This window comes from Oryza sativa, chromosome 1 (genome assembly GCF_034140825.1).
Source record: "Oryza sativa Japonica Group chromosome 1, ASM3414082v1".
Lineage (NCBI taxonomy): Eukaryota > Viridiplantae > Streptophyta > Magnoliopsida > Poales > Poaceae > Oryza > Oryza sativa.
The window spans coordinates 10,113,319-10,182,999 of NC_089035.1; the positions used below are offsets into that span (position 1 = coordinate 10,113,319).

A 69,681-nucleotide genomic window follows, 5' to 3' on the forward strand; every position below is an offset into this window, starting at 1 on the left:
GGGAAGGCGTGGGCGGCGTCGCAGCGACGTGGGCGCGGGGTGTTCCACCATTAAAAGTTTGGCGGTTCGGGTATGCATTTTCTTCCTTCTTCGTTTTCCTCTTCCCTCTTTTTTTTACGTCTCACAATTAACCTTTTGTTCTTTTCGCCCGCTCCTATCTTTCATCTAGATTCTTGCGGCTCACTATTCGACAGAGAGAACCGTGCGGGCCCGTTTTGACGGTTTCAAGAGCCGTCTTCGGGCCAAGGATGATGAAATAAGCCGCAAGAACTTGGAGGTAGAGGCCCTGGCCCACACACTCAAGGAGGCGAAGACTGAAGTCAAACGCCTTCAGTCCGAATTGGATAAGGGGAAAGAGGCCAGGGCCGAGGTTGATCGCCTCAAGGCCGAACTGGAGAAGGAGAAGGCCCATTCGGCAGTGCTCATCGATTACTACAACCTTACTGAGCCGAAGATGGAAGCTCTTCGCCAGAAGGCTAGCAGGGCTGAAGCGAGCGCCGCGGAGGAGTCGCAGCGGTTTTCGCGGGAGATGGCGAAGACCACCGAATCCGCTAGAACGGCTTGCCAAACGCTCTGCCTCGCCCTTACCGACATGGGCGCGAAGGTGCGGGGGGTCCATGCCGAGGATGCCTCAGCCTTCGACTTCTCCGAGTGGACCCAGCAGGCTGGCGGATCGGTTTCGGACTGCGCCACCGCGTACGGCGATTGCTGTGCACGTGTATCGGTGGCCTTCACCTTAGGCCTTTTGCAGCAGTTCGGCTGCGAGCACGTTGCCGAGTTCCCTACCTATGCGAAGGGGGACTGGGAGATTAGTGCGCAGAACATTTCGCCCGCTCTTCGCGCATGGCGAAAACAGTTCTGGCAGAAAGACGGCCGGTCCGCTGCCAAGGCGTGCCTTCTAGAGCAACTGGCGAAGGCGGAGGCGGCAGATCGGTGCGAAGAAGAGGGCGCGGTGGGCAAAGAAGTTGGAGGCGATGCCTAGGATCACCCAGAGGTCTGAGGCCCTCCGCCCTTTCCTTATATTTTTGTAGTTTTCCTCCCTCTTTTGCGTTTGCCTGGAGAGGCGAATGATGTACATTCGGCAGGCTAAAGCCAAACCTTAAAAAAGGCTTTTTTGTACATTTGGAATATATGACAATCTTAATTACTTTTTGATGATCGAAGTCTTTGGCATATTATTATTTCGCTCATCTCGCATTATGCCATAACTCCCCCTTCTTCTGCCTATTCTTACTATGTAAGCTGTGTTTTGCTTTTTCTGCACTGTCCATCAGGGGGTTTGCCGAAAGTCGTGCATCCGGCCCCCTTTCGGGAGCTGGCGAAGTCAAAACGACAAATTTGTGGCAGTGAAGGGTCTGCCGAAGGTGCGATGTCCATTTCGGCCTGTTTATCGCGAAATAGAGACAAACGGTCGCAGCTATAAGGTTTTCAAGGTTGCCGACTGGCTGCGGGCGCACCCCGGTCGAACCTTAGAAGATTACGATCTTGTTCATTCAAGACGTTTGGAGGATATGGCTCCCTTTTGGCGAAACCATCAGAAGACTAAACGTCAGGAAACGATCTTTCAGCGTCGTTACAGTTTAGTCTGTGTTTCGCCCCCTACTCCTCTTAAGGTTGTGTACGATATTAGTAGTGATGACGAACCTAGTTCGCCTGATCATTCCTTAGGGAGGGATAGTGATTATGGGGACGAAGATGTAATTTACTTGTAAGGTGAATTGTATCGTGTTGTGAAACTTCTATTCTTCGATTATTTTCTTCGAAGTTAATAAAGACGTGTTTTATTTCCTTTTCACTATTGTTTGCATCGTCACATTTTGTGCTTTTGTTAGGTCGGAACATGCCGGCCCCTTTGCATATATTAGCGAAATAGGTGTACTGACTTTTCAGCTTTTCGTCGTTCGTTTTTGATCTGTAGCGTTCTGTGTCGAGAGAAACGCTTTTGCTTTTATGCTGATCGGACGTAACGTCGTTCGGCTATTTGTTTTCCGAGACAACTGTTGCGGTTTCAACGTTCTGCGAGCAATGCTTCGGCCGATTCGTTTCGCCCTCCTGGCCTTTTTCGCTGATCAGGCGTTTGCCTTAGGGTTTTTCCACAAATTATCAATCACACAAAAGATAAAAAGAAGGCGGAGGACACAGAGATTTTATACTGGTTCGGGCCTCCATGGTGGATAATAGCCCTATATCCATTTTTTTTTCTTGCCGAAAGGCTTTCATAGTGCCGAAGGGCTTCCATGATAGTATGTATATTTTTACAATTTGGCGATTTGGGTGCCACCCATTCTAGACATAGAAGCGCTTGAGAGAGGCGGCGTTCCAGGAATGGTCGAACTCCTCGCCTTCGAGTGTCGCTAGGTGAAAAGATCCCGTCCTGGACTTGTGTTTGATGAGGTATGGTCCTTCCCACTTTGATTCAAACTTGCCAACCGCTACTGGGTTCGCCTTCTTCCTTAGGACGAGATGACCAGGCATCAGCTCCGTGGGTCGAACTTTTTTGTTGTAAGTTGCCGAAGTGCTTGTGGCGTACTTGTGCAGGTGCTCAAGCGCCTCGACTCTTACTCCTTCCAAGAGTTCGAGCGATACTTCGCGTCCCTCTTCGCCCCCAGAGAACATCACCCTTGGTGAGTTAGCCCCTAGCTCTGCTGGGGTCATTGCCTCATCGCCATAAAGAAGCATAAACGGACTAAACTTGGTTGGTCTTGTGGGGGTCTCCGAAGGACCCAGAGAACCGATAGCAATTCCTCTGGCCATTTGCCTTTCGTTGCCCCCTCGAGTCTTTTCTTTAGTGCTTCTAGGATCTTGCCATTTGTACGTTCGGCCGCCCCATTTGACTGCAGGAGTGCGACCGACGCGAACCTGATTTCCAGGTTAAGCCCTTCGCACATTTCTCTGAACTTATCAGAGTCAAACTGCTTGCCGTTGTCAGTAATGAACTCTTTTGGCACTCCGAAACGACAAACAATGTTTTTCCATACAAACATCTGTACTGCTGCCGAAGTGATTGCCCCAAGGGGTTCGGCTTCAATCCATCGAGAGAAATATTCCACAGCTACAATTGCAAATTTATACCCGTTTCGCGCCACCGGGAACGGCCCAATGATGTCCGGTCCCCATCTGGCGAAGGGCCATATTGGCGCAATGGGCTGCAGATCATACTGGGGTGCGGCTTGGCTTCGGCCATGACGCTGGCAACTTTCGCACTTCTTGATTTGCTCAACACAGACTTTCAACACAATGGGCCAATAAACTCCTTGTCTAAATACTTTGGAGGCCACTGTTCTTACAGCCTGGTGCGCGCCACATAGCCCTTGGTGTATCTCCTTTGCCATTTCTTTGCCTTCGACAAAAGAGATGCAACGAAGTAAAGGTTGAAGTACCCCGGAGCGGTAAAGCTGACCCGAGACCATCTTATACTTCGTGGCTCTGAGTTGCAAACGCTTTGCTTCTGCTTCGTCTACCAGAAGCCAGCCAGTTTCAAGGTGTTTCACAAATGGGGTTCGCCAGTCATATGGGTCTTCGCCCAGTTTCTCCTGGTCGATTGCCATGACTTCCGAGCTGTCCATGGGCATACTTGGAGCATGTAGGACTTTGAAAAAGATGCCAGGCGAATGTGGGGCACCACAAGCAGTGGATTTCGCCAAGGCGTCTGCTTCCTCGTTCTGGTCTCTAGGCAAGTGTTCGACCGTTATACCGGTGAAGCATTTTTCCATGGACCGAACAGCCTCCAGATACCTCTTCATTCCCTCTTCTTTTGCCTCGAAGGATTTTTCAACATGGCCTGCTACCAACTTGGAGTCAATTCGAATTAGCAGGCGCCGGACTCCCAGTGCTTTCGCCTTTCTTAGGCCCAGGAGAAAGGCTTCGTATTCTGCTGCATTGTTGGTTGTGTCGAACTGCAGTCTTGCTGCGTACCGAATCGGCACACCATTCGGCGAAAATAGGACTGCCGCAATGCCTGCCCCCTTGTGCGACCACGAGCCGTCAGAGCACATCAGCCAGGATTGTTCGGCGGGCTCGGGGTCGGGGGCAAGTACCGATGTCCATTCAGCTACGAAGTCGGCTAGCACTTGAGACTTGATAGCAAAGCGTGCAACAAAATGTAAGTCAAACGGGGATAGCTCTGCCGCCCACTTGCTGAGCCGGCCAGTGACTTTCTTGTCTCGGAGTATTTCGCCCAAGGGGTACTGTGATGGCGCTATGACTTTGTGGGCCTGGAAGTAGTGCTTAAGCTTGCGCAAAGCCATCACTAGGGCGTAAGCGAGCTTTTCTATTTCAATGTACCTTGTCTTCGCTCCTTGCAGTGCTTTGGAGACGAAGTAGACCGGTTTTTGTCCGAACTCTGTTTCTTGGACGAGGGCGGCACTAACTGCCACCAGCGAAGCTGCTAAGTATAATAGCAGTTCGCTTCCTGGGGTGGGCTTATCAGAGCTGGTGGGCTTTGCAAGTATTGCTTTTGCTCGTCGAATGCTGCTTGGCACTCTGGTGTCCAATTAAACTTTCCTGCGCCCCGGAGGGTCTTGAAGAAGTGCAAACCTCTTTCGGCTGCCTTTGAGAGGAATCGACTGAGTGACGCAATTTGGCCTGCAAGCTTTTGTACTTCATGTACGCTTGACGGAGGCTTCATTTGCTGGATGGCATCGATTTTCTCGAGATTTGCCTCGATGCCTCTTTCGGAAACAAGGAAACCCAACAACTTGCCTGCGCGGACGCCGAAAACGCACTTCTCCGGATTCAGCCTTATGCCTGCTGTGCGCAAGCTGTCGAATGTCTCCTGCAGGTCGATCGCATGGTCGAAAGCCTTGCGGCTTTTTACAACGATGTCGTCGATGTAAGCTTCCACATTCCGCCCCAACTGCTTACCAAGGACCTTGTACACCAGCCTGGCGAAAGTTGCTCCTGCGTTCCTTAAGCCGAAAGGCATCCTGAGGTGACAAAATGTGCCGAATGGAGTGATGAAGGATGTTTTGGGGATGTCGAGCGGGTTCATGTGGATCTGGTGGTAACCGGAATATGCATCCAGAAAACTCATGAGCTCGCATCCAGCTGTTGAATCCACGAGCTGGTCGATTCGCGGCAAGGGGAAGTCGTCTTTCGGACATGCTTTGTTCAGGTCTGTGAAATCGACACACATGCGCCATTTGCCGTTTGACTTCCGCACCAGCACTGGATTCGCCAACCACTCCGGATGGTCAATCTCTTGGATAACCCCCGCCCTGAGCAATTTTGTACTTTGGCTTTCGCCGCTTCTTGGCGATCGGCAGATATCTTGTGCAACTTTTGTTTTCTTCGCTTAATGTCCGGCTTGACTGCTACATGATGCATGATGAGATCCGCCGGGACACCCCCCACCTCGTCAGGGCTCTAGGCGAAGATATCGATGTTCTTTTTGAGCACCTCTAGGATACTCTCAACTTCTTCTTCTTCGCCCATGTCGCCCCCCAGTGATACGAGCTTTGTGGGGTCGGCGTCATCAATCTGCACCTTTGTTATCTTTCCGTGAGGGGTGGGCTTTGGCGTGTGCTTCGGCCGTTCATGTGGTTCGGTCTCAACACTGTGCACTGCTCTGTTGATTATGGCTAGATCGCCTTTTGCAGCGGCCGAAGGCTGAAGCCCCTTGACTACTATCACCCCTGTCGGGCCGGGCATCTTGAGCTTGAGATAATTGTGGTGGGAAATGGCCTCCAACTTGTTCAGGCTTGCACGGCCGAAGATGGCGTTGTAGTTGTACGGGATGTCGATGACGTCGAACAGTATTTGCTCTTCGCGTCTGTTCTCCCCCGAGCCAAAGGCTATCAGCAAAAGTGCTTGGCCGAGAACTTGAACTGCTTCTCCGCCGAAACCGCGGAGCGATGCTGGTGCTGGGGTAAGGGCTTGGGTAGACAACCCCATCTTGGCATATGCTTCGGCGAAGATAACATCGGCCGAACTCCCTCCGTCGACCAGGATTCGTCGGACTTCGAAACCAGCTATCTCAGCTGAGATTACCAGGAGATCTTGATGCGGAAACATAACTCCTGCGTCTTCCGGCCCAAAAGAAATTAGCTGGTTCAAATACTGCGGCGCCCCTTCACCCACCGAAGTGATGCTGTGGACCATACGGATCTGCATCTTCTTCTGTCGTTTGGACAACTGGCTTGGCGGATCAGCCCTTGTAATCACTTGGATTACCCTTCGTTGTACATCTTGGCATTGTTCGGCTGGGGATGTTTGCTCCTGAATTGCTTCGCGGGATGCTTCGAAAGTTGTTCCCTTCTGCGGCCTTGGGTCTTGCGCGTTGCCACGTTGCCTAATGTTTCGGCATTGCTCTGTGGTGTGCGAAGAGCGTCCGTGAAAGGCGCAGTAGAGGTCTTTTCGGACCTTCTTACGGGCTGGCTGCTGATGGTTGCTCGCTTGTTGGGCATCAAACTCCTTGCGGAGGGCTTGCACTTCTTCGACCGCCATCACAGCTTTGCCCGCACAGTCTGTTCTGAACTTTCTCCAAGTTATGGGAGCCTGGCCTTGCCTTGGCGGTTGTCCTTGGATCGCCGGCTGAGACTGGCGAACAGAGAGGGGAGATGGTTCGGCAACTTGAACTTGTGCGTGAGCTTGAGCAGCGGCGACGGAGGCTTTGTCGTACTCAGCTTGTATAGCTTGTCGTCGCTTGGAATCCTCCTCGCCCCTTGCGAACCCGTCAATGATGCGAAGTAGCTGCTTGAGCGTTTGTGGCTCCTTGTTGGCGATTTTTCTTGTGAGTTCGCCCTCGAGCAGACCGGCCGAAGCGGCGTTTATAACCGACGCCTCGGTTATGTCTTGAACTTGGCACCGGGCTTGCGAGAAGCGACGCATGTACTCCCTTATCGACTCCCCCGGCCTTTGCCGAATACCGAGAAGGTGTTGCTGCGTCTTCGGCTCCTCATAGGTGCCTCGAAAGTTAAGGACAAAAACATCGCGCAATTGCTCCCATGAGTAAATGCTATTGGCTGGTAAATTGAAATACCAAGAACGGGCGATGCCGTCTAGAGTGAGATGTATTACCTTTGCTTTGGTATTTTCGTCACCATGAGCCGCTTCGATCGCTGACTCGTAGATGGAGAGGAACTCCTTCGGGTCAGTTTCGCCTGAATAGCACGGGACGGGTGGGAACTTGAACTGCGGTGGGATTGGACGAGTCTTGATTCCCCCACTCAGCGGTAGCCCCTTTTCGCCTCCCGCCCTGTTTACCGCACTTTGCTGCGAGTACGGTGTGGCGAAGGGCAAATTCGCAGCTTGTGCGTGAGGTTGGGCCATGGCATTCGACTGCCCGGCTCCAACTGGAGGTACTTGCTGAGCCGCCATGGATGGGTCAAAAATTGGCTACGACCACATCGTGGCAGCTTGGATTGGTGCTTGGTTTGTTCTGAAGCCTGGAGTTGGAGCTTGCTGCCGAACGGTTGGTGCCTGAGCAGCGTTGACGAAGTCGAACTGCGGTCCTTGATTCCATGGCGAAACTCCCAGGCCCGGCTGAATCGGTGGCAACCAATTAGGCGCACCTTGACTTGTATTCCCCTCCGGGTGGGCCGATGGGGTTGCACTTGAAATGCAGTGGGGTTGGTTGAGTTGCTGAAGGAAAGCTTGGAGTTGCGCCTGCAGAGCCGAAGCCCCTTCCGCCACTGTTTGTGGCGCTTGGCAAGGTGGTTGATGGTGTACTTGGGCAGCGACTGGTTGAGCTTGCAGTTGCACGTGAGGGGCCGAATGCACTGCTGCGGCCGATTGCTGCCCGGCGAAGTACACCGGCGCCTGTGCGGCCTGTGGCGAAAGGGCTGGGTCGTCACTTGCGGATGGACTTGAGGTGGGACATAACCTGCCGAATACTGAAGGATTGGAGCCGACATGGCCTTGGTCCGCCTTGCCGCCTCGTATGCTTGTTGTTGTTCTTGCATTTGGCGAAACATGTCTTGGAGCCGTGTCATGTTTTGCCGCATAGATTCCATGTCGGCTTCGGCTTGTGCTTTGGGGTCAGGGCTGACTTGGGCCTGCACAACGGCGAGCGCAGTTGGGGCCGCTGCCGGCTGCGATGGAGCGGCTTGGGGCACCACCAGTTGGCTTGTCGAAAGGATCTCCGCCTTAATCTGGAGTGCCCTTGCCGCCGCAGCCGCCTTCGCCACGTCGGCCGCGTTCGGCACTTGCACGGAGGTTGCAGGGGCTGAAGGCGGTTGTGATGGCGCTTGTCCTCCTCCATCTTCGGCCGCGGGCGCTGAAGGCTCTGCTCCTTCCTCGGCGGCCATGTCCGGTCCGGCATCGCTTTCCTTCCGCCTGGCAACCTTCTCCTTCACGACCCTCTTCGGTGGCATTCGCTCTCGGTGGTTTCGCTCGGAGGTCCCCACGGTCGGCGCCAGCTGTTGTCGAAATGACAACTGCATACGTCGAAAGACGTGGTTACTCAACAGTGGTTGGAAGAAAACGAAGTGTATTGAATCTTGAATTTCTTCCTTTTTTTCCCATCCCCCCATTACATGGCCCTAGGGGACTATTTATAGCCCCATTACAGGTTCTTACTACTAGGGTTTAGGTTATACAGGGGAATTTACATTATTACCCTTACGAAAGGGACATTTACAAGGGTACATAATGTTATAGGGGCTCATGGGCGCCTGATGGGCCGTCTGGCGATCGCCGGCCCTATAGCCCCAAGGCTTGACGGGCCAGAAAGGCTTCTTCGGGCCTCGCGGGGGCGAACTTGCCATGGCGAAGTCATCTTCCTTCAGCAGATAGTCTTCGCCTTGCACCCTTCGCCTGAGACGCCTCTAGCCTAGCAAGGCACTCGTACGACTCTTCGCCTCACGCCGTTCTTGCTCCATAGCCTTCGCCACGGATTTCGGCAGATTTGGTTGAAGGGCCTCATGCCATCCGCCAACAGGTTCTATGTCATTGGCACATAAAAGTGAGACAAGTTTGCTCTATGGTTGAAGTGTGACTTCATTTTTTTTGCCACATATTAGCCATGTTAGCCATAGAAGTATGGCACACTTTGGCAACGTGGGATTGTAGGTATGTCAACCAAACAACCCTTAAAGTTTTGATTATTACATACTCGAAAAATAGTAAGTTTTCATAAAAAAATACACATTTTAGTATAAAAAATATGCTAACCTAAAGCGAAATAAAAATATGTATTTAATCGGAAAACAACAGGACATAGGCTCTGTTTAGAGAACTAGCCAAGAGTTATTTTGAGAGTTATTTTTTAGCACAAGAAGATAGCCCTTTAATAAAATAGACCTAAGTTGTTTGGATCCAAGAGCTATTTTGAGAGCTATTTTGGTATTTAATGCACTTTCCCATGGAGAGAGAGGGAGAGAAAAGACACTTTTCCAGTGGACCTCACCCGAAATAGCCCCAATTAGCACTCCTTGAGGAGCATAGTTTTTTGGGTGGGTTATTTCCAAATAGCCCTGTAAGAGCATCTCCAAGAGCTTAGCCAAATGGCTCTCCAAGTTAAATTTTGGCTATTCTATCAAAAAAACATGCTCCAACAGTTTCTCTACCTCACTAGCCAAGCTATTTGGCTGGCCAAATCCTCCTCCTCACTAGCTAAATTTGGCCAGTCTATTTGCCTGGCCATTGGTGGGCCCCACAGCCAATCTCCTCCATCCCCCTCTCTCCTCTCTCTCTCTCTCGCATCCGTCTCTCCCCCATCGACGCCGGCGCACTGCTACGGACGCTGAGAGCTCGAGCACAGCAACCAGGCGAGGCGAGGAGGAGCACTACTACGGGAGGCTTAGACGGCGCCCACCCCGCCGCTCGCTGGCACCCGCCCCGCTGCTCGCCGCCGCCCGCCGTTCGCCACAGCCCGCCTTCCCCGCTCGTCGCAACCGCAGCCTTCGCTCGCCGCAGCCGTCGCAAGCCGTTGCCCCGCCTCCACCAGCCCCGCCGTGGCCTTTGCTCGCCGCAGCCGCTGGCCTTCACTCGCCGCAGTCGTCGCCCCGCCTCAGCCCGCCCCGCCTCTCGCTGAGCCGCCACCCGCCGCCTCGCCTCCGCCTCCGCCCGTCGGCACGCAAGTTGTCGTCGCCGTCGCCGTCCGCCGTCGCCGCACCGAGGTAGGCGCCGTCCGCCGTCACCGCACGAGGTAGGGGTGCCAGTGGGGGAGTAGTAGTACTGGAGGGAGAAAGGAGATGTAGTATGTGTGGGGAAAAAAAGATGGAAGAAGGTTAGTTGAGGCTGACATATGGGTCCTATTTGTCATTGAAGTAAACAAGAATTTGATTTGCTAAATTAGATAGAGAGTTGGCTAAATAGATATTTGGAGAGTCAGAATTGGAGAGACTGTTGGAGATGCTCTAATAGCTCACCTGTTTAAAACTTTTAAGCTATTTAGAGCTATTTGAGGTATGGCTAAAAAATAACCCATGGATCCATGGATCCAAATAGGGCCACGGTACTAGTTTCGACGTAAGAAAATAATGCCACACCAGAACCGACGCTAGTGATCTGACTGAGCGGAGTTGGCCGGCGGCCCGGCGCCAGCTACAACTACAAGCGTTGTGGCAAGTAGCAAGGGCCTGAAGTAAAAAAAAAAACTAGCAAGGGCCTGCGCCGTGAGCCCGTGAACGCCGGCTTGGAGGATGGAAAAACAACCTAGCACGGGCCTCCACCGTGAACGCAGCAGCTTGAGGATGGGAGAACTTGCTGTCCATCAACGAATAAAAAGGACAAGTAGCGTGCGCAAGCGGCAGACCGGGGACCAGCTTTGAGATTGCAAGTCTGTTTTGAGACAATCACCACAGTGTAGCACCACTCAACAGCAGACGGCAGACAGCAACAAAGCAGCAGCAAGATTCTCATCGATGCAGCAAGACAAGAGACAGCAACGGGAGCAATCAAAACCAGTACAAGAATCCAATACACTCCCCAAACATATGCGATAGCATACGAATCCAAACATGGTCTGGTAGGTGAAACGGATTAAAGTGGCAGTAGCATCAGCGGCGCTACGGACCACACAGCATTGTACTACTACTACATTACCCAAAAGCACATAACCAATTAAGCATCATCATACCGAAACAATAATAAAGATTGCCCAAACGGTAGGACACAACAGGCGACACTCAAGATGGGATCCCAGGAGAAACTCCGGCGAGATTACTCGTCTTCGGGGACCTGCTCCTCTTCGTCCTCGTAGTCGCCCTCCTCGTCGGCGGTGGCATCCTGGTACTGCTGGTACTCGGAGACAAGGTCGTTCATGTTGCTCTCGGCCTCGGTGAACTCCATCTCGTCCATGCCCTCGCCGGTGTACCAATGCAAGAAGGCCTTCCTCCTGAACATGGCGGTGAACTGCTCGCTCACGCGGCGGAACATCTCCTGGATGGAGGTGGAGTTGCCGATGAAGGTGGACGCCATGGAGAGGCCGCGCGGCGGGATGTCGCACACGCTGGACTTCACGTTGTTGGGGATCCACTCGACGAAGTAGGACGAGTTCTTGTTCTGGACGTTGATCATCTGCTCGTCCACCTCCTTGGTGCTCATCTTGCCACGGAACATGGCGGAGGCCGTGAGGTAGCGGCCATGGCGCGGGTCAGCGGCACACATCATGTTCTTGGCGTCCCACATTTGCTGGGTGAGCTCAGGGACAGTGAGGGCGCGATACTGCTGCGAGCCACGCGAGGTGAGTGGCGCAAAGCCCACCATGAAGAAGTGCAGGCGAGGGAAAGGGATCAAGTTCACGGCCAGCTTGCGGAGGTCAGAGTTCAATTGACCAGGGAAGCGAAGGCAGCAAGTAACTCCACTCATTGTAGCACTGATCAAGTGGTTCAGGTCGCCAACTGTTCATATGAAAAATTTAGGTTAGCCAAACTAGGATAAAAACACTATAGCAACTTTACAGGCAGAGACTGTAGTACAGACAGAAACTAGATGCAAGTTTTTAACATGAATCAAAAATAATTATGGTTAAATAAAGATAGTAGTACATGATGCACTCAACAACATTCCTAAGAAAAGTTGATGCCCTTATGTAGGAGTAGGTGGCACTATCATGCCAGCTACTGAATTATGATGCAATAATGTGTACAGGAAACATGCTTGATCTGTACGATGGGTGCAAATAAATTAAACCACCGAACCAGCAAGGGGATTCAGATGTAACTGGCCTCATAATTAAACAAGGCAAGGTAGATCATGCTGGGCTTGGGACCATGCAAATTGGACTGCAAATAATGGATAGCAAGATCCACACAAGATACATGGATCTACCAAAGCAAGCATTGACATTGGAATGAAACTAAGCTACCAAATACATCTCTGAAAATCTGAACAGCATATGCCACTAGTTAGAACCAGAGTAAGAATTAACTTACAGCTAGGAGTGGTCAGCTTGAGGGTGCGGAAGCAGATGTCATAAAGTGCCTCATTGTCAAGAACCATGCACTCATCAGCATTCTCCACCAACTGATGGACAGAGAGAGTTGCATTGTAAGGCTCAACAACTGTGTCTGAGACCTTTGGTGAAGGGAAGACAGAAAATGTGAGCATCATCCGGTCAGGGTACTCCTCTCTGATCTTGGAGATCAGGAGTGTGCCCATTCCAGATCCAGTGCCTCCTCCAAGGGAATGGCAAACTTGGAAACCTGATTACAGAAAAGACAAAACATATATAAGGTGATGCAGTGCTAGCTAACATAATAGCCATAGGATTGCTGAAATAGATTTCATGGTAGGGTTTTATGGCAAGGATTAAAAACTACTCCATATTTCAGAATAACAAGCTAGCAATAAGATTTACAGCTTAATAAGAGACTGACAACAATAAAACAATCCCAGGCTAAATCATTTGAACAGAGCTTTAAACATAAAAAACTGTAACCACAACAATCAAGTTTGCCAGCTTAAAACTATCCGCACTTATGTTACATGACAACAAAATTACACTGGAGCAACAAGTAGTCTTATTAGAAACCAAACACTAAACCAAGAGTAAAGACCTCACTCGCTGTAAACAGCACAAGGTGGGTAAATCACAATGGTCAATAATACCGCACAACAAGTTTAGCAAAGACTAAATAATTAGCACTTTGGAATCTACATTATAGATTATTAAAGTTCCATTATATCAGGGTGACACGTACTAGCTAACAAAAAGCTACTACAGGAAATAAAATACTCTACTAAAAAGCTAAAGCATCACATGATAAATTATATGCTTATAAAAGAAAAGAAAAAAAAGCAGCCGACACTACCAAATCTGGAACTATTTTCACCCAGATCTGAACTAACACGCATCACGGGAATCACGCGAACATAATTAACAAGCAACATTTTAACAGTGGAGCAAGGAATCGACCTTGGAGGCAGTCGCAGTTCTCAGCCTCCTTCCTGACGACATCGAGCACAGAGTCGATGAGCTCCGCGCCCTCGGTGTAGTGCCCCTTGGCCCAGTTGTTGCCGGCGCCGGACTGGCCGAAGACGAAGTTGTCGGGGCGGAAGATCTGGCCATAGGGGCCGGTGCGGACGCTGTCCATGGTACCCGGCTCGAGGTCCATGAGCACGGCGCGGGGCACGAAGCGGCCGCAGGAGGCCTCATTGTAGTAGACGTTGACGCGCTCGAGCTGGAGGTCGGAGGTGCCGACGTAGCGGCCGGTGGGGTCGATGCCGTGCTCGTCGCAGACCACCTCCCAGAACTTGGAGCCGATCTGGTTGCCACACTGCCCGCCCTGGATGTGCAGGATCTCCCTCATGGCTGCCGGTTGGTGCCTGCGGGTGGGAGGGAGGCAAATCGAAGGAGATTCCGCGGTTAGGTGCGAGAAAACGATGGGGGATTGGTTTGAAATGGAAGGAGGACCAGATCTGCTTTTGAAAAGCTCAAATCCCCCGGTATTTTGAGAGCAAAAAGTTCAAAACAGGACACAGATCCAAGCTCAAAATTTGAACAAAAAGGCAGCAAAACGGGAACCGAAACGAATCTAGTATATGTTCTCAGTGAAAGCACGTTCGATGAGAGCAAATCCGAGAAGCAAATCCCAAAATGTCACAGATAAAACCTTCCGAAATAAGCCGAGTGGACTGCAAAACAACTAAAAATCTACCAAAAAAACAGATCTAACATAAAGAAAGCCCGAACTCCTGCTGTGAGAACCTAAAAACACCTCACAAATCCGCAACCTCGCCCAAAAAGAATACTCACAGAACGAGCAAACGAAACCTCAAAACAAAAAATCCCTCAAATCCACCACGACCCCAACCAAATCCACCGCAAAACCACGAACCAGATCCAAAACCCCACACAATCCCAGGTCCGGCAACCAAAACGATAGCAAAATCCCGTCGTAATTACCTCGGAGAAGCGAGTAGCGGGGCAGCGGCCGAAGAGGAGAGGAGTGAAGGGGGGGGTGGGTGTGCAAATGGGGGAACACGAGGGTGCGGCTTTAGAAAGGAGGCGACCTTTATAGTGGGCGCGGGGCCTAGGGCACCGGATCGCCAGATCGGACGGCCCAGGCGCGCTCCCTCCCACGCCGCCCGCCCGGCGCCCCGGGCCGTCGGATCGCGCCCATCGGACGGCCGCGCCGCGTCGGCTTTCGAAAACGGCCCGTTGGGAGGAGGGAATTTTGAAATTTTTCGGGTTGGCCGCTTGCGGGGGGGCAGAGGAAATGACCGTGTTGCCCTTGGGGTGAAACGGGTTGGAGCGGACGGTTTGGGTGGAATGACGTAAATGCCCTCCGTTGTGCGCGGTTCTGCCTGCTCTGGGAGATGATTCGGGGGAGAACCGCTGTCAGCCTGTCACTGTGGGATTGACGGTCACCGACCACTCAGTCCACAGCTTATGACCAAGAGCAAAAAAAAAAACAGAAACTGAGAAAGGGTTGAATTTGAGAAAAATGAGGAAACTACAAAAACAAGGGGAAATGGAGCAAATTTCAAAAAAAAAAAACGCATACTCTACATTTTATTGTCTAAGTTCTCATAAAACACATTTATTATAAATGTGGCATATAATCCCGAGTAATATGGTTCTAAAGTGTGTAGAACGCCATACCTACACATATTGAGGATGCATTCCTTTAAAATGTTATAATATAAAGTTTATATGTAACTTCTAATTGTTGATTTTTTTTAATAAGTAAATTGCACATTGTGCTACCAGAGCAGAGGCGACCTTACCTCCGCGTCCGCTAGCCTCCGCCTCCGCTAGCCACCACCTGTAAACTTCGTTCGAGAAGGCAAATTGACTGGGCTTTAGCATATAATTAATTAAGTATCAACTATTATAAATTTAAAAAATATATTTATTTAATTTAAAATAAAATTTTGTATAGAAAGTTTTGCAAAAAGAAAAAGGTATTGTTTAGTAGTTCTGGGATATGAGGTAGTAGCCAAATGGAAATGTTAATTCAAACTCACCCTTAGTTTAGTCTTTTCACTTGTGACTAGCTAATTTTATATTGGAAAAAGTACGAATTACACCCCCCAACTATTGCGGTAGTATGATTACCCCCCTAAACTATAATATCGAATATTTGACACCCCAAAAGTCTTAAATCCGGATAAATTGCCACCCTAACTCGATTCGAAGCGGTTTTCAGCTTACGTGGTACACGCGTGCCGATACAGTCAGAAAAAAACAAATAAAAACAGGTGGGGCCCACTTGTCCTCACATTTTTTTCTCTCCTTCTGCCACCCCCCCCCCCCGGCTCTCTCTCTCTCTCTCTCTCTCTCTCTGAGCAGAGGCGGCGGCTAGCGGACGCGGAGGCAAGGCCGACGGCGGGCGAGGAGCCGAGGCCGGAGGTGGGCGCCGAGGCCGCGGCTGGCGGCTGGTGGTGGGTGGGGGGCAGGGGCGGAGGCGGCTGCGAGCGGTGGGCGAGGAGCCGAGGCCAGAGGCGGGCGGGCACGGAGGCGGCTGCGGGCGACGGGCAAGGAGCCGAGGCCGCAGGCGGGCGGGCACGAAGGCGGTTGTGGGCAGCGAGAGAGGAGCCGAGGCCCCATGCGAGCGGGCACGAAGGCGGCTGCGGGTGGCACGGAGCCATATATTTGTTGCACTTTGGACCATCTCGACTCTTTTCTCTAACCATGTACTCAAGACCGTTGATGTGCTCAATAAGTGGTATGGGGTGACCCAGATAGGAACAAAGGTAGAGTTAGTAGTCTAGAGTAAAAAGATTGGACTACTAGTGGTCCAAAGTAAAACTCTAGCAATGAAAGATACCCTGAAGTGTGATTCACTATTTCTCTTAATTTACATTGTTGGTTTAACTTTTCACTACTTTAAAAATATTTTTTATACACTGAAATTATTTGAGATTTTGTTTGGGTTTTATGGTACATTTATACCATAAAACTTGTGGTTACGTTTCACACATCATAATACTTATTGTTTCTTATAACTTTCGACCATAAAGTGTGGATATTTATGAAATTTACTCAGAAAAAAAGGTCAACAAGAGGCTATTCCTGCTCCGGGAGGCTACCACGATTCCAATGCGGCATGTGGCAATGGTAACAATAGAAATGGTAAATACCCTGTGGCGGGATTAGCGAATGGTGGCCGACATCGTAACCTTAATGGGTAGGGTTGAGAAGCTAGGATGGCACAACACCACATGGCTAGAGAAGGAGATTGGGAGGTATGGCAATTTAACCCGTGGGTCCGAATACACACAGGTAACACCCCCCCCCAACCCCTCCCCAATGGCCATGGGTATATGTTAGATTTTGGCCCCGTTTGGCACAGCTCTAGCTCCCAACTCCATCTTACCTGGAGCTGGAGTTGTGCCAAACGGTATAGATTCTATATTTTTTTGAAGCGGAGTTGGCAGAGTTGCTCCACAAAATTGTACTATAGGGATGGAGCTGGGTTTTTGCTACTCCACAACTCCACTCCACCCCAAAAGACCCACTGCCCTTTAACTTTTTAGTGTATTTACAGAACTACCCCTAACCACCTCATCTCCTCCTGTTCTCACTCCTCCCCCATCTTCCTCCCGAGTCCTAGCTGCGGCTGTGGCGGTGGCGGCGGCGGCGGACGTCAGCAGCGACAGCAGGCGCATGGCAGGCGGCGACGACGCGCGGCCGGCGGTGGCGTCTGTGGTGGCAGGCCGGAGCGTAGGATGACCGATGATGGCATCAGCGGTGGTAGAGCAGCACGCGGGCGGTGGGATGCAGGATGAACGACGACGACGGCAGGGCGCACGGGTTGGCCGATGGCGACTGTTGCACGCAGCGGCGGTGGTGGTAGGCCGAAGCATGGGATGACCGACAACGGCATCAACGGTGGTAGTCTGGTAGAGCAACACGCGGGCGGCGGGGCGTGGCATGAACGACGACGATGGCAGGGCACATGGGCTGGCCGATGGCGATTGCTGCACGGCGGCGTGCGGCGATGGGGCACGAGATGAGCGACGCCAGCGGCAGGGCAACATGCAGGTGGCGGCGTCGACAGAGGCAAGCGGCGCTAGCCGGGCAGCGGCAGGACAACGGGACGCACCCCATGTGTTCGATGAAATGGTAACACAGGACGTGGTGGCATGGAGCTGACTAATCTAGCCAAACATTTTCACACCTACCTCTAGCTCCTATAGGAGCTAGCTCCCATTGGAGTTGGAGTTTAGAGTTAGTAGTTAGAGTTTGGAGCCCTACCAAACGGGGCCTTTGTGTTCATGGGTATGCCTAACTTGGCCGAGCTAGTATTAGGCTCATAGGTAACATATGGGTACCCGAATATAAATGTACATACGTGATTTTCTGGATGATTGTGTGTCAAAGATCAACTAAAACTTGAATGTGCAAATACACAAAGTGATACATATTAATGGCTTGGTCATTTGTTTTCTTATTCCGTGATGAAATAATCTGTACATTGGTTAGTTGTAGAATTATGGATGTTGGTATGCACTCACTACTTATGAATGATTGTAATTTGCACCATTGATTGTTTATGGTTTTATACTTACTAGCCAACATTTTGGGACGGAAGAAGTAATAGATATTAATTGTGATAGCATGTATATATCAATATCAATATCAATATATATATATATATATATATATATATATATATATATATATATATATATATATATATATATATATATATATATATATATATATATATATATATATATATATATATATTGCATCATGTTGTTGAAAAACCAATGATACTAGTACCCAACGAGCATAGGCATGGGGTCTATCTTTACACATGATATGAGTATTTGACATGGGTTGGGCGAGGAGTTTTGGGTCTCGAGTCGAGCATGTTCTTGCTCTACCCGAAACCTATATATTTGACTCATTGCCAACCCTAGATGGAGGGCGACTAGAGATGGAGACGGGGACATGGACAATTGCCAAGACCTAGTGCAAAAGATCATTGGTGTGAGAGCAAGTACTCTATTAGCATCAAATGGATCCATTATTGTAAGTTTTAGGGTTATTCAAATAAAATTTTTAGGGGCTTATAGCATCTCTAACAGCATGGCTATTTGACACTCTAAGCCAAAATTTGATAATTTTTGCTGAAAATGTGGTGCAATAGCCTTGCCATCTAGTTAGTCAAACTTGCCTGCTCGCTGGCCAATTTGGCCAGCCAAATTGGCTTGCCAATCGTGAGCCCCATTCCGGTGTTCCACTCTCTCATTCGCTCCCGCCCCCACGTTCTTTCTCCGTTGGTAGCAAACTGATCAAGTCTAGATTGACTGAACCAGCCGCAGTTGTGCGTGTCGTTGTCATTGTCCCTCCACCGTGGCCACCATCCACCACCCAATCCGCCCGGTCTGCTTCGTCCGGCTTTGGCTGCCACTGGTTTGAGCTTGAGCACCCTCGTCGTCCTATAGCTGCTCCACGTCGTAGTCCAACACGTCGAGGGTGAGAAGCGGGGTCACGTCATCCACATCAAGCTTCCCTTTCCCCGCCCTCGTCATCATTGCAACATGCAATGTCTTGGTTTGTTATTTGCTAGAAAATAGTGGGGATTGGGATGGTGCAATGTCTATGCACAAATGCAGCACAAATGATCATACTCCCTCCAGGCACGGATGCACCAATGTCCATTTACTCCCATGCAACATAGATAACGAATAAACCTAAGGGATGAATACTAGTATAATGATCATATGGAAATAAACTATATGATGATCAATCGAGAATGGATAGAGTATTGGGAATGGATGGAGTATATGATTTTTTAAATCAACTTTCTTATAGGTCGTTTTGTTGCAAAAGATGAAACGTTTAGTAATTTAAAAAAACATGCATATGGAAAACTAGAATATAGAAATTGAAAAGAAAGAGTATAAAACACACCCTTAAAAACTTCATTTTGTCTCTCTTTATGGGTAGTTACATGATGGGTCTTTTGTATAGCACTATCCTTTGATATGGGTCACTAACCTATGAACCCGTTAAATATCGGACCTACGTATCAGCTACTTAAAATTAGAGTCAAATATGAGTACGTAAAGCTTTATATATTTACTTGTGGCTTTTCATTATGTCCTCGGTGAATAAGATATATAATAAGCCTGCCTATCGAGGAGCAAACAATAAAGAGGTTAGATTGGTCTTTTCGTTCAAGGGCATATTCATCCACTCCGAAGTGACAAACATGGCGATGGATACAGGGAATAGAAGAAGCATCCATTTGGCTTAATCATCGCAGTCAAGCAACATAACTGACCATTCAGAAGTAGATCAAGTCCCTCCAACTCCAAAGTTTATATATTTATCGGCCGGCGACAGTGTCATGCGCTGCCAGCCTGCCACAGGAATCGAATGAATCCAAACACTAGCAATTGGGAGTATTAAGCAGTACAAATTGTCAAATGCGTTCTCCATCTTACCGTGACGGCCATGTGCATAGGGCCATGTGGAAGGCCGGCCACAAAAGCAGGATCTCATCGTCTCCATTTTCACGTCCTTCGCTGTACAGTTACTGCTAATAGCTCACGATTCATACGGATTGAGCCACCGCCTGTCAGTGAGTAGCAAGTTTACTTGGTATGGCGAAGACCCAATAAAATTTCTGCAATCCACTGCACCGCGATTTTAGTGGTGTTCTTTTCTCCTAAAGATAAAGATTAAGATAAAAAATAAGTTTTTTTACGTAAAAAGAGATGATATTAACATATGATTGATTAAGTTTTAATTATTACAAAATTGAAAAATAGATTAATATGATATTTTAGAAGCAACTTTCACATAGAAAGTTTTCGCACGAAACACACCATTTCATATTGAAAAACGTGGCACGGAAATCTTTATCTTTATTCAACTTTTTGTTAGAGAAAAGAACAAGACCTTTATCACTAAAGGCATGGTGTAGTCGATTGCAGAGTTTCCTTATCTGATCTGATGTGCGACACTAGCACAATAACATCCTAGCAATGGGCAATGGCACAGCAGTACGTGGAGCTTGGCGCTCTCGGATCACCGATCGAGTCACCGTCGTCTTCCTCCTGCCTTTGCGTGATGTTTAGTGCAGGCATCTCGTCTCTGCGTCGTTGCTTGTGAAAACTGTGTGAAGTGTGATGATCCGGCGACGACGCAGCATGTGGCAAATCTGCAGCCTTCCCCCATGTAGCTCGGGGTCTCCCGTGACAAGCAGGCCACGAGCAGCTCACATGCATGGACGATGCAAAAAAAAGGAAGAAAAAAAGCAGGTCAGCTACTGATTTGCTGGCAGCTCACCACTGCGTACACCTCACTTCAATACTCCTCCATATGGTTCATCATGCCTGCCTGGCTCTATGCAATTGCACGCGGCAAACGGAGCGGTTGAATAAGGGTCTGTTTGGCACAACTTCAGCTCTATCTCTTCTGGAGTTGGAGCTCAGCCAGACAGTTTCAGCTCCACCTAAAATAAGAGTGGAGCTGTGTGAAACTCTCTCATAAAATGAACTAAAGAGATAGAGCTGAGTTTATGTAGCTCCACAACTCCACTTCAGACCCAATTTCTAGAGCTAAATTCTTGATTCCACTCCAGCAGAGGATTTGATGGTTTTTTTGCCGGTGGTCAATATTAAAAACTGCAAGTACTTGCTCAACGCTTGATGATAGGTTTAGTACGTGGTCAAACACTGCTTAATAAGGCCACGGCATTAATGTCGAGCGAGTGAATTAAGCAACAACCTTATACGGAATGCCACTGTTCAGTGCACTGCTACTGTAAACAAAAGCTAGCATTTCTTCAAGGCCTCAAGGCCATGTCCACGTTACGCTTGCATGGAGCACATGGCATTCGGCCTAATCTTGCGATCGATCTTAATAAGTGTTAGAATACAGTACTGTCTGATTGATAATTAGTGCACTGTTTGAGCATACTAAATGAGTCTGGACAGTATACGGAACATGGGACGCCCGGTCATTTTCGTCTCCGTTTCCGGATCCACCGCCGTCATCACTTTTAAGGTTTGTTTGGTATTTTCCAGAGCTGAGCTTAGCCAAACAGTTTCAGCTCCACTAAAATTGAAAAAGGAGTTAGATGGAGCTCTCTCACAAAATGTACTAGAGTTGTGAAGCTGGGTTTAGGCAGCTTCACAACTCCACTCCAAACTCAACTCCTGGAGTTATATTTAGGAGTTGAAACTGTACCAAATATGCCCTTATTATCAAGCAGCGAGATCGGTCTGTGCTCCGGCTCCGGCAAGCTATTAATCATGATAGCCTCTAGACTCCCTAGATGCGAGTTGTGTCCCTTGTTTTTGCCCTGTGCACTGACGCCGCCCGGACGGACCACACAAAGCAGACGAGACGACGCACCGAGATCTGAATGCTCCGGAAACGCAGGATCCGATCAGAGTCCCGACATGTGACCGGTGTAAGAGAGGGCGTCGTGTCGTGTGACCGATGCAATGGCAAATGCAACCGCACAGGGGCCGCCGCCTCACGTTCCGCTGTTGCTGCCGAGCACTGGTGGAGAAAGGGGCTTTGCTCCCGGTTCGTAACCCTTAGTTCCGGTTTAAAAACCGGGACTATCAATCTAGGAGCAAAGATCACTATCTTTAGTACTGGGTGAAAAAACCAGAAATAAAAATCTATTTTTAGTCTCGGTTAATAACACTAACCGGGACTAAAGATAGAACTAGGCTAGCTAGATCCGATTGCTCCATTATTTTTTTATTTTCTTCATTGTTTTTAATATATTGATTTCACCCCATCCCCATTCCAAAATCCCAAATAAATTATCCCTAAATACTCAAATCCTCAACTCCCCAAATCGATACATCAGATACATCACAACTTTTACAAAATTCATCAGAGATACATCACATTCACATCACACACAATTCAAATACATAGATCCGAATCACAAATTCTAAAAAGAAGAAAAAAAAAGGCGTTGCCGCTGCCGCGCCGGCCGCCGCGCGGCCCTCCGCCACGCCGCCCGGGCCTCCGCGCCGCCGCAAGGCCGCCGGCCACCAGGCCCTCCGCCAGCCGGCGCTTGGAAGTTAGAGGAGAAAGAGGAAAAGGAGGATAGGAGTTAGAGGAGAGAAGTTAAAAGGAGAGGAGGAGAAAGAGGAAGAAATATGGGAGGAGGAAGAGATAAGGACAATGAGGAGATATAATATATTAACCGCTCCTCCTCTTCCTCGATCTGGCCTAGTACTCTCCACCACCTATGTTGCGCATGCCGATCTTTTTATTCCGGTTGGTGTTACCAACCGAGACTAAAAATAGATCTTTTACCGGGACTAAAGATAAAAAAAAAACTCTAACCTTTTGGTTCAAAAGTAAAGATATCTTTAGTCCCTGTTCAAAAGTAAAGATATCTTTAGTCCCGGTTTTTATTGTAATTGGGACTATTGTGAATTTTGGCTGACCGGCTAAAGATGTTTCTCCACCAATAGAGGGACCAATTGAACATCGTTTTTGTAGAAGTAGTAGTATCCTTTTCTATTTTAGCCAATATAATTTCTTTTAACTTCTTTGGTGTATCGCAATCGCTACTTAAATAATTAAACTGTGATCTCATTTAGTCCAACTCTATATCTAAGACTTTTTAAAACGATATCGAGATTTAGAATTACATTAATAACATTTGAATGAACCATTTCGATTCTTTTTTTTCTATTAAGACATATTAGTCTAAATCCCTTCAATTGAAATCTAACATGGATAAGAACTCTGAACTCAACATCTAGCCAAACAAAACCTAAATATGCATTTTTTTTTCAACTGAGAATCCTTTTCGTAGGACTGCTATGACCGTTTTCCTGCTGTGGGCGCAGCGCGACCACCGCAACAAACAGACATGTCACCACTCACCACCCTTGAATTTATGGCAAAAAAGAAGCAATCCATTCACGGCGAGTAGACGCCGCGCCGCCGTAGCGGCTGAGGGAAAAAAAGAAAAACGGATCGCAACGCAAACCGATCGATCTGGTGCTTCCGCATCGGATTGAAAGGCGCAACCCACCCACCACCCAATCAACCGGTGCGCGCTGCCGCTGGCTAAGCACGCAATCTGGACTGGAGCCAGAGAAAAAATGGCCCAGGAGGGGTTGCGTTGCGTTCGCCTGCCGACATCGCTGATATTTTTCACGGCTCTCGTGAATGCCCCACCCAGTGATCAGTTGTCAATATATGCATAACTCAACGCTGCATCCCAAGAGGACAAAAATGGTGTAGAGAAGAGAACTGGACGCTGTCGTGGCAATATGGCTGTGAACTGCGGTGGAGTATAGATGCTCCTTTAGCGCCTTGCTTTGAGATGCAGAAATGACTCAAGCTGGCAACACTGGAAGGTTCACTTCTTTTTTCTACCTCAACATGCAGAGATCGCCAAATGGTTTCTTTGTGCAATAGCTGCTGTGGCTGTCCAATCCGTATCATGAGCGTTAAGAACTTAAGGTGTGTTTAGTTCACGTCAAAATTGAAAGTTTGGTTGAAATTGAAATGATGTGACGGAAAAGTTGAAAGTTTATGTATGTAGGAAAATTTTGATGTGATGGAAAAATTGAAAGTTGGAAGAAAAAATTTGCAACTAAACACGGCCTTTAGATCGGATGCTAACTGTAGGTCTGTAGCAATTCTAGTTTTTACAGCAAATTTTGTGTTCAGCAAGTGCCAAGAATGATTGAATGAACATGCCAGGCACGGGCACATGGGTTTGGTTTTACACCTCCTCCAGCAGCTTATTCTACCGATCACCGTTTGCTCGCTCCTGTTATCGGTGCCAGTCTGCTCAGAAGTGTCATCAGTGAGTGACAGTATGCCCAGAAGAGGACAAAGCACATGCTTATTAATTAATTCTAAGGGTGGTAAGATTAGTAATAACAACTTGCAAATAGAGATTTCTCGCTTGTTCACGTTGTCTGGTAGACCTAATTAGTTGCCATGTCCTTTTTAGAGGATGATGAAGAAAACAGCTGTTCCCCTTAATAGGAAAAATAAAAATAAAAAGGACACCAGCTGTCACGAAAAGGACACTGCTTACAACAACAAATGTCGAGATCATCAGCGAGTACACTTTACGACACTAATTATTTGATGATCCGTATTGCAGTGTACTAATGGTGCTACAGCCTACAGTGTGAGAGTACGTTAGAGGTTAATCATGAACAGGATGCCAGAATCTAGTAGCTATAGTGAACCTGCTAATCAGTTATATATACCTTAATTAAGAGAAAATTAAAGGGATAAAGGCAATGAATGAATATCTTTGAGAAACAGAGTAGCTAATAGCAGAAATGCTCCGTTGGAGATCCTAATGCATGAAGAAATATACGCCTAATACTACCTATTAGGTGCTTCCAAATTTTGTGTTGAGATGCTACCTAACATGTCTCTATGCAATAGGCATAGCAAGCTGCTAGATTGGTCACTAAACATGATTGAGCCGTTGACTGCAACTGGCCCCTATTCATGGGAGTAAGGTGGTTTGCAGAGCAGACATCAGGCTCATATGCTCATCTCATTATGCAATGACACCATACGTTTTCATTTTATTATATGCAAGGATGCATCTTGGGGCAATTTGGATGTCATTTTCCAGGCTCCACTTTGTCACAACTGCAAGCTTACCTTACATTCTAAGTTTGATCCAGTGATAGATAATCTCACCTTGTTTAAGTGGAATAACATTGTGTTACTAGGAATTGTCAACTTTGGTTGGGAAATCTCCTCTCAGTGATGCCACTCTTTTATTGATCGTTCCACAAATTTCCAACGATCTGTCAAATTTGTCTAACCACTTTACAGTTGAGAATCCTTTCGTTACCTTGCTGATATTGCTTCTGCCAGTGACTTAATATCGCTTCTGCCAGTGAAAGATGTGCACCAACAACCATATCTGCCACCTTTTTCTTCAGATACACACTTTCTACATCTGTTTCTGTATAAGGTTTGTTGAACCCTGTTGCAGTAGAACTGCTCTGAATATCTGATACATACTGCTACCTCGGAACAAAAACCTCATAGTTAACCTTGCATTGGAAATTGTAACAGTGTAGACAAACTTACTTCTATTGACCAAATGAAAAAAAGAGAGAAAATTATCTATCTGTGCAAATCTCAGTAAAATTTACCCCACAGTTGTCCACAATTTGAATGACTTAAATACAGACAACATTGATAGTACATGTTTAGAACAGAGAATTCACTGTTACTTTGGACAGAAAAAGCATACCAAGTTAGCATCCAATGATCTGAGGACTGTCAGGTTGTGGTTGGAATGCTGCTATCCACGTGGAGCATACCAGAGAAAATTATCTCCAAAACCATATTAATGAGTTGAATTCGCAGCCAAACATAGCTAACTGAATAGTTCCCCCTCATCAGCAAGACTGCAAGACAGCACACACACCGAGTGCTCATACCCGTGGAAGACTTAATGGAGTTCATACCCGTGGATACCATATAATCTGTACCAGAGCAGAGCTACAAAACAAATGTGGTCTCACAAAAACTCCACTGTAATCAATATTTTCTGGCAAAAATCTGCATTGAATACCATGAGGATGATCCAAAATGACATCAAAGAAGAATGCTATCACTGTTTCCTTGGGTAAGTTCCCAGGGCAGGTTCACCTCTCTCATAATACCTTTGAGTTACCTTGGCTTAGATCCCGTTAATGTTGCCATTGTTTAACAAAAGAACATTTGCAACAACAAACAATATTACTTCTGTTTTTGGCCACAAACAACAGCACTACAAGATGAATCTGAGTCAATTAACCATAAACCTCTATTTTCAAGTTGACTTTGAACTGAATCTGAAGTCATACTATGAGACCAGAATAAGACTTTACAGTGACCTTCTGACAATGATCTGTTTGAGGTGTTAGGCCCTAATTCAACAGCCATAATTTCTTCATCCAGTTTTCCCAGCCTCACAGCACCATTGTTTCCCAACACTCCAGTGAGCACGCGGACAAAATTCTTATGCTCAAGAGAAGAAGAAAAGCCGCTTTTTGAAGACATCATCCCATCAGCCATTCTCAATATATCAAGTTCATTCCAAGTTTTTTTAGAGCTCTGTGAGCCCCTCAGAAACATCAAATCTACAGATTCTGCAGCAAAGAAATCAACTGATTGATCTGATGGCTCATTTAACTTACTGCCAAGAGAAATTGTATTCCCATTTAATACCCAAAGATTGTAGCCCAGGTCCAAGCAATTTTTTATCACATAAGCTTTGACCACTATTTCCTTAACAAAGTCATCTGAGTATATAGAACTACTCATTTTGATGCTCTGGAGCAAACTGATAGCATCAATGACAGGATGTCCTCTATGAGCAAGGTCATCCAGAAATTCTGTATTGTCAACAAGGAAAATGTAGTTCCGCATCCCTGACTTCTCAAGATAGCAAATCAAGTTTCTTGCAATTCTCTGTTCTAGTGAGTATAGACTTATCAGCACAACATTGTTTTCTAATTGCACCGACTTGAGCACAGAACCAAGTTCACTGAATTTCCTAATGACTCTTCCGGGAAGAACTTCAGCAAAGCAGAAATCGTACCATTTTAGCTTGTTTAGAGGCTGCAATTCCCATAGATTGAAATCCAGATTCTTCCCATCTAACAACGTAGAATCTGGTCCAACACTCCTTCCATAGTTCACACCTGCATCCCTATGAGAGACGCTGAGGGCCCTTTCCTTCAGGAAGTTCGTGTAGAAGTTGAAGTATCCACAGGAGTGGACAAACTTAATGAACCAAGGGGTCCATATTCTCTCCCCCATCTTTTTATACCACCCTGTAGTTTTCTGCAAACGATAAGTGTGGAATAAAACATTATGGAAATTGACAACATGTCGATTTCAGATGTTATTCTAGATAAAAACATATTCAACAGATAATATTTTTTCCACTATAACAAACTAAAAATATGACACTGCTTATGTAATCCGGTAGTTTTCTTACCATGCCTTCAAGAATAGGTTTGATTCCTTTAGATTTGTGTTCATCATACCATAATCGAAATTCTTTCCATGGTTTTGGGAAGAGAAGTTGGCCCCAGGTACCAACCATCTGGTACAAGAAAAGGTGAGTTTCACTATCCAGCTGTATCTTGTTTCCATGTTTACCTATTTATTTCAAGCTCAACTGGTTAACATTGAATATTGCAAGCAGCAGTAGTAATATTTAATTAACATGAATGCTGTAGATACCAAAAATAAAATTTAGCCATTGCTTGGATGAAGGCAATTCAGCAAGGATCTTGTTCAAAGAATCAAAGTTAATGTAAATACCAACCCAATAATCCTCACCAAGCTTCCATAAATTATGCTCACTAGCAAATTCCACTCGAGTTCCTAGTAACTTGATTGTAAAAATAGGAGGATAAAAATCACAGGAAAAAAATATAATTACTACAAATTTAACTTAAAGTGTGACAACACTATATTTCACACAAGAAAGTTAATTAAAAATGCTAATCTACAATCTACAGGTACCAATTGCTATGACAAGCAATTAACCCTTGAACTACCACAGGATTTCACATCATGCAAGACATGGAACAGCCAGCCATACACATATTCTTTTTCCCCTTCTTTTGTGCAAGCTTTTGCATCATGTACTCTCTCTTCTCTCCTCATTGTTGCTGCAGCCAAGTGTCTCCATAGGCCATAGCCTACCCAAGCACCGGAGCTGCCAATGCGAACCCATCATTGGCGGGACTTGCCAGACATCATATTTCTTCCTCAGGTGGTCTCTTTGTTCTATCTTACTAAAACCCTGATTTTGGCTGCCACAACATGCCATTGTCACCTACAAACTGCACTGTTACAGCAAATGACTAATGGCTTCACCGTTCACCCCAAGCAGTACCATTCAAGACGACACCATCGACCACTGTGTGACTTTGCCAAATGACAGATTTAAATGCATGAGATTGTCCAGGTGAATCAGAGTTGCATTTTTCCCCATACTTTTTTGAAAGTTTGGACTGGAAGTCTCATGTGGTCATGCCAATTGCCAAATTGGAGGTAGATTTTCAAATCCTTAGTTGAAAGGTTCTGTGGTTGAGAGTTTGAAACTTCAACTTTTTAACGAAGAGTTCAGAACCGGTTAAAAGTTATAATTTGTTTTAGTTAAGAATGCATAAATTCTCATTAGAAGTTAATGAGACAAATATTTCATCAACAAAACAAGTTACAGGTTCAGAGGTAATATGGTGCTCTATTTACAGATTTTATACTTTGTTAGGATACATTACTATAAGTCTTTGGTATCTACATGTAGGAGAGTGGAGGTTGTTTTGCAACAAGAAATAAATAAAGTACAATCTACAGAAGCCTATCATTCCAATATCTTCCCTGACACATGGTTCAAGAAGATGCTAGACTTTAGAGGAATGATAGGGCCAACACCTAGTGCCTTGGGGAGCCTAGACATCGTTTACGACGAAATTGACCAGTGAACTCCAAGAAATTAGCAAGCATACTACATAAAATTAGACAATAGGACACTAAAATAGCAGCACAAGAGCCCCCAAGGCAGGTTAGCCACACTTTCTGAATACTGCCCTGACCAACACAGCAAGATGAAAAGCATATCACCAGGAGTGCAACCTTTACTCATCTACCAAAGAATATGCTACAACAGAATGATGGTCTGGAATGGCAGCACCAGCTCATATTATTTTGTACTCGAACATCATATTTCATTATGGCTCAGCACAACTAAAGGTTAATTTAGCATCGCTCTGTGTCCAAGGACCACAGCCAGCGCAACCCAAATGTTTAAATTGTAATGAACATAAAATTTCTTATGCTAGATTATTCTGAAATTGCTGCCACTATTTGTCCCTAGAAACCCCATTTCATTCTAGACTACATCTAAAGTGCTTCCCTGATCTTGTTGGTAAATGAGAATGGACATGATTACAAGAAATCAAATATAGTCAGAAGCAGCAGTGGTACTACACAAAGTACAACTAGGGGTCACGACCACATCTCCATTACCAATCTCAACCATATGAAACCCAGATATAGACAATATAAACAAACCGATTAACATTGCCAGACTAAATCTAGTCCTAGCAGATAGGAGATAATTGGTTCAAACTGTTCACAGATTATTGTACCAATGCTTCAAGTTCAAGGCAAGCTTTAGGCATGCATCAATCACCACCACAAGAAACTGTTAGGTTGTCCATACCCATTTTTTATAACCGATACATGAGAAGGCAGCAAACAATTAAACTAGGAGGGTGCCATCTAGTTTAATCTCGCTCGACTAAATTGTTCTCAAACTCTCTACTACTAGCTGATGTGATGCTCCCAATTTCAGCACTCAGGGTCTGATCCAAAATGGCTATCAACTTTTAGATGTTCAGACGTCTAGTTTCGACCTGGGGGAGCTCCAAGGATCTCCAAAGCACGATTTCTATCTTACACATTGCACTATTCTTACAAATCCTAACAATATATGCAGTGAATTACAGCCTACAAGATACAAATCATTCAAAGTAGCTCTCACCTGCGACAAACCGGGGGCGCTGCAGCGACGCGCCGAACACGTAGGGGCTGTAGTTCTCGCGGTCGTAGTAGTACGCCATGACCAGCCGCTTGAGGAACCGATAGTAGAGCGGCGACACCTCGAGGTCGTCCTCGACGACGAAGGCGAACTCGTCGTCGGAGCCGGGCCACCACGCCTCGATCCACTGCGCCTGGAGCCCCGCGTTGGCGGCGCGGTAGTGCACGCGCTTCTCCCCGTGCGGCCACCGGAGGGCGTCGGCCTCGGCGAGGATCTCGCGCGACGCATCGAGGGATGCGTTGGGGCGCGGGTGGTCGACGAGGACGTGGAGCGCCACGCGGTCCCCGGCGTAGTCCGCCGCTGCGAGCGAGCGGAGGCAGCGGCGGAGCGGCCCCGGGCGGTCGTAGGCGAGGACCTTGATGAGGAGGGAGAAGCGGCGCGGGTCCGGCCCGGGGCCGGAGAGGAGCTCCGCCGCGGGGATCGAGGAGCGGTGGTGGAGGAGAAGGACGACGAAGAGGGAGACCGGGAAGACGAGGAGGAGGAGCGGCAGCGGCAGGGAGCGCCGCCGCGGAGACGCCATTGCCGGCGGCGGAGGAGAGATCGACGGAGCACTGAAGTGGAGCAGAGCAAAGTTGCAGGAGAGAGAAAGGGAGGAGATGTGGGCTTCCTGGACCATACCAGTGGGCCTCGTTTAGATGGGCCTAGATCCTGGCCCATACATTAGTGCGGGCCGGGATATTGACTGGGCCGCAAATGGGCCAGTGGGTCGCTGTCCAGAGTGGGAGGGGCAAAACGGTCAATTGCTCGAGTGGTAGAGGAAACCCCAGCGAGAGGCCGTGTCCCCACTCCACAGCCTCTCTCCTCGTCGTCCCCGATCCCCTCCTCCTCTCCTCTCCTCTCCACTCCTCGAGATCTCGCAAGGTCAGGGAGCCAGCAAATTCACCCGCGATTCCGCGCGCCGCCGCCGTCGCCGCCGCCGACGTCGCCGCCTGGGTGGGGGAGGAGATGGCCGGCCTCGGGAAGGCCTTCTACGCGGTAGGGTTCTGGATCCGGGAGACCGGCCAGGCCCTCGACCGCCTCGGCTGCCGCCTCCAGGGGAACTACTACTTCCACGAGCAGCGTAAGAACCCTGCCCCTGTGCCTCCAATCCGCTCTCCGGTCTTCCCCCCGTCGCGATAGCGGTTCTGTGAGTAGCGTCGATTTGATCCTGGAGTGTCTCCGGAAACGGGAGAGCGAATCGGGGGATTGCTGTGGGTAGGGTTTGGGACGATTCGCTGAAATGTTGTGGTTTGTGGACACGTTCCCTGCCAGGCTTGGGCTGTCCTAGGGTTTTGCGCAGTTAGATCATCGTGCATTGGTTTGAGTTGAAATGGACCTGCAATGTTCGTTTCAGTGTAGTTTGTGAAATCTAGAGGCTGCCTGGTGTACAGATCGTTTCGTGGATGCTGTCTGATACTTGAACAGGTCCAATGCACGATAGGTGCTGGAAGTATGGAGGGTTAACTGAATTAGTAGATTCGTAGATATTGTTGTTGATCATGCTCTGGGTATAAGGTTTTGAAAGAAGAGATTAGTTCCCCAGAGCTAGAAGTTAAAATCTCCGCGATATGTTAAATTTTGTCATGGATGATTTCAATAGGATGCTAAAGGTTACGTGTGATGATTTGGTGCTCGGAAAGAGGTTGGAAGGAGAGTTTAATCGCTGAAGTTTTTGTTGTCACTGCTGAGAACCACCATGTTCCTATTAGCTTGTGAGGATTTATTTTACGAGGTCTGGTGGGTTTCGAGAGTTCAGAGCAACTCTTGTCTTAACATGGGGCAGAAATAATGATTTGTTTTTTATATTCTCTGTAGTTGTGAGTGTTTATTGATGTTTGTGACAAACTGGTGTTTGATGGCTTATATTCATAGTGAAAATGGAAGAACCAACCTAAAACAGTCATTTAGATACCCAATTGAAGCAAAAAAGTATAAATGGTGAATTTGGCTTGATAACAATGTTTTCATATGATTCTTAATTGTGTATTACTGTACCATGTAAGCATTGTTTGAGCCTAAAAATAAGCACTATAATTTCATAAACCATCTTGGTGTAAACTACTATTTCTGAGAGTGATTCAAATGTAACTGATTTTTTAAGTTTCTGTTTGACTCCCTGATCATATTTAATCTCGTATGTGCATATTATGAGACCCTGTCGTATTCTGTTTGTTGTTAATTTGTCTTAGTCTGGTGGAAGATTTTACAACTATAAACTCAGTAGATCAACATGTTGGTTGTGCCATTCTATAGTGATCCCTTGAAATGTCTCCTTGTAAGTAAAAAAATGTTAGTAGCATTTTACCTATTCTAATTGTTATGCTTCTGTCACTTGTTCCTTACAGTCTCACGCAGTTTTGACTGTACATACCATCTTCACGCTACTGCTTTTGCTGTGCATTTTAATATTGCCTCCTTCCTGATTGCTGATAATATTAATTTTGGTGGTTCTGTCTATCTGTGGATGTCATGTGTTCTGCAAACTGTATAATTATCAAAATTAAGACCTAAAATTGTATGATGTGTGCCATTACGCTTTATGAGTTTTGTGTAACATTCATGAGGTTGTTACCATAAGATTATCATGATACTATTCCAGTGGGATTAAAAGGCCATTTCTATTAGCAGTCATTCAAATACCGGTATTACACATGGTTGACTTTGAAGGCGTGAATAACTCAATGCCATTATAGATTGATACCAAAGCGTGAGTACATACTTATAGAAACAGAGTCAGGATGAGATAGGAAGGAGTCCAGTGGGCCTACGAGCATGAGACAGTATATGAAACATTAGGATTCTAACAAAGTTATTAGTGATAACTGTTTGCTTCTGTAGTAACATATTGAAATGCTAATATGATTTCCTTTTGAGCATTACAGTCTCAAGGCATCGCACACTTATGAACATCTTTGACAAAACCCCTCATGTTCACAGAGATGCATTTGTTGCCCCAAGTGCATCTCTCATTGGTGATATTCAAGTTGGACAAGGAGCTTCAATTTGGTATGGATGCGTCTTAAGAGGTTTGTGCTTCTTGCTTTCTTATCTTAGTTAGCATCATTTTGCAGAATCATGTAACAAGTACTGTGGAACTGTTCCTGTATTCTGGTTTGTCTTTGCCAAACTAAATTATTTAGGATGCAAAAAAATATTGATGTCATGTTTTCGTCAATGTTCAAGGGTATCAGTCTATGTTATTTACTTTGTCAAGATATATTTATAGATTATCTCTTTTGAGTTTTTGACTATAAACAATCAAATTATATTGTTCACATGAATACATAACAGTTGATGTAAGGTGAACAAGCAAACTGTTGGCATAGGAATAGCAGTTAGTTTATCAGTAGCAAATTTATATTTGAAATAATACTTTCAGTTAAATGTACGTATCCATGTGCCTTCTATGCAATGTATTAGGTGTTTTTGGTGTTAAATGTATGTTAGTAATTGTGCAATATCTTGACCCAGCTACCTTTTTTGGCTGACAAAAAGAAATACTACAGTTTATCTAAGGGAAAACCATTAACATTTTTTAAAATATTAAGTGGATAAATCGCAGTGATATATGTCACTATATATTAGACCCCTCTCTGTACAAACAAGCCATTGATTGTGTTAACAGAGCTATATTTCCATCACACGGGATGATTTATGTTCTCATCACTGCCCAAACTCATGTCTTCTCTATGCAGCATTTGTCTCTCGAGAACAAGCTAGCTGGTTCTGTTACCAGTGCTAACTTAAGTGACATTGCTACTTATCTGGCATGTTTACCCAGTGATACTTACAATACCTACAAAGAAAACTAAGACATAACAGATTAACAGTCTTGACATGTACAGCCAATAAAGACAACTTTTGCCCATGGAGTTAGATTCTCTGCACAACAGAGATATGCAAACTAATTTATTCACTCGTTTTAAACTATGATACTATAATTTGTTGAAGCTTTTAATATCTATCTATGATCCTGTATTTCAATTGTTGTTACTTTTGTTGTCAACAAGTATCTTGACATACTTAATTTCAGGGGATGCAAACAACGTTCAAATTGGATCTGGGACCAATATACAAGACAATTCTCTTGTCCATGTGGCAAAATCTAATCTTAGTGGAAAAGTCTTTCCAACCATCATTGGGGATAACGTCACAGTAGGTAAATATGATCCGTGGTTCTTGCCTTACACATGTGCTTCTTATGATTTGTTTATCCAATATTCTCGCAATATTTAGGTTCCATATTTTAGATGGTCACGATCTGTTTCTATCATTGCCTAGCACAAGAATAGGCATGAGCACATCTTCCTGCAAAGATGTTACTCATGAAAACAATCATTGTGAAGTTCTGATGACATATACATTCTGAAATACCACTTCACAGGTCATAGTGCTGTATTACAAGGATGTACTGTTGAGGACGAAGCATTTGTTGGTATGGGGGCGACCCTGTTAGATGGTGTTGTCGTGGAAAAGCATGGGATGGTTGCTGCTGGAGCCCTTGTAAGACAGAACACAAGGATCCCCTGTGGAGAGGTTGTGCATTACTCTCTTTATTACTTCACTTTCAGTTTTGATTGTTAGTCAGGTCTCGTCTAAAGTTTGCTTCACTTGATTGGCTATTTGTTGTTGCAATTAGGCACACCAAATACATGATCACCATCTGTTTAGCGTACCAAGATTCAACTAGTTTGTGGAAAATACATTGTTTTGCACTATTTAGGTAGCAGTTACATTTTGTAGGTTTAGATGCCTAGACATTTCTGCATGGGCGCAACAAGAATGTGCTGTGTAGCTCTTGTTTGATCGTCTTATTTCAGTGAGTTCTTTGCTGACTAGTTATATTGGATTCAGGTATGGGGAGGAAACCCTGCCAAATTCCTGAGGAAGCTCACTGATGACGAGATTACGTTTATCAAAGAATCAGCTTCTAACTATTCCACTCTGGCAAAGGCCCATGCTGCTGAGAATGCCAAGCCTGTTGAAAAGACTGAATTTGAGAAGCTGTTCCGCAAGAAGTCTGCTCACCAGGATGAGGAACACGATTCAATGATTGGTGCTACTCGGGAGGTTACTCCGGAGCTGACGCCCTCGAGTTCTGCCCAATAAACCTTGTTTCTGTTTTTGCTTCTCTCTGGTGCCTTTGCATCATCTTATATTGGACAGTGCAGGATTGTTGAAGGTGACACTGTTCCATGAGTTCGGCGGTTTATGTTTACTTTCCTCCCCAATAATTTTGGGTCGAGCATTGTGCAAAAGCTGGCCATGTACTTCGTTTTCTGTATTCCATATGTTTAAGATGCGCTCCATGGAACAAAGAGAACCATTACGCACAAAAATCTAGCATCGTTTTGACAAGTTACCATTACGCACAAAAATCTAGCATCGTTTTGACAAGTTACTTACAGCGCGTTCTTGTAGTTCTCTACAAATTATTGGATAACTAATGGGGATTTGTTGGTGTGCGTGAAATTTGGTAAAGTCTGAAATTTTAACTTTGGTTGATGAATCAACCTTACCTGACCTTTACTATAACGAACTTGGCTAGAATTTTGTGTGAAGGAACATGTCTATATAGCCCTAAAATTTTAGTGGAAATCTGCTTGGCACTGTGAACGTCGACAACTCGAAATACCTTATTATCTATGTACTGTAACCTCTAACCCCTAAGGTGGTTTTACTGATGTGGAAAAGATCAAATAAGCGGGTTTAATGACTAAGACGACATATTTGTACTTCAGTCTCTCGGTTCATGATTTATATTGTATTATGGTGACATACTAGCATCGTGCCATTTCCCATACTGCCATCTGCCCCCATCTCTCTCCTGAGATAATAGATGACGATAAAGAGGTGGAGAGATAATAGATGACGATAAAGAGGTGAAAGTGAGACTATGAGAGTAGATGCTAGTTTCAAAGTTTAGAGTGTTAGAACTTACGCTCAAAATATAGGGGTATATGGATTTTTTTTCCTAACTATAAAATAGCACCAGTACTCAGCTCATACGATGGTAGCCGTTGCACGTGACTGCCATATGTTTCATTTTCAAAGGAAATTGGACTATCAATTCATCAGCACAAAAGACCCAACAAAAAGCTCGATCTCTTCCTTTCATCTTGATCATCTTCGGCAGACAATATTATAGGTCTTGGCTTTCAGTGACCTACCAGGACGTTCATCCCCCCTGCGTCCTTTCCAACGTCAATGCAAGATGGGCCATGGTTTTGAGGATTCAAAGTTTTATATGGGCCAATAGTTATCCCACTACTAGAAGAAAAATAATTTTCATAGACACCCTCACTATTTTTTAAGGCGGGTCAAAAGAAATAAGATCTGTTTGTGAAAATACGGAGAGAGTCTTCAGTCTAGACCCGTATGTAAAAATCGATTTTTGCATGTGCACACTTACGCCACCCGTCATGTGCTTTTGAAAAGCAATTTTTGCATATGGGTGACTTGAGCCACTCGCAACCTCATTTTCGCAAATGAGTGGCTTAAGCATGCACATATGCAAATCGATTTTTGATTTTCGTAGACGGACGACTTAAGCCACTCGCCCATGAAAATCAAATTAAAGAAAACACATTTCTATATCTAACTTTTTCATATAAAGTCAGATGAAGATAATCTTTATATTAAAGTTTTATATCTTGACAAGATCTATAACTTTGTAGCGCTCGACTAAATCTTCAACTTTATAATTGAAAACCTTCTCATTCAAGATGTTCAGAGAACTAAATAAGCATTTCAAGTTTTGTGTATGTGAAGTTAAAAAGAATAGCATCATAATTTCAAACAGTAAGTACTGGATGGTGTGGTGGTAAGGATGGATGTGTGTGGACTAGGTATTGAGTTTGATCCTCCATAGTCTATACCACTTGTGTGTATTTCAACCAAAAAAAAAGAGAGTAAATTTCACAAAACTACACGTTTTGTGGTCCAAGTTACAGAAAACCACACACACTTTGACACTTGGCACTTAAGTACATATATTTTGGTAGTGTAGTTTTACAAGACCACACTATCGATGAATGGATTCACCCGCGAAATGATGTGGTTGTTTCACCTAGGACGAGGATATGGCATCCTATTACTAGCCATCGCACGAAAATTAATAGGATGCCACATTCTCATCCTAGATGGAACAACCACGTCATCTCACGGGTGAATCCATTTATCGATAGTGTGGTTTTGTTAAACTAAACTACCAAAATATATGTACTTAAATGCCAAGTGTCAAAATGTGTGTGTTTTTCTGCAACTTGTACTATAAAACATGTAGTTTGTGAAATTTACTAAAAAAAAAAAGATGTTGCTTGTGACTTAGGTGTGCAAATGTGTAAGGATGCGTACTAAAATTCAAAAAAAATTTTGGATTTAGTTCTGGTGCCTGAAAATTCAAAATGTGGAAAATTCATTTTTCCAAACAGCTGTCTTAGTAATAATCGATTTTCCTATACGGCTGGGCAACCCACTCACGATAACCTCTATTTTCACAGACACCTAGCAAGATGCGAGCCGCTTAACCGCTTAAAAAATAGATTTTGGTCGTCTGCAAAAACCACTTCTATAGTAGTGTTCATAGCAGTTCTTCAGTTTTCTACGGAGCTTTTTTTTTTCTTGTTGGTGGTTTTTTAAAGGACTCAGGCTGTGTTAGGTGTTGGGTGGTGGGTGTTGGGAACCCATCACCTACGCATGGAAAACGTAGCGGTCCATTAGCACGTGATTAATTAAGTATTAGCTATTTTTTAAAAAAATGGATCAATATGATTTTTTAAGCAACTTTCGTATATAAACTTTTTTTTGCAAAATATACACCGTTTAGCAGTTTGAAAAGCGTGCGCGCGGAAAACGAGAGGGGAGAGTTGGGAACTCCTGGTATCGAACACACCCTTTAGAGTAGGTACAATAGCAGGCTATAAGCCAGCTATAGACACATTTCAAGAAAATAAAAAGGAGAGAGAAGAGTAGCGGGCTACTGATTTGTAGCCAGTTGCAGCACAGACTCCAAAATACATATGTATATGACATGTGGGACCAAATATTAATTGTGTAGTACATATTTATAGGTAACTATTATAAATTAATTATTAAATTGACTATAGATGATTTGTAATCAGCAGTTGACTATACTGTTAAACTTCCTCTTACTAGTACATGGTAGAATTGGAGGCGGATGACGTCCGCGTTTTGCCCTTTTTTTATTAATAAAGATGAATGTGGTATGCTTGCCTAGCCTATGTTTCAACCAAGACATTGCAAAAACTCACATTGCAAAAACTCGCTTAGTGAAAAGATCAACATAGGTAGGAATATATGCGATGCACTCTACCAGTCGATCCAGGCTTTAATCTCCTCACCCTTTGGTATCTTGTTCTCAAACTGACGGTGGCTGATCGAATAGGATAAATTCGCGACCAGCTAGTCCTACTGTACCCTTTCGTATTTTAATATATGACACCGTTAACTTTTCGATCAACGTTTGACTATTCGTTTTATTCAAAATTTTAGTGCGAATATGAAAATATTTATGTCATGCTTAAAGAATATTTGATGACGAATCAAATCACAATAAAATAAATGATAATTATATAAATTTTTTGAATAAGACGAATGGTCAAACGTTGGAAAAAGTCAACGGCGTCGTATAGAGGTAGTACTATGCTATGCAGCCTATGCTTCGACGAGACGGCGGCGCGACACCGCCACGCACGGGGATGGCATCACGCACCCGCACGCCGCGCGTCACCCACGACAATCTTCCCGGAGGCGCACGCGCACAACACAACACAAGCGCGTTACGTACGGCTTCCCTTCCCCCGCGATGGCGGATGGATGGATGGCCCCGCCCAACCCGATTTGACGGCCAGGGGGCGCAGCGCGCGGCGGGTCCGCGTCGCCACCAGAGCGCGCCCACCGACCCCGATCGATCTTTCTCCACGCAACGAACAACTACCCGGTCTATGTCCATCGATCGATCGATCGGCCCATCGATCAATCCTTTGATGGATTGAGATTTGGATATGATCGGATTGGCCGGCGCGCCGTGTCCATCCCATGGTCGTCCATGTCCATCGCCCCCAAAACTATGTTTTTCTTTTTGTTGACAATCCTGCGCCACGCGAAAGCTACGCCGTGCGCAGCGCTAGCCGCCGTTGCTTTTTACACGCACGCTTCTCACCGGCGGGCGACGAGGAACATGTGGGCCGGGGCTAGCGCGAGCCATCAGAGTTTTTTGGAGACTTGAGAGGCGGAGAAACTAGCAGTAGCAAAAAGCAGCTCGATCCAAATCACGTCGTTTTTCTTGTCAAGTGAGAAGTATGCTCCACTACTGCACTTTTAGTCTTCTTTTCGGAAGAGAGACATATATCCCGTGAAATATAGGAGTATTTTTTTTAAAAGATAATGAAATCCATTCTGACTTTTGTAAAGCTAAAATTAATTGTTACAAAGATTGTAGAAGAAATCGTTGCGAATTACAAAATTATAGCTTAAATAAAAACAAGAAATACTTAGAGCACCACCATAAAGGCATAATTTTTTTCTATAGTTGATGAGAGTATGTATAACCGTTGTTTCTCTCAACAGATTACAAAAGTTGTATATAGTACTTGTCTTTCTCAAACCAAAATCCAGAATCTCTAAAATCAACTATTGGTCGTACAAAAATAATAAATAAACAAAGTAACTAAGGCTTACTTCGAACAACCTACTGACTTGAGCATTTGAATTACATGTAAAACAAGACGACTCATTAGCATATGATTAATTGGACATTAATTATTACAATTTAAAAAATATATTTATTTGACTTTCTTTAAAGAACTTTTAGGTAGAAAATATTTATAAAAAAATACACCGTTTAACAGTTCGGAAAACATGTTTAAAAAAATCTACTCACTAAAAAGAATACAACAGTTAACAAAAGTTACTTTCTAATTTTTTTATAAAACTTATTTTATAAATGAATCCTTTAATAATCCCAGATCCTTAAGGCTTGCTTGGTAGACCTTTTATATCTGAAATGATTATAAAGTTACGGATCTGGAAAAATATGGCTAGTCCGCTCTTAAAAAAAAAGAGCTATGCTCTTAAAACGTAGCTCCAATCCAATATACTCCCTCCGTCCTAAAATATAAAAACATAAGATCAGATAGAATATTTCCTAGTACAATAAATCTAGACAGGTGTTATACTAGAAAATGTTTTATCTGGTGTTAGATTCTTATATTTTTATATTTTTGGGACGGAGGGAGTATTTTCTGAAGCAAATTCACCGAATAATTCATGCAAATTGAAAATGATTTGTCTCTAGCTTCACCGATAAAAAGATCCAGGAGCTGGAGCCCTTGCCAAAGATGGCACTAACCAGTGACACGTGTGGTATGGTAGCTTGGCCAGTGTGATGAAAGACGTGTGCAAAGGTCAGGCTCAAGGTTTTTAACCTTTCAGAATAACCTTGGCGCCGGCTATCCTCCCAATTTGCTATGCTAAGTAGTAGTATATTTCTATAGTATAAATAGCACAGTAGCAAATTCAAAGCACAATGAAATTTAATTTGAGATATCTGTGTTGTATCAAATTCAAATGTACGTTCTATTCATATTATAGAAACATACATGAGAAAAGTTAGTAACATAAATATTACCACTCACATATTTCGGCACCAACCTCTACACATGCCAATCGCCACACAAGACCCGATGCTAATCTGCCTGGCGCCAACACATTATGTATCAGTGTCAATTGTTTTGGCACCCACTTGAGGTCCATTTGTAGAATAAATTTCACTAAAAATCTAATCAACTACAAGTTTGCAGCAGATCAAGGCGAAAAAAAAACTTCTGGTAACCATGTTAATTTTTCAGTTCTAATCCGAATACGCAACTTTACCTTTTTAATCTGATCCAACTAATTAATACTACCTTTAGTTATTTATTAATAGCATAAAGTCACGGGATATACATGTTTTCTAAAAAGAAGACTAAAGTAGTATTTTATAAATGGGTCCTCAGGGATTATGTACCATCACAATATATGCAAGTTAAGCAGTCATTGGATAAAATAATGGTAAATTAATTCTATAGCATCGAAAGTTTATGAATCACTCTAATAATATTGAAAGTTATCTCTGTTATTTATTTTAGCATTCCGTCGACACTTCCGTTGCCTCCCCAGCCCATCCATATGTCTTATTCCTGCATTCCCCGTCTTCCTTTATTATACATACGAGCACTCTTGGCTAGTTGGCTGTGCAGTACTGCAGCAGCTAGAGTCTAGAGAGCGGTGATGCATCAACGAGAGCATGAGGGACTCAGTGATGTCGAGGCCCTGGGCAAACTCATCGTACGAACAACCTCATGATGATTGGTGTATATGACGAGCTTGAGGGAGCTCTGATGGCCAATGGTTATCATGGATGAGCAACCAGAGTTCGTGTGTGAAGTGGTCACGGGAAAGATTGGAGGAAGAGAAAGAAGGGCACTGTTGATACTTCATACCATGTCCTTTTTTTTGGAAAAACAATAAATAAATAAATACTAACAGAAGTTTGACATGAATGTAAAATGGATAAGAGATATACTTTTTGGTACCATTAAAGTGAACCGTTAATTTTCGATGCCACGGAACTTAAAATCCGAAACTTTCAATGCGCACTCTAGAACCAATTTTACCTAAAACAAATGAATAGAAAAACGTCTGAATCACCTACCGAACTATTAAGCCAGTCCAATTTACACTCCTAACTCAAACAGAGTGGTTTTAGACCTATGTGGCTATGTGGCTCCCTAACTCAAACAAAGTGGTTTTAGACCAATGTGACAGTACATGTGGTAGTCCAGTCAGCCAAAATGAATAAAAATAATTGATGGCCCTGCATGTCATTAACTCTCGTCCCTCTTTCTATCTCTAGGTGTGAGGCGGAACTGTGGAAGAGACTAATCCACACTTTACCAAGTCATCGGCATTGGCCTTGGCTCCGTGAGCTTTTTGTCATTGAGGGAGGAGGTTAATCCAGAGATGGGTGCGCCGTGAATCGGCCATCGCTGCTCCTCTTCCCCTTTTCCCCATAATGCCAGTGACCCTCGAGCTTGAGCTCTGATTTGGTGAGCTCTTGTAGCGCAGTGGTGGACGTAGGAATTTTACAATGAGATATGAAATTAAGAGAACTATTGGCTACATCAATAATAGGTTTGTGGATTGAAAGCAGCCAGGGATCAGAAAGGTAGATATAGGCTTGTGGACTATGGGTTGTTAAACGGATTGATATATTTCAAGTCCTAGATCCTACTTGGATTGATATATATGGTAAATAGACATATGCTTAGTTGATTTTTGGCGAAAAATTTTGGTCCCCATATCCTAGCATGCGTCCGTCCCTTCTGCAGCCAACTGACACCCACTTGGTGGAGCAGCAGCAACGGCGATAGGTAAGCCGTCGAGGTGCGGGGCCTCTCCTTCCTGTCACTTCGTCAGCTGCCAGCGAAGGAGAGGCCCTCGGGAAGGTGGAGGACTAGTGCTAGAGGTGACACAAGGAGGATGCTTTGCCTATTGTGGAGGGCGCCGCTGCCGCCGTCTTCCTCTGCTTGCTTGTGGAGGCCGTCACCGGTTCCTCCGCTTGCCCTAGATGGTGCCGCCGCCACCGTTTTCACCCACTTGCTCATAGAGGTCACCACCGGCGGTGAAAATGGCCGGTCTTTTGGGGAGAGAAGAGGAGATACATAGGTGAAGGGTTGAAGGCTAACATAGGTGAGGAGATACATAGGGTAAAATGCCTAGTTTTGTTGGCTTAATAGTTGTGGGCGAGGGAGAGGGGGAGGCTACTCAGACTTTTTTCCAGAGATATATGCCTAGGGGTGGGCAGAAAAAGACTGAACCGAAAAGACCGAGACCAATACCGAGAAATTCGATCCTAGGTGGTGAAAGACCGAATTTTATTCGGTCAATTTGGTTAGTCTCCTCGGTTAACCGGATAGACCGAATTATCAAAAAATGTCTATATGCAATCTACAATCCACTATGTTTAATAGGATTAAACTCTAATAATTTTCACATCCCTACTTCTTCTAGACATGCAATCTAATAAGAGTCTTTACTCATAAGTGCTTACGAATTTTTTTTGTGATTTTTGTGTTGAAAATTTCTCTTATTTCTTTGCATATATGAAAATGTTGTTGAATTTTGGTCAGGACCGAGACCGAGACCAAATTTATCGGTCATGATATTTTTGCGCTGAAATTCGGTCTTCACTTTTCAAAGACCGAAAAGACCGAAAAACCAAAGACCGAGACCGAAATTTTCGGTTAGACCGAATACCCATCCCTATATATATATATATATATATATATATATATATATATATATATATATATATATATATATATATATATATATATATATATATATGTGCGCCACAATAACTCTACCCAGTAAATACACTGCACATGTCCGGGATAGCCATATTGCTCGACAAAAAGTTAAGTTGGCAAAAGAAAAAGAAAAATCTAAAACCACTACCGCTCCACTTTTGATCCAACGGTCTTGTAATAGTGACCGCTGATATCGCCGTCGTCACTGTAGCCACGACTGGCAAAGCTGGTGATCGAATCGATCCCCCGCTGCTCGTCGGGCTTCGACAGCGCAAAAAATCGGCATCACGCACGCGGGTGGTGGCGGCCGCAGCGCGCGCGCGCGTTAGCTTCAGCTGGGAGGCGCAATGCGCGTCGTCGTAGTACGGTCGAGTCGATGGCGCCCCAGGCGATGTGACGGCCAGTGCGCCCCGCGACCGCGCGTGCCGTGTGGCCACCAGCGCCTGCGCCGACCAATGTCATGTACGCACGCAACGAACAACTAGTAGTACTAAACCCCATCGACGCGACGATGCAAATATCGGATCAGATCGCCACTCCTAGTACGTGTCGATCCATCACCCCACACACACACACACAAGTTAATTTTCTTGACTATCCTGTGCCTCGCGAAAGCTACCCGCAGCCGCCGCAGCTGCTTTCCACCGGCCCCCGGCGACGAACACTGTCGGGCCAGCCTATCAGTGACATCATAGGGAGGAGAAAAAGAAACGGAAAGCTGTAGCTCGATCGATCCAGCCACACGCCGTTTTCCTCGCGAGGTTTCATGTGCAAGAAATCTAGAGAAAGAGGAAACTTTGGTTGTGTTTTTTAGGGAGTTGGGTACCGAGGGCTTGTTTAGGTTGTGAATTTTTCTTTGTCACATCTAATGTTTGGATAGATGTTGGAAATGGTTTTTTGACATGAATAAAAAAACTAATTTTATAACTCGTCTAGAAACCGCGAGACTAATCTTTTGAGCATAACTAATCCACCATTAGCACATATGAGTTACTGTAACACTTATGGCTAATCATGGACTAGTTAGCTAGGCTCAAAAGATCCGTCTCGTGATTTTCCCCCTAACTATGCAATTAGTTTTTTTAATCTATATTTAATACTCTATACATGTGTCCAAAGATTCGATGTGATGTTTTTGGAAAATTTTTTTGAGAAACTAAACCAGGTCTGAGCGTTTCTAACATCTCCTCTCTCGTTTTCCGCGCAAAACAATATGTTCTTTTAAGTTTTATATGGAAAAGTTGATTTTTTAAAAAAATCATATTAATCATTTTTTAAATTTTAAGCTAATACTTAATTAATCATGATAAATTATTCTGTTTCGCATGTGTGAAGGATTAGTTCCCAACCCATATGTACATAGAACCTTAAAAAGAGTTGGAAACCCTTACGTACCCTAGCTCGTAGAACATAGCGAAAGATTAGCATATTATTAATTAAGTATTAGCTTTAAAACATTAAAAATTAATTAATATAATTTTTCAAGATAATTTTTCTATAGAAAATTTTTAAGAAACATATTATTAGTAATTTCGAAAAGCGTGTGTAAAAAGTAGTAGTTGGAAAGGTGTAGTACTCCATAGAACACATAACCTCTCTGCTCCAACCAACCAACGATGGAGTTTTTCTTCTCGAGCACAAAGTACACATATGCTCCACTAGCTAGCGCGCTTCAGGTATGCTTTTTCTATGTGCAAACATATCTTAAATATATAAGCTAGGAGTAATAAAGTAACTGAAAGTAAGTTTGTTCGGTCGCATGAAGAGATAATGTAATATAAGCAGTAGGAGTAGATATTATCACTAGCTAGTCACACGGACACAGTGCAGGACAGTATACTAGTAGTAGTGTTCTTTTCTCTCTTTCTTTTTTTTTCTTTTGAGAACTTAGTAGTAGTGTTCTTGAAGCTCTTTTTTCTACATCACACACCAGATGAGATTTATTGCTACGGCGAAAAGTTTGTGTATCTGATGGAGTAGCCAACTTGGTTAGGTATTGCGACGGCCAATCAATGCGATGGTACGTGCTGTAACTGTAATCGATCACGCCGGGAAAGTAACAAATTAAAATTAAACCCACAATCGAAATAAAAAGATTTCTCATACGTAAGCAGAGACCACAGACACACACACTTTATGCTTGGCTACAAGGCGTTGAAGCAGAGTGGCCGTGCTGTTATGTTTAGCTCTCCTTAGTATAGCAGCAATAAACAGGAGATTACGACCTGCGATCCAGATTACAATTACTAACTTGTGTCCTAATTAATCAACCCGATGGACATCCAACCGAACAGACACGAGGGTTATCTTCCTTTTCTCTTCTTCTTCTTCTTCTTTTGCGTGGGGAGCGATTAACACGCGTGCGTCGCTGATTGGCTCGCCATGGCTATAAATCTCGAGGTCGGTTGCCCCTTGCTGTCCACTGCCTGAGAAGCCGAGACCACTACAAGCAGCAACTAGCTTAGCTAGCTAGCTACTGGTGATCAGGCACGAGCTAGCCGGCCATGGCGAGGCGTCGCCATGCTTGCTTTCTTCTCCTGCTGCCTCTGCTGGTGCTGCAGCTTCTTCTTGCTGGGGGAAGCTTGGTTGATGATCTTCCTGCTGCAACTCATCAGGTGCCGAGGTTAGTAGGGCCACAGCGCAAGTTACAGCAGCTTCCAAACCCAAGGCCACAGCCGCAACCATTGCCCCAGCCAAACCCAAATCCACAGCCACAACCACTCCCACAGCCACAGCCACAGCCACAACCACAACCACAACCTCTGCCACAACCGCAGCCGCAACCACAGCCTTTACCGCTACCAGGCCCACAACCATTACCGCAACCCGGCCCGCAGCCGAACCCAAACCCCCAACCGTTACCACAGCCAAACCCAAATCCCCAGCCTTTACCTCAGCCAGACCCGAACGCTCCGCCGTTGCCTCTGCCGCAGCCTAACCCAAACAACCCGCAACCTCTGCCGCAGCCAGACCCTAACGCGCCATCACTACCTCTGCCGCAGCCAGACCCAAACGCGCCACCACTGCCTCTGCCACAACCTGATCCGAACGCGCCACCACAACCTTTGCCGCAACCAGACCCAAACAACCCTCAACCTTTACCGCAACCTGACCCTAACGCACCACCACAGCCTTTGCCGCAACCAGACCCTAACTCGCCGCCACAGCCTTTGCCGCAACCAGACCCGAACACGCCTCCTGGCCAACAAATTAATGCAAAGATATCATCACAGCCGGATTCTATTGGTGGAGCCAGAACTTTATATCCATACGGTGTAATATACAATCTCATGCCATTGTTTAGCCTATTCTTCTATATGTTTTGATAGTAAGGAGAGGCTTATTGTTGTAAATAAGCGTGCTGAGTTACCATTTTTAGATTGCATGTATATACACATTGCCATGTTGATAGGTTTGCTATGTTATCTTTTTTTTTTGTTTGAGATGGAGGTTTGCTATGTACTGCACTGGCTTGTACCCTGATATTTTTGTGTATGTTAATACACACCTATTTACCTCTTTGTGTACACATTTGATGCATATGTGTGAAGTCTGTCTTTGCCTCCACCTTATCCAACTTGATGGCTACAATGATCAATCTGTCAGCATCGATAGTTCCTTTTCCTAGCTACTAAGTATACATAGTTCGAGCGAAATAGAAATGGCAAAGCTTTCTATAAAAAAAAAAGAAATAGAAAAAAAATAGAAATGGGTAAACTGTCATGGTCAAACCAGGTCCTGTAAGGAATCAATGTCATACGGCTTATCTGCCAATTGTTCTTTTTAATACCGAGCCAGTGAGCGTTGGTGTTATATTAAGCATAAATAGAAATTATGTACAGGTTCACCCAAGTGGTGAAGAAAATGAAAAAGGAAAACGTGTTATAACACACAAACACACATGCATCTAATAAGGAGATATTCTCGCTATTTCATCAATGATTTTCACTATGCATGAGAAAAATCTGCCAATTGTTTAATTAATTTGCACACTGACGAGCTTAATTAGTCAAGCTGTGGACTTGTGTACATGAAATTTGCAGGAGTAAATGAGTATTTGAGAAACCAAATAAGTTAGTCTTGATTGATTGGCAGATGACAGCATAATAGCCGTAAGCCGGCACGTACTGTTGGAAAAACCATAGTTTGTTACTGTCGACGATCAACCGGTCACATGTTATTAAAACGAAATCACAATATTTTCAAGCATCAATCACTGTTTACAGTACGGCACAACCGTTTTAAGCTACTTTTCTACCCGATCACAAATTGAAAAGAAAAAAAAAACATGCACTGATGCACATATATAACAACCGGCCGGCAAGTCGGCAACCGTACACTGTCCGTTGCAAACCAGATATATATACCATCAGATGTTAAATGCACGACGTCATGCAAATGCGACTGTGAGACCGGTGATGTGTTCGACCGGGCCCTGCTAGCGATTGATCAAAATGAAGTGATAAGAGGTAGTTCACGAAAAGTGTAGTCTTTTTTTTCCTTTTCTCATAGTTCTTGAGGTAGCGTGAGGTACAACTTTGCCGACCATGGTAGAAAATCTCCATGGAAAATTTTACTAAAATGGATAGCGTGCGAACTGCAAAAATTGCAAAGCGTGAGGGGCAGAGATCAAGATCGATCATATTCATTGGGAACATAACCGGGAAGCCCCCACCGTGAAGTAAAGGCATCGGAGACCAGGAGAATATGGCGTTAATTAATTAACCCGGTAGGTTAGTATAGCACTCTGCAGTTTTCCCCGATCGACGACGTCGTCTTCTCCGTCTTCGTCGCCGCGACACCGGCGAGATCATGGAGATGGGCAAATACAGCAGCAGCGAGAGGAAGAAGGGCCCCGAGAAGGACACGTCCATCAGGTCGGCCACCGTGTCCTTCTCGTCCTCCTCGTCGTCAGCCGGTACACGCCCTTCTTGCTGGCGTAGCGTCGTGACGACCGCGACCGCGAGACGGCGCTGCTGCGGCGGCGACGAGCACGACACGGCGGCGCGCGCCTCCGTCCTCCACGGTGACCACCACCTCGGCGGCATCGGCAAGAAGGTGGACGCGAGCGCGGGCGCGGGTGTCAGGACGCTCGTCGAGCGCAACGATTTCTACTGCCAGGAATGCAACACGCACGGCAAATAGGTGAAAGGCCAAACATCTTGGGTTTCTCTCCTGTTTTTTTTTTCCAGCTGCTCTTACATTTCTGCTTGAACAATACTCCCTCCGTTTAATATTATAAAACTTTTTAGTATTACTCACATTCATATAAATGTTAATGAACCTAAACATAATTTATTTTAGATTCATTAACATCTATATGAATATGGGTAATGCTAGAAATTTTTATAATATGAAATGGAGGAAATAACACGGTGTGTGTACGTTTATTGTCAATCTGTGATAGAGGATGTATTCGTAATGCATTAATGTATTTGGTGAGAGATGGCAAGAGGAAAATTGGCACATTACCAACCTAACCTAACCTTGTAGAGGAAAATTGGTACATTAACCTTTCAGACGGTGAGAGCGTATCTGTGTATACACACGCCTCCTCCCACCTGGTGAGTTAAGCCCTGTTCCTGTCAATGTGGACTTCTGGAATTGATGCCCTCAAATGTCTGGAACCAACCATGATTCCAACAACTCGTCTGCTTCTATTCTGAAGACAACAAGATCAGACAAGAAGAAAGTAAAGAGACAACAACTCGTCTGCTTCTATTCACAACATTTGGACATGCAACCGGATCCTTAATAAGCTGCCACTTTGAAAAGGAATTCTCACCACTTCTACCTGATGTTGATGATGCAGATTTCCGTTCACACACTGCAAGTGCTAAAAGAACCGTGAAAAGGAATGCTCTGTAGGCCTGCAAATAACGGCCAAACATGTACTAGGTGACAGACATACAGCAGGGGTATTATATGCCGAAGTCAACTACTGTAATACTCCATTTATCCAGAAAAAAGGACATAATTACATACTTTGAAGGCATAGCTGATGAGACAACCTAAAGATATATTATGAGGGGATCCTAAAGAATGGAGCTAAATACTTAGTAGCAATAAACTTGAATAGGCAAGTTAAAACTTCAGTATTCATTGGACACAAGAATGTTCTGAAGCTATGTAGCAATAGCACAGGAAGGCATGAAAGGGCATTTTTCAGTTTTCATGAGAATTAGCTTCCTTCCTGTACCACAAAAAACTTGATTTGCTAGAGCAATGGTTCACGTCATCTGGAAAATCTCTCGAGCCTCCTACGGCGAATCTCCTCAACCGATGGCTCCCCATTCCCCCCAGCTTGGAGGTGCTGTCTATGAGAAAAAGCATGGTCCTCACGTGCACTGCTGCACATTTCACAGATATCTGTCGACGGCGAGTTGTCATAAGTGCAGGCTGAGCATCTCCATATACCTCGACCATTCTCTCTTGCTGAACCACGGCCAACTCTGCCTCGACTTGGGGTGTAACCCTGAGGACGGCCAGACCTGAAAAGCTTCTGAACAAACCCTACTGGCCATCTCACAGCTTTTCCAATTCCTGAAATCAGAAGAGAAAGCGGGTCTGGCCCAGAGAATGATCGCTTAAGCCAAAGGTAGGCCAATCCAGCAAGTATTCCACCGAGATGGCCAATAAGAGATGTCCCAGGAATAAAAGCCTGAATGAGGAGTAATTCAGCCCAGGCAGCATATTTTGCTGGAATAACCACCCCATGAAGAAAGACATAATCGTCTGACCAGGCATTCAGCACGACCTTCATACCAAATAGTACTCCAGAGAATCCAACAGCATATTGATCATAATAAGCCTCATCATTGCCGAACAGGAGTAAACCTTTGGACAAAAGTAGTGTGATGCCTTGTGACATGCCAAGCAATGCAGCAACCATAGAGGCAAACTCAACACTACCCATGGATGTTTCAAGCTGGATGCCCTTCCATAAGAGAGATGACATGTTGAAGAAGAAGTGAGTTTCGCTCAAGTGGTAGAAAGCCGACAGGAAGAAGCGTGTCAGGTCACAGTACTGCAACAAACCAACAACGATCATCTTGCTTAGTCAGGTGGAACCAGCAGACTGTAACTTCAAAACAATAAAATAGAAGGTGTAGGAAATCCAAATGGGGTTCACAACTATACCCATAATATTTTAGAGCAGATGATGTGTATCTGTATCCTACTAATGAGTTATTTTCCAAGAAGACCAGCTTACTAGCAAATTTTAGAGAAAAATGCCCTATAGGAATTGACAAAACACATTGTGAATAGAAGCTGCATACTCCTTCTAGTCACAAAAAAAAAACATGTCGTTTTGAACATGTTTCAACTCAAACTTTAAAATCCCTTTCGAAATATTTAGGCTGGATGTATGACAATCATATGCACAGATTTTCCTCGCAAAGTAACTTTACTAATATAATCATTTTATGAGGATTCAAATGTTTTGCAATAGAAATTATCGGTCAAAAGCTACATTACGAAACAGTGTTGAAGTCCAAAATGACATGTGTTTTTAACTGGAGGAAGTATATTTCACTGAACTAGAATTACATATAGGATGATCTTTTTTTTTGTCAACTAGAGTAAATGCTTGTAGCAGAGCAGGCTCAAAGAGGAGAAAATTCTCTCTTCATCAGCTCCTCCAGCCTCCAATTCTCTGTTCCCCTCTGCAAATACAAACATTACCACGAAACTACCAGCAATTACTCCCAATAGAAGGATACTACTCCCAAATTTCCCAACTCATTATGCAGTCAGTAATCCCGCTACCAAATTCCCACAAGCTGAAATTCGCATAATCTACCATGTACTGATCAGCTAAAGCGAAAGCCTCGACACAATTAGCACGCCAGGAAGCGCAGCCGCAATTCTACAGCCCTACTAGAATGGGCGAAGAAGTGGAAAAATGGCCCAGAATCCTATGTGAATTTTCTGTTTCTTCTTCTTCTCCTAGGGGAGAAATCAGGATCAATCCAAACACAAGGGGAGGGTTGGTGGAGGGGAAGCTCCTCTTACGTGAATGATGAGGTGAGGGTTGAAGGCGACGCGGTTGAGCGAAGGGAGGAGCGCGTCGAGGGAGCCTGGGCGGAGGTACAGCAGCGCGTTGGCGGCGAGCAGCGCCGCCGTCACGGGGGGCCGGCTGGCGCCCGCGCGGCCGTACTCGAGCAGCACCTGCAGCGCCAGCAGGGGCAGCATCCCTCTCGGCCGGCCGACCCCGCCGCCGCCGCCGCCGCCGTAGAAGCTCGGCCGCCGGCCGCTGCTCATTCCGGCCCCCATCGCCGGAGATTGACTGGGTCACTGACTGGTGGGGCCAACGAAGGCGGAAGACTTGGAAGTCGACACGCCACGCAATTCCCTTGTGAAATTCGCTCCTGCTCTCCTGGTTTCCTTATATTTCTGGATGAGTCGGTTTCTTTCTTTCTTTTTTTTTTGGTTTCTTTCTTCCATCGCAAGAGATGGCCGGAAGCAACGGAACCTTCCGGATAATTCTCGAGCAGGATGCTTCCAAGCTGACATCACGGAACTATTTGCCATCAGATAAATTCTCAACAATTATAAACCATACTGGGTATCGGTTTAGATTTATAAGTTTATGTTATTTTAGTCATTTTTTTAATTACACAGTACTCCCTCCATCTACTTATAGTCATATTTCTAAATCTAAAAAAATTATTTTTGATAGGCATATTTCAATCCAACAACCTATTATTTTAATTGACTTTCTCGGATTTAATGTGTGACTCCCTATTCTTCCATACATGATTGGTTATATGGGCATCGAGAAATGTAAATATTAATGAATCGCTTGTTTACGAAGAATGACTAGTAGCATGTTTAAATGGATGATAAGTAGAATTACTTATCCTTGATCTATATGTCAAGATGAAATATTATTATCAAAAATAGATGGAGAGAGTATAAGCTAATGGATTCAAAGTTAATGGTGGATTTATACATTTCCTTTGGAAGAGAATGCTTTATTAATCACTCATTAATGTAATTAAAGCCTATTTATTTAGATTTAGACTTATCGATTTCAACTTTAAAAGTAACTTTTAAGTTAGCGTTTTGGTTTATACTCCCTCCATCTATTTTTGATAGTCATATTTCCAAATCTGAAAAATTTATTTTTGATAGGTTATTTCAATTCAACAACCTATCCTCTTAATAACTTTCTCGGATTTAATGCATGACTCTCCATTATTCCACTCAAGATTGGCTACATGGGCATTGAGAAATGTAAATATTAATGAATCGCTTGTTTACGAGGAATAACTAGTAGCATGCTTAAATGGATGATAAGTAGAATTACTTATCCGTGGTCTGTGTGCCAAAATGAAATATGACTATCAAAAGTAGATGGAGGGAGTATGATTTATGTATAAGCCAATAAATTTAAAGCATCTAGTTACCACATATAAGAATAAAAATCTCCGACCTAGTTTTTTTTCTTAATACTACCTCCGTTTTTTAATACTACATCCGTCTCAGAATACTTGTCGCTTTGAGTTTTTGTTTCTAAAGTTTGATCATTCGTCTTATTTAAAATATTATGGAATTATTATTTATTTTTTGTGACTTGCTTTATTATCAAAAGTACTTTAAGTATGACTTATCATTTTTTATATTTGCACTAATTTTTAAAATAAGACGAATGGTCAAACGTCGCAAAAAAAGTCAAAGCGATAACTATTATGGGACGGAGGTAGTAGATGACATTGTTGACTTTTGTCACACGTTTGACTATTTGTCTTAATATAAAATTACATAATTATAATTTATTTTGTTGTGAGTTGTTTTATCACTTAAAGTACTTTAAGTATGATTTATATTTTATACATTTGCATAAAATTTTTAAATAAGACGAATAGTCAAACAAGTGTTTAAAAGTCAACGACGTAATCTATTAAAAAATAATAGAGGGAGCATTATAAGAGTGGCTTATGGCTTTAAAATACCAAACTAGAAAATTTGACTTTTTGGCTCATAAACAAAGAGGGCCGTAGTGACTTATGGCTTCAAAAAGGCAAACAAAAAGTCTGTTTGTTTATTTAGGCTTAGTTTTTTTTTCTTTTGCTCATAAGATAACTTATAAATATAATAAATAAAGACAGCATAATCCATCCACACAAGAAAAACATATGACATTCTCCCAAATGGCATATTCTCGGTGAGCACTCTTCTAAGGTGCCCATCAGTTGGCTTATATTTAGGGAATAAGCCAAACGACATATTTACAAACGAAAAATAATTTATGAATAAAACTTTTATATATGTGTTCTTAGTGATCTGAAAGTAAAGGCTAAAAAATAAACTTTGATGAGGCCGTAAACCTAAAAAACAACTCCAAATTTAAGGTTGAAAATTCAAATTTTAGCTAATAAGCATAAGCATAAGCATAAGTGAAAAGATTAGGCCGTAAATGACTTTAGGCATGATCACTTTATCATCGCTTTCGACCCTACCAAATTTTTGGTAGGGCAATAAGCTAAACATGAATTTTCCAATATCATCCTGCAAAAAATTGGTAGTTCCGGAAGCTTCCTCTTAAAAAACACCGCCAAAATTTGAAAAGATACTTTTTCGCGAACGCAAAAATTTAAAAAGACATCAAACCAAACACACCCAACTCTACCAAAATTTGGTATTGCCAAAATGAATTTGTCACTACCAAGTTTTGGTAAGGTTGATTTTTGGCAACAAAGTGAACAAGCCCTTTAAATTTTCCTTTCATCGAAATGAGAAGATTTTCTGGTCGTGTGCAATTTTCTAGTCTACTAGGCATCACATCACATCTCATGAAAAAAATGAATGTTCACCCTCCTCCTTCCTCTAGCTAAAGGACATCTTTTCCCTCCGACCTCCCCATGTGACTTGAGCTGGCTATGCCACCACCACAAATGTCAAGCCGTCGAGCCGAGGTCATCGAAGGAGGGCTGACAGCGATGAGGACAAGATGATGTGGGGATAGCGGAGCATGGGGAAGATGATGGGACTTGGGGTTTTGACTGAGGGAGATGACCTCGGGCAACATGTCATGACGATCGGCCTAGATCCGAGGTCTCATTGTGTCTAGCTCTATGGAGGGGAACGTCAACAGTTTATGCATGCCTTGCCGAGAAAGGTTGGGGAGGGTACCGATGAACACCCTTTTGATATGGTGTGCAAGGGCAAGAGAAAAGCAGAGGAAAGGAGACACGGAGATGGCTAGAGCTCGCTAGTGGGGCTACCAGCGTGCAGGAATGTCGTCAAAGCCGAGGTAGCTCACCACACAGGGAATGAGTAGGGGTGGAGTAAGAAGGAAGGAACCAGGGCAGTTCACTAATCAAGGAGTGAGTTGGGTGGGAGCAAGAAGAAAGAAAGATGGGGCAAAATCAGTATTTCTCCATCGAGTGCCACGTCACCCAATGATGTGGCGTCCATGTGGTAAAATATTGTGTTAAAAATTGCAACGAATCAAGTTTAGTCCCTTGATCCAAACACTATCAAAGCCATACATATGAGTATGCGGACGCGGGACGACACATACACACATGGGACGACGCGGGTGGAGGCGTGGAGTGGACATGGAACGATGCAGGTGACACGGATCTCTAAGGACGGGACATGCGATGTTCTTAGGGATAAATGGTATTCTGTCCGACGGTATTCACAGTGTAGTCATCCATAATGCTTATATTTAAGAGAAGGGAAAATAAGAAGATTGATAAGATATGTAAAATTAACGAGATGAGCTACTAGCACATGTTCAATTGAGTATTAATTTATTTTAAACTTGAAAAATGAATTAGTGTGATTTTTAAAAATAACTACTGTATCCTATAGCATAACACAGCAATGACATACATCATACATGAAGCAATTAAAGAATGACCGGAGAGTTTTCGGTCGTCGCAAGATCCATCAAGCGCAGTATTTTACTCAAGGACCAAAGATGTGTCTGTTGTTTGCTTTTGGCCTTTTGGTCATTGCTAACAACAAGGAAGGTCACGTTATAGCAGTGAAATGTTTGTTAGGATTCCAATTGTCATGGCTATGTAGACTTGTAGAGTAGGTTGTCCCTCTCTAGAGACCACTTATGATGTGTTGAAAGTTTTGAAACGGGTCTTTTTTATTTTGTCTCCAACACCAGTTTGCCGAGCATCTCCTGTTAACTGAAAATTTTCATGTTGGTAATCAGTGAGAACTGAAAAGAAGAAAACTCATGTACAACCTTCATTTTTTAAGTGTACGTTGTTGTTGACTTTTTTTATTAACGTTTAGCATTTATCTTATTTAATTTTTTATAATATAAAAATATTTAAATTATACTTAAAGAATATTTGATGATAAATCAAGTCACAATAGAATAAATAATCGCGTGCCTTTTGTTGCGTGCAAGCGAAACAACACAACACAGCTCAAGCCTTTTGTTGCGTCCTAGGAAAAAGAACACCATTTCGGCCATATATATATCTCGCCCCGGCAGCACCTGATTTCATCATAGATACGTGCAAGGGTAGACAAAAAAGAATACATTCTTACGGCAGAGCAGAGCAGAGCAGCCGGCCGACCGAGTCGATCGTCGACGAGAGATGGTCACCGGCGTCGAGCAGATGGTGTGCGTGACCGGCGCCGGTGGCTTCATCGGGTCATGGCTGGTGAAGGAGCTCCTCCACCGCGGATACGCCGTGAGGGCAGCCGTGAGAGACCCTGGTGAGTCCGTCCACGACAACCACCCTCGTGAAAGTAGTTTTGAACATCTACAAAGTCTCTGAACTCTAAATTAAATACAAAGCTAAATATACATGTAGAAATCCAATGAAATGTATTTTTTAGGAGGAATATACCCATTGTATTTTTTATGCGTCTAATATTGATATTTCAAAAAGACATTGATGTGCAGAGTTTTAAAATTTTTATTTTAAATCCTCTATTTTGTTTGTCTTGCTACAGAGGGCAGAAAGAATGCTCATTTGCATGCTCTGGAGAGAGCTAAAAGAAGGTTGTCCCTCCACAGAGCTGATGTGTTGGACTGCAACAGCCTTCGTGCTGCGTTCAACTTATGCGATGGTGTTTTCCACGTGGCATCACCAGTCTCAGATGACCCTGTTAGTTCAAAATTTCAATATGCATTATCTAAAAATTTGAATCTCTACTCCCCCTCCCCTAATTTTACCATACTTTAATAAGTAATGAGGTGTATTATATTTTGTAGTGTAAAACTTGATACCTATTGATACCTTTAGGTAGGTACTAAAATTTTTAAGTATCAAATTCCTGTAATCAGGTTTTTTTCTCAAGGACAGTAAAATTTCTCCTATTTTTCAGCGTGATACAAAACACCGATTGCAATACATCAGCTTAATTTTCTAGTACTATTAAACATATGATATATGATATCGATGTTCATTAATGAATCGAATTATTTCGAACGTAGGAACTTCTGCCAACTGCTATCGAGGGAACAAAGAATGTCATCAATGCTGCTGCGGACATGGGCATCAAGCGTGTGGTGTTTACTTCGTCTTATGGTGCTGCCCATATGAACCCTAACAGGAGATCAGATCAGACTCTTGATGAGACTTGTTGGAGTGACCTTGAGTTCTGCAAACAAACACAGGTCCACACAAACAGCCAGTGCAAATGTTTGAAACCACAATGACCAATCTACACAATATACACAACAGTTCGAGCAATTATATAAGAAATTAATGGAGTACACAGCTAAAACATCAGAACTAATTCACAGAACAAAGTTAATTAACTGACAGTGATTCATCAATGAACGTAATACACTTAAACTAATGTACGTGTATATAATTAAATAACATAGAATTGGTACTGCTACGCGAAGACGGTGGCCGAGAAGACGGCGACGGAGGAGGCGTCGAAGAGAGGTGTGCAGCTGTTGGTGGTGGTGCCTGCCGTCACCGTGGGGGAGATGCTGCAGCCGACGCTGAACGCCAGCGTCTACAGGGTGGCCACCTACATGAGGGGCACCAAGAGTGCGTACCCGAACGCCGTCGCCGCGTACGTCGACGTGCGCGACGTCGCCCGCGCGCACGCGCTGGTGTACGAGCACCCCGACGCGCGTGGCCGCTACCTCTGCATCGGCAGCGTGCTGCACCGGTCCGAGTTTGTTCGCTTGCTTAGGGAGCTCTTCCCCCAGTACCCTATCACCACCAGGTACGTAACTCTTGATGATCAATGTTTGAAAAATACCAGACATGCTTATAAGTTAGGATGGATATGGAGTAGATGATCCAAGTGTGCGGGAAAATGTGAAAAATAAAATGATGAGAAAATAAAATGGTAAAACATCTGCAAAAAAAAAAAAATCTTATTATTGTTAACTGATCCAGGTGTGAGGACAACAGTAAGCCAATGGTGAAACCTTACCAATTCTCTGTACAAAGGCTGGAGGCTTTAGGCATGCAGTTCACTCCTTTGAAAGAGAGCTTGTACAAGACAGTGATAAGCTTACAGGACAAGGGTCACCTACCAGCAATCTCACCTCGTTCAGCCCTGTGAATCATGATTAGATATAAACGTAAAATTTGAATAAATTGATTGTGTATGCATTGTGAGAAGGAACGGAGATGAATCCTAATCATGAGGCAATGATTATCGTTGTGGTTTTTGTAAGGACTTTAATGCTGTGTTCGTTTTGCTATGAATTAGATGCATTTCTCTTCTCAATTTTCTGAAAACGCAATGAATAAACACCTGGCAATTTTCACTTCAGTCAAAAGATGCAGCAAGCCAGCAACGGCAGTGAGTGACGGGTGGTGGTGCCTTAGAGCGGCAGCTATAGAACGACAGGAGTGGGTGGCGGACAATAAGTCTAACTTACCTAGCCGACAACAGTGAAACCTTTGAGTGCGCTGCCATGGTCCCTCTTGGGGCCATTGTTGAGGCGGCTCTTTTCCTCCCTGACGGAACCTTCCGACAAAAACCTTGTCTAATGTGGATCTTCTGGAGACCTTGAAGGATGGCGGCAATGCTTCTTGCATCACGTTCTTCCTAGAGGTGCCATGTAGGAGGCCCCTCTACTGCCTAATATGCTTTTAGTCAGTTTAGTGCATAGCTCTTAAATACTAGTAGTGAGCGGCAGGTCTATACGAGGGAGAGGAATCCTTCTTCCCTCTTGTTCTTAATTTCCCTCTACAACCTTCTGCTTTGGTGACATCGGGGTGCCTCGGGGTACTGAATTTTACACTAAAAAACTTCAGGGTAGTTAGTATTTGGAAGTATCATATTTTACACGATAAAATATGGTATCTCCAACAGTCTTGGGTTGGATTCAGCGGGGCCATCAAAATACTAAGTCTTTAGGGAATCATGCCTTAAATACAGAAGGTGTTTCGGATAAGGAAGGAGAAGCATAATTCTACTCGAGCACTGCAAGGGCTACTCGAATCGTATCCAAATTTGTCTCCCTAGTTCTATTTAGACAAAGGGATATCCGAGGTATAAATACAAGACCCCCTAAGAGGAGATGGGACAAGCCAAGTCAAAATACAAGCCAATATAGATATAGACAAACCCAATATAGGCGTCACAAAGGCCGATATGAGGGATCTAGAGCTATCTCCAATCTCACTGGGTTTATATTCGAGGAAGAAGACTAAGAGCTCTATGCCGCCAAGCCAACATAGACTAGGTTATGTCATCGCAAATATTGTGCTCGCGAGAGATATTTATATATAAATGCAATACCGGCTTCGGCCAACAAGAGTAAGGCTATTACATGTCAGTTAAGGGGGTCCGAACCTATAAAAAATACATGTCTCCCGTCTCTTTCACGTCAATCTCGTGTATACCCTGACACCAGCAATCCCCATACTGCTATACAAATCCGATCTACGGGTATAAACTATCTACAAACCTCGAGATATCTAAATTTTACACTAGAATTTTAGTACCTTGAGCTACTTAGTATCTAAAGGTACCAAATTTTATATTAAATATAGTATCTCTTAGTATCTTTTTAAGAATGGTTAAATTACCTTTAAGTTGCACATCGAACATATTTGATTTGGCAACATTCTAACAGTTTTTATTTGGAGTAATTTTTTTGTTTATAGTGTCAGGACACTGTAGCAAAGGAGGTGGATTTTTATCGCTCTAGTGTATATCCCCCATTTTGTGCGTGCCCCCGAAATGTTATCAAATATTTGAAAAAAAATAGCAACATAGATCAATATGTAATATATCACTCCATAAACATGCAAAATCAAATTCAAACTACACAAGTATAACAAAAATAACAAATTTGATTGTAATTAGTGTGTACTATTTGCACTGAAATTTATTATTTTTGTTTATACACGTTCATGTTTGTGAAATAACATATCTCATATTCATCTATCATGTCATTTTTTTTTCAAATCTTTTTATGTTTATTTAAATAACATGCGACAGAGATATTCTTTTAAGGATGAAAATTAAGAGTTTCCCTGTAGTGAATACGGTAGTGCAACCTTTTTACTTCGGCTTTGTAACTTTGCCAGGGTGATTAGCTTTACGTTTTAATAATGCTATAGAATAACTTTACATAATTTGTCATTATTTTTGTCGTATATCCGTTTTCTTTTTGTTTTATAAAAAAGCAAGTGATTAATCATTCACGTCTTCTGCATGATCATCGTGCGCCGTCCCAATAATTCGCATGATCGACCCTACACCCTGCCCGCCGATCGGTACCTCGGTACCGGCCGTTACGTTTCCAACTTTGCATCATTTCGAGCCCAATTTGAGGACAGAATTTGGTACCGCGCTCTCCTGTCAAGGACTGTAGTACGTACGTCCTCCTGGTAATCAGTTAGAATTAAAATCACGTGACTCTCTCTTGCGTGGAAGCAACACACGCCAAACACAGTACTTTTAAGCCTTGCCATTAGCTAGCCGTCCGTGTCGATCGTCGACTCGTGTCGCAGGAACATAAAATGCTATGTATACATATATATCTCGCCCCGGTAGCACCTGATTCACCAGAGATGCGAAGCAGATATCAGCTGTAAGCAAAGCCTACTAGTACTAGTTACGGCAGAGCAGAGAACAGGCGGCCGAACCGATCGACGACGATGGTCACCGGCCGGAGCGAGCAGATGGTGTGCGTGACCGGCGCCGGTGGCTTCATCGGGTCGTGGCTGGTGAAGGAGCTCCTCCACCGCGGATACTTCGTGAGGGGAGCCATGAGAGAACCTGGTGAGTTCGTCCACGTACGAGAACCACTCTTGCGAAAGCATCTAGTTTTGGACATCGATACAGTTTTTAATGTAGAAGCTAAATCAGTGGTGTAGGCAGAAATTTTTTCATGGATAGTCCTCACTAGTATAAATATGATTTTTGCATGCGGTCAAATCCGATTTTCGAAGGTAGCTGGGCAGCCCACATGAATCCAGATATCTGCGAAAGTTGGAGTTTTTTTTTCATGTGGGTAGAGAAACTACATACAAAAATCGGATTTTCACATACGGACAATTCGTCCGACTACGAAAAGGACATATCGAAAAAAAATCATAAATCCTAAAACCCTAACTCTAGAAGTCGTTCGAAGCCGTCGGTGTAGTGATCTGTGCGGGAGAGGGAGGGGGGAGGCGTCAGGTCAACGCCGCCAGAGGGATCCTTCTGTAGTAATGGGCCGCTTGTAATCTAAAAAGGGTCTCGTCCAGAAAAATCATATCTGTAGTAGTGCCTAGTTCACAAGTTTACACCACATACTAAAATTTTTTGAACATATAATGTAAATCCCATATACAAGTACAAATTTAATAAAAATACGATAGAAATATAGTAATAATGTCTTATAACATCAATAAACAGCTAACAACAATGTTTGAGATGAGTAAATATTATGATATAACTAGTTCAAATCCAAAACATCTTACACATAAATAGAAAATTAGGAATCCCCTGCTTTATTTTACGCTTGGACTTCATGCATCTAATATAGAAATTTCAAAAGATATTGATGTGAAAAGTTTTAATTTTAAATTGTCTCCCTACAGCGGACATCAAGAATGCTCATTTGCATGTTCTGGATGGAGCTAGAGAAGGCCTGTCCCTCTACCGAGCTGATGTGCTCGACCGCAACAGCCTTCGTGCTGCGTTCGCCTTATGCGATGGCGTTTTCCACGTGGCATCGCCAGTCTCAAATGACCCTGTTAGTTCCAAATTTCCGGCTGTATTATTCTAAACAATTTCGAATCTATATTTTTTCGGCGTATTAAACGTATATATGATGACCGAATCGAATTATTAATTTCAAACGTAGGAACTTCTGCCAGCTGCTATCGAGGGAACCAAGAATGTCATCAACGCTGCTGCGGACATGGGCGTCAAGCGTGTGGTGTTTACTTCGTCTTATGGTGCTGTCCATATGAACCCTAACAGAAGATCTGACCAGATTGTTGATGAGAGCTGTTGGAGTGACCTTGAGTTCTGCAAACAAACACAGGTCCACTCTTATAACCAATGGACTGTTAGAAACCATCATTACTAATCCACCACACAAGAGCTATATATAGTGCCCCCATGGATTAGCCAATAGCCGATTATACGCAAAAACGGTTTATTAGCGATCAAGAAGTAATTTACATGTAAAACTTTTATATGTGTCTTAGTGATTTAAAAGCTAATATTAAAAAAAAATACATCAAAAATATCTTAAAACTAACTCCAAAATAATTCAAATTTCAACCGCAGCTGAATCTTTATACGGAAAATGATGATACTCCTCCAATTATGTATACCAAAGTAATAATAACCAGATAAATACACGCAACCAAAAGATTACGATTAATTCAGAAAACGAAGTTGACAGAGATATGCTATGTATATATACTTCTTTTTTTTTTTGCAGGGTATGTGTAAAGCTTAAAACTGTCAGATTTTTAGTTTTTTTTACGGCTAAAATATAATGAATTTGACGTTAAGATTTTAACCCTAGGTGTAATACAATTGAAAGTATGTGTATGATTTTTTATAGATTTTTTGGTGACATTTTTTAGTTGGTGTGCACGTGTGTACACGTGAGGGCCTGTGTGCATAGGATATGTTGCCATGTGACATTTTTTAGTTGGTGTGCACGTGTGTACACGTGAGGGCCTATGTGCATAGGATATGTTGCCACGTGAGGGCCTGTGTCCATAGGATATGTTGCCAGGCCCTCATGTGTACACACGTGCACACCAACTAAAAAATGTCACCAAAAAATCAATAAAAAATCATACACATACTTTCAATTGTATTACACCTAGGGTTAAAATCTTAATGTCAAATTCATTATATTTTAGCCGTAACAAAAAAAAACAAAAAATCTGACCAGTTTTAAGCTTGCAATTTTATCAGAATTTTATCTTTTTTGTTATTCTCTATGTAGAATGAATTTGAAGATGCGACTTTGCACGTAGATGTAATACTATTGAAAGTACATGTATAAATTTTCCTAGAATTTTTTGTGATAATTTTTAGTTGGTGTACACGGTGTGTACACGCGAGGGCCTGTGTGCATATGATACGCTCCCCATGTATATATACTTCAACAAGACAACAACTAATATAACTAATGTACAACTGCATGCAGAACTGGTATTGCTACGCGAAGATGTTGGCCGAGAGGACGGCGATGGAGGAGGCGTCGAAGAGAGGTGTGAATCTGTTGGTGGTCGTGCCGGCCGTCACCGTGGGGGAGATGCTGCAGCCGACGCTGAACGCCAGCGTCCACAGGGTGGCCACCTACATGAGGGGCACCAAGAGTGCGTACCCGAACGCCGTCGCCGCGTACGTCGACGTGCGCGACGTCGCCCGCGCGCACGCGCTGGTGTACGAGCACCCCGACGCGCGTGGCCGCTACCTCTGCATCGGCAGCGTGCTGCACCGGTCCGAGTTTGTTCGCTTGCTTAGGGAGCTCTTCCCCCAGTACCCTATCACCTCCAGGTAACTTAGAAATTTTATGATTAGTGTAATCAAACCGATCGAGTGAGAAAAGATTTTATATATGTAAAATGTAATCCATTTCCTAAAAAAATATGTAAAATGTAATTAGTGGATTTGTCGTGAATTTTTATTCGCGTGATTATGTTTTCAATATTTTTAAAAATATATGATAAGAAAAGAAAATTATAAAACATGTGCAAAAAAAAAAGAATCTTATTCGTGTTAACTGATCCAGATGTAAGGACAACAGTAAGCCAATGGTGAAACCATACAAATTCTCTGTACAAAGGCTGGAGACTTTAGGCATGCAGTTCACTCCTTTGAAAGAGAGTTTATACAGAACGGTAATAAGCTTACAAGACAAGGGTCATCTACCTGCAGCAATCTCACGCCGTTCAGCCCTGTGAATCATGATCAGCCCTGGGAAGATTTGAATAAATTGATTGCGAATCATGATCAGATATAAATTAAAGGGAAGATTTGAATAAACTGAATCTGCGTGTATGCATTGTGAAAAGGAATGGAGTTGAATCCTAGTGAGTCAATGATTATCGTTAAGATTAATTTCTACGAGGACTTTAATGTTGATTTTGCTATGAACTACCTTCTCTATTCTATACTAGTGAAATCCACACTTGACTATGCATAAGTAGTACTCCCTCCGTTCCATAATCGTTCTATTGTACACGGTTACTGTAGCCAGCTTAGGTTTTTTTCCTAGCAAAAGACTAATCGTTCTATGCAGCTGTCCGATCGGACACAAATTTTTTCTATAAAGGAAAGAGAAAGAGTCCTTATCTACGATGAATTCTCCTTATTTTTTTTATTTTATTTATTTCAATTAATATAGGAATTTCTAGACGTTGAAAGTTAACGTGGAGGCTTCTTTTTATATTACTAGCAAAATGTCCGTGCTTCGCTACGGATAAATTATTTCTTAGACTAAGTATTGATTAAATTTTAATGATAATTAGGATGGATAAAACCACCATTGTATATTGATATACTCATGATACTCAACCAACTTAGTCTCAAATGAGACTAAGTTCTCATGATACTTAAGATGGGCATGGATGGTCTGACAATCAAACGGCGGTGAGGACTGTGGTAGGATGTATCCCACAATTGGACTCATCTATTGATGGTGAGCATTGGCAACGAAGAAAACCAGAATACCAGAAACGCGACTGACAATATTGTTCTGATAGATACAGAGAGAAACGACAACGGCGACCTCCGGGTCTGATCTGGGTTGCTCATTTTTTCCGGTCCGATCTGCTTTTTCTTCTAATAATACATGTTTTTTTTTGCCCGATCTGGTTTTTTAATAATACACATGGTTTTTTCAGGTCTGATCTGGGTTGCTCATTTTTTTCCGTCTGATATGGTTTTTCTTCTAATAATACACATAGTTGATCTTTTTTTTAATAATACACATGGTTTTTCTGCTACGATCCATGTCGCCGAGTTTTTTCTAGTCCGATCTGGTAGTTTTACACATAGTTTATCTGTTTTATTTTAATAATACACATGGTTTTTCTGCTACGATCCAGGTCGCCGAGTTTTTTCCGGTCCGATATGGTAGTTTTTGTCCAGGTCACCAGTGAATGGTTTTTTTTCGATGTGGGCTTTTGGTTGTGTTGCCAGTTGGTTGTTTTTTCCGGTCCAAATTGGTTTTATACGTGTCTAACAACAGATGGCAGATGAAAATTAAGGTTCAATTTTTATAATAGATAAAGATGAAGATTAGGTAACTCTATTTGGGATTCGATCCTTATGTGTGCACCAAGAAAAAAATAATTGGAAACAGCAATGGAAAAAACCGAGCCCATAAAAAACCGCAACACATAAAATCGTGACCCACCCAGAAAAAAATCGGACAAAGAAAACCAGGCCCAAATAAAAACCGGAGAAAAAACCAAGACGGAAAACCGGAAAAAAAAACAGTGTTGCGGAAGTTAAAAACGACGGACAAAAATTTTTTACAGAAACCTTACATATTTTTTAATTAGGTATAGATTTATTAAGTTGATAGATTTTTAATTCTGAATTTTGCTATTTTTAAATTATATTTCTATATGGACTCTATTTTCTTTTTTCTCGATTAATATGAGAATTTCTAGACCATAAGAGCAGACATGGAGACTTCCTTTTCTATTACTTTAATAAGATAATAGATTTGTGCAAACATAAAAAAACAAAAAGTTGTGCTTAAAATACTTTGGATAATAAAGTAAGTCACAAATAAAATAAATAACAATTCTAAATTTTTTTAATAAGACGAATGGTCAAACAGTGCAAGTAAAAAGCCTCTTCGAGACAGTGCAAATAAAAAGCCTCTTCGAGGAGACCAGTGGTGACAAAATGATTTTTTTAGAAAAGGGTGTTTTTTATCCGGCATGTGAAATTTGCTCTTATAGAGATTTGAACTCAGGACTTTGGAGTACTACTCAAGTCACTGCAACCACTGTACTACATGATAATTATGTGTTTTTTATTTCGTATGATACAATAAAATTCAGAAATATTTGGGATTGAATACGGGACTTCGAAATTAAAACTACACACCACTTGTCACTATATTATCAAGTGTATGCATCTCCAGAAATATATGAACACGCCATGCATGACAACTCTGTGTGCTGCCCTAATCATGAGCGAATGATTTGCAAATGCTCAATTTACCAGCATTGTGTTATTCCATCATCTATAATCTTTTACAAGCCTGAAATAAAAAAACGTGTTTGAACGGACGGTGCCCCAGCTATTTTTGCGCGATTCTCCGAGAACGACGAAGAGACACGGATCCGGCCTTGATCGAGGTGGTGGCGCGCAGCGGTGCAGTGTCTGCACGCGACGGGACGAGCGACGCCCGACGCACCAGCGACCTACCGGTGAAACGCTGGTTCATTCCCCTCACATGCGGGACGTCCAGCGGCGCTTCTCGCGGCGAAGCGTCAGCGCTCCTTGCGTGCGGCTGTGAGGGCGCTCCTGGCAGCTAGCGACGCTCCTCGCGTAAAGGCCCGTTAGCACGGTGGGTACCAAGATACCGGAAAAAAATTTGGTGCAGACCGGCTGCAAACCAAAGCCGCTGCAGCCCCGACCTGAATAGATGCCGCGTGGATAGGCTATCGATCTAACGGCGAGATTCGCTCGGCTCCAAGCAGGTGATATCGGCGCGTCCAGCTCGATTCCCTTTCGGCTCGCTCGACTCCCTGGATAAGAGCATCTCTAACCGCCTCTCTATTCCACTCTCCAAGCTAAATTTTAGCCATTCTAGTTTAAAAACATCCTCCAACAACCTCTCCAACCGGATGGCTAAATCATCTGGCTAGCTAAAACCTTCCCTTCACTAGCTAAATTTGGCTTGCCAAAAGTGACTAGCCAATGTGGGCCCCACACATTCCTTCTCCCCATGACTCATCTCCTATGTGACTCTCCTCTCTCGCATCGTCTGTGTCCTCCGCGCCGTTGGCGATGGACCCATCCATCCACCGGTGCCGCCCGTGCCCGACGCTAGCGCCGCCACCGGTGATGGCGCGACGCCCAACCAAGAGCCGCCCCCGAGCCCACCACCGCCTCCCCCGCCGCCACCACCTCGACCGGCGCCCTCCCTCACCTCCGCGCTCCACTTCTAGTTCTACCTCCCCACCTGGCGGCGAGGACGACGGCCGTTGAGCCTCCACCGACCGCCCCCGCGCCTGCCTCCCCCGCCACCGCTGCCTCGACCGGCGCCCTCCCTTGCCTCCGTGCTCCACTTCTGGTTCTACCTCACTGCCCGGCAGCGAGGACAACGGCCGTCGAGCCTCCGCCGACCACCCCCGCGTCCGTCTCCGCCGCCACCACCGCCTCGACCGGCGCCCCCCCTTGCCTCCGCGCTCCCCTTCCGGTTCTACCTCACCGCCCAGCGGTGAGGACGACAACCGTCGAGCCTCCGCCGACCGCCCCCGCGCCCGCCTCCCCGCCACCGCCGCCTTGACCAGCGCCCTCCCTCGCCTCCGCGCTCCCCTTCCGATTCTACCTCACGGCCTAGCAGCGAGGACGACTGCCGTCGAGCCACCGTCGACCGCCCCCGCGTCGCCGCCCGATAGCCCGATCTGGATGCTCGGCCACAAGCCATCTTCATCACCCGACATCTACCTCATCAAGAGGACACTGAAGCTGCCGGTGACGCGACCTCCCCGTAGCAAGCAACCTCCGCCAACAGCGCCTGCGCCCGTGCCGCTGCTGCCGTTGCATCCGGCGTCGTCGAAGATGAAGACAAAGGCGAAGGCAAAGAAGCCGAAGAGGAAGGGAAGACACGTGCACTGCGGCTCGATGGAGACGCCGCAGTGGAGGGAAGGGCCGATGGGGCGTGATATTGAAGGGAGAAGGGTAGCAGAGGCTGACATATGGGCCCTATTTGTCATAGACTTATAATGGGGATGGAAGATAGAGAGGCTGTTGGAGCAAGTAACTAGTTTGACTAGCCAAATCAGATGGATATTTGACTATATGGGTGTTTGGAGAGTCCAATTTAGAGAGACTGTTGGAGATGCTCTAAGACATGTCTCGCATCGGCTCGCTCATCCACAACCCCCTCCCTCGTCTGCCGCCGCGTTCGCCTGTTCATCTCCCTTACTGAAGACGGCGGCCGGGCCAGCAAGGGTGAGCACGAGGCACGCGTTCCTCTCCACCTCCCTGTCTCCTAGCCATGGGCGCCGTCGGTGACGGCAGCGAATCCAGCGATGGCCGGGTCGGCAATGGTGAGCATGAGGCGCGTTCTTCTCTCGGCGACGGCGGCGGGCCCAGAAAGGTTGGTGTTGGCGAACGTGAGGAAGCGACTGCTCTATCTGTTCCTGGTCGCTCTGCGCGCGTACCTAGCCGTCGACCACCATCAACACATTGGTATAGAGAGATGTAGTTTTGCAGTGTCAGTGTGTACACCCCATCCAGCGTGTGTAGTTTTGTACATTTCATCATATTAGTAGTTAAATCCATATATTGATTTGTGAGATCGGAGCAACATGGAGCACGGCAAACCAGGATGGGTGGTGGCTGCCATGTTTACAAGCTTAATTAGGTAGAGATCAGAGCTTTTTTATGTTGTTTGTGATGGGACTAATGTTCAGTACGCACGTCTGAAATTCAGAAGATGGCATCTAAATGTTGTTCAGAGTTTTTTCAATTGTTTCCCAAACCTTGAATTACATAAAAAGTAGACCTCCATCCATGACAAAAATCCTCATTCTCTTGTAGGTTCTTAGCCTGATGGAGAAATGGCGGTTCTCTATCTTTTGTGAAAAATATAGAAGAGGGAAATACTCTGCATGTCACCCTGTGGTTCTCTATGTTTTGGGAAAAATACAGAAGAGAGAAATGCTCTGCCTGAAAGGACTGTAAATGCGGCAAAAGAGGATTGTAGTTTGTTGATTATAGACTTTTTTGTAATCTGTAAATTGTAGAGTTTGCAAGGATTTATGCTGCAAGCTGTAATCTGCACTTTTTTGGTCAATTTGCAAGGTATAAATGTGCAATGTATTCTTTAATCTGAAATATACATGGCATGTTGGGTGTTCTGAATCATGCAATGTGATGGATGTGTTAAAAAAAGTGATTTTTCTCTTATTCAATTCCTTTGAAAAATTCAATATAGAAAATTATGCAATCTGAAATCATGAAGGTAAAATCTGAAATGTGATGTCTAAAACCTGATCCTTCTCAAACGTTGGTACCAAATTCATTGTCACAAATGACAGTGTAAATAAAAATAATGATTTGCTGCCATGCCATGTGCTAGTGCAGGCGAAAATGGCTGATGTCCGGTCACAAGAAACCCCGCGGCTGGATCCCTTCCCTTGCCCTCCTCTTGCCATGGTGGTTATGTCATCCATAAAGCTTCTGTCATGGCGGCAGCGGTTGCCGGCGATTTTGGCCGCGATCTAACAAGACGTCTCTCTTCGCGTCCCTGTGTGATCTAGGGTATCGAAATAATATGTCGAAACATCTACTCGAACGCGTCGAGCCAAGCGCGCGCCTTTCCACGGATTCGAACGAGAGCCGAGTCGTCGCGAACGTCCTCTCTGGGCATATTCATGGCAAGCGTTCGATTAGACTTCTGTCCACACGGCATCTATCCAGGTCGGGGCTGCAGCGGCGTTGGTTTGCCGCCGGTCTGCACTAATTTTTTTTCCAAAATACCCACACGTATAAACGGCCAGATATCTTCCATACTACCCTCCGGTCCCTCCCCCCACCATTAATATGGTGCACCGTAAAACAATTCAATCATATGTATCATATAGTTTAAACAGGTATATAAAGAAATGATAAAATTTAATAAGATATGTTATGATAATATAAGACATTGTACAACTTACAAGACTTAATTTGATCTACACATGAAGGAAAAAAAACAAAATTTACAATTTATCATTTATTTTTAGATTGCCATTTTTTCAGATTCATTTGGAGAGTAGTCCATATTGCTT

At 44.2% G+C, this 69,681-nt stretch overlaps 8 protein-coding genes across 8 annotated transcripts; 5 read left to right on the forward strand and 3 right to left on the reverse strand.

The window, feature by feature from the left end:
- Nucleotides 1-10,714: 10,714 nt before the first annotated feature.
- On the reverse strand, nt 10,715-14,375 carry LOC4326917 (tubulin beta-1 chain-like). Its single transcript, NM_001406292.1, has 4 exons — nt 14,291-14,375; nt 13,301-13,710; nt 12,318-12,587; nt 10,715-11,783 (listed from the first exon to the last, which is right to left on the reverse strand). Exons 2-4 carry the CDS (start codon nt 13,692-13,694, stop codon nt 11,104-11,106), a joined length of 1,344 nt encoding a protein of 447 aa, NP_001393221.1. The 5' UTR covers nt 13,695-13,710; nt 14,291-14,375; the 3' UTR covers nt 10,715-11,103.
- Nucleotides 14,376-24,308: 9,933 nt separating this feature from the next.
- Nucleotides 24,309-30,501, reverse strand: LOC4327903 (uncharacterized). Its single transcript, XM_015765538.3, has 3 exons — nt 29,877-30,501; nt 27,315-27,478; nt 24,309-27,157 (listed from the first exon to the last, which is right to left on the reverse strand). The coding sequence occupies exons 1-3, from the start codon at nt 30,451-30,453 to the stop codon at nt 26,069-26,071; spliced, it is 1,830 nt and encodes a 609-aa protein (XP_015621024.3). The 5' UTR covers nt 30,454-30,501; the 3' UTR covers nt 24,309-26,068.
- A 221-nt stretch (nt 30,502-30,722) lies between these two features.
- On the forward strand, nt 30,723-35,251 carry LOC4327904 (gamma carbonic anhydrase 1, mitochondrial). Its single transcript, XM_015765539.3, has 5 exons — nt 30,723-30,993; nt 32,795-32,938; nt 33,946-34,071; nt 34,297-34,448; nt 34,767-35,251. Exons 1-5 carry the CDS (start codon nt 30,879-30,881, stop codon nt 35,019-35,021), a joined length of 792 nt encoding a protein of 263 aa, XP_015621025.1. The 5' UTR covers nt 30,723-30,878; the 3' UTR covers nt 35,022-35,251.
- Nucleotides 35,252-45,706: 10,455 nt separating this feature from the next.
- LOC4327905 (uncharacterized) lies at nt 45,707-46,812 on the forward strand. The gene has a single exon (XM_015767034.3). The coding sequence runs from the start codon at nt 45,790-45,792 to the stop codon at nt 46,609-46,611; it is 822 nt and encodes a 273-aa protein (XP_015622520.1). The 5' UTR covers nt 45,707-45,789; the 3' UTR covers nt 46,612-46,812.
- Nucleotides 46,813-48,034: 1,222 nt separating this feature from the next.
- Nucleotides 48,035-49,876, forward strand: LOC4327906 (uncharacterized). The gene has a single exon (XM_015763411.3). The coding sequence runs from the start codon at nt 48,098-48,100 to the stop codon at nt 48,428-48,430; it is 333 nt and encodes a 110-aa protein (XP_015618897.1). The 5' UTR covers nt 48,035-48,097; the 3' UTR covers nt 48,431-49,876.
- On the reverse strand, nt 49,207-51,644 carry LOC4327907 (rhomboid-like protein 14, mitochondrial). The gene is made up of 2 exons (XM_015763309.3): nt 51,302-51,644; nt 49,207-50,312 (listed from the first exon to the last, which is right to left on the reverse strand). The coding sequence occupies exons 1-2, from the start codon at nt 51,560-51,562 to the stop codon at nt 49,521-49,523; spliced, it is 1,053 nt and encodes a 350-aa protein (XP_015618795.1). The 5' UTR covers nt 51,563-51,644; the 3' UTR covers nt 49,207-49,520.
- A 4,122-nt stretch (nt 51,645-55,766) lies between these two features.
- Nucleotides 55,767-57,978, forward strand: LOC4327908 (cinnamoyl-CoA reductase 1-like). Its single transcript, XM_015787949.3, has 5 exons — nt 55,767-55,981; nt 56,222-56,376; nt 56,706-56,888; nt 57,102-57,454; nt 57,631-57,978. Exons 1-5 carry the CDS (start codon nt 55,861-55,863, stop codon nt 57,797-57,799), a joined length of 981 nt encoding a protein of 326 aa, XP_015643435.1. The 5' UTR covers nt 55,767-55,860; the 3' UTR covers nt 57,800-57,978.
- A 2,245-nt stretch (nt 57,979-60,223) lies between these two features.
- Nucleotides 60,224-63,857, forward strand: LOC4327909 (cinnamoyl-CoA reductase 1-like). Its single transcript, XM_015786838.3, has 5 exons — nt 60,224-60,478; nt 61,282-61,436; nt 61,548-61,730; nt 62,859-63,211; nt 63,447-63,857. The coding sequence occupies exons 1-5, from the start codon at nt 60,355-60,357 to the stop codon at nt 63,616-63,618; spliced, it is 987 nt and encodes a 328-aa protein (XP_015642324.1). The 5' UTR covers nt 60,224-60,354; the 3' UTR covers nt 63,619-63,857.
- The last annotated feature ends 5,824 nt before the right edge of the window (nt 63,858-69,681 follow it).

Bases quoted from the DNA above. Each gene is read 5' to 3' on its own strand.
- LOC4326917 (NM_001406292.1), bottom strand. From the start codon at position 13,694: ATGAGGGAGATCCTGCACATCCAGGGCGGGCAGTGTGGCAACCAGATC. The intron at 12,588-13,300 runs GTCGATTCCTTG...TTCTGTAATCAG, and splicing joins GAACTGCGACTGCCTCCAAG to GTTTCCAAGTTTGCCATTCC. The intron at 11,784-12,317 runs GTAAGTTAATTC...TCATATGAACAG, and splicing joins CAAGCTGACCACTCCTAGCT to TTGGCGACCTGAACCACTTG.
- LOC4327903 (XM_015765538.3), bottom strand. From the start codon at position 30,453: ATGGCGTCTCCGCGGCGGCGCTCCCTGCCGCTGCCGCTCCTCCTCCTC. The intron at 27,479-29,876 runs GTGAGAGCTACT...TGAAATAAATAG, and splicing joins GCGCCCCCGGTTTGTCGCAG to GTAAACATGGAAACAAGATA. The intron at 27,158-27,314 runs GTAAGAAAACTA...TATCGTTTGCAG, and splicing joins AACCTATTCTTGAAGGCATG to AAAACTACAGGGTGGTATAA.
- LOC4327904 (XM_015765539.3), top strand. From the start codon at position 30,879: ATGGCCGGCCTCGGGAAGGCCTTCTACGCGGTAGGGTTCTGGATCCGG. The intron at 32,939-33,945 runs GTTTGTGCTTCT...ACTTAATTTCAG, and splicing joins GTATGGATGCGTCTTAAGAG to GGGATGCAAACAACGTTCAA. The intron at 34,449-34,766 runs GTTGTGCATTAC...TATTGGATTCAG, and splicing joins CAAGGATCCCCTGTGGAGAG to GTATGGGGAGGAAACCCTGC.
- LOC4327905 (XM_015767034.3), top strand. From the start codon at position 45,790: ATGGCGAGGCGTCGCCATGCTTGCTTTCTTCTCCTGCTGCCTCTGCTG.
- LOC4327906 (XM_015763411.3), top strand. From the start codon at position 48,098: ATGGAGATGGGCAAATACAGCAGCAGCGAGAGGAAGAAGGGCCCCGAG.
- LOC4327907 (XM_015763309.3), bottom strand. From the start codon at position 51,562: ATGGGGGCCGGAATGAGCAGCGGCCGGCGGCCGAGCTTCTACGGCGGC. The intron at 50,313-51,301 runs GTAAGAGGAGCT...GGTTTGTTGCAG, and splicing joins ACCCTCACCTCATCATTCAC to TACTGTGACCTGACACGCTT.
- LOC4327908 (XM_015787949.3), top strand. From the start codon at position 55,861: ATGGTCACCGGCGTCGAGCAGATGGTGTGCGTGACCGGCGCCGGTGGC. The intron at 56,889-57,101 runs GTCCACACAAAC...TAAATAACATAG, and splicing joins AGTTCTGCAAACAAACACAG to AATTGGTACTGCTACGCGAA. The intron at 57,455-57,630 runs GTACGTAACTCT...TAACTGATCCAG, and splicing joins CAGTACCCTATCACCACCAG to GTGTGAGGACAACAGTAAGC.
- LOC4327909 (XM_015786838.3), top strand. From the start codon at position 60,355: ATGGTCACCGGCCGGAGCGAGCAGATGGTGTGCGTGACCGGCGCCGGT. The intron at 60,479-61,281 runs GTGAGTTCGTCC...GTCTCCCTACAG, and splicing joins GGGAGCCATGAGAGAACCTG to CGGACATCAAGAATGCTCAT. The intron at 63,212-63,446 runs GTAACTTAGAAA...TAACTGATCCAG, and splicing joins CAGTACCCTATCACCTCCAG to ATGTAAGGACAACAGTAAGC.